The sequence below is a fragment of the Biomphalaria glabrata genome, chromosome 12 (assembly GCF_947242115.1).
Source record: "Biomphalaria glabrata chromosome 12, xgBioGlab47.1, whole genome shotgun sequence".
Taxonomy (NCBI): Eukaryota; Metazoa; Mollusca; class Gastropoda; family Planorbidae; genus Biomphalaria; species Biomphalaria glabrata.
In genome coordinates, this window is record NC_074722.1 from 28517415 (window position 1) to 28589503 (window position 72089).

Below are 72089 nucleotides of genomic sequence, written 5' to 3' on the forward strand. Positions count from 1 at the left end.
CAAAATTTTTAAAGATAATAATTAAAGGCAAAATGTGCCCCTGTGTTGACAAGTTGAGACCACTTGGACGTTTGAACACGAGCCCAGTGCCCTAGCAGTAGCAGCCCTGAATCATTTAATAGTGAGCGTGGCCTTTGTAATCAGTGTTTAATATTCGTATTCAGAACTCATATGTTTAAACGTCAATGTTACAATATAATCACAGAAAAACAACAACAACACATCAATGTTTGGAATTAAAATACAAATATAGTAAATGTCTATACTGCCTGTGGCAGAACTTAATTGTTTAAATAGCCCTGTTTATGTCTAACCCAGTCATTGGGACAAATTTACCATTTTCAAAAAAAAAGTTTAGACTAAACCTTGGATATTATCCTCCACTCCCCCTACTCCATCGAACAGCTCCCTATCCCCCCCCCCCCGCCAAATCAACAACCCCACCCCTAGAATGCTGTTGTAAAGCCTAGATTAAAATAATGGCAATGAAAGGAGTTATAATACTTCTTGTCGTTTTGGCGTCGACATGTTACCTCTTGCACTTAGACTGGGCGCCATCCCTCTCTGCCTCTCTTTCCCCTCAAAGTTTCTGGCCTTACTTCAGACACAGACACACACATACATTAACACCTATAAAAGAAGCAGAGGTTGCAAATCGTTAGCTGAAGGTTTATTATTTTTACGCTCCACTGTAAGCTCGCGTCAAGACCACCGTAGCAGACAAGAACTAGAAAATCCTTCCGCCAGCGACATTGCACTCCCTAGCAACGTTTCGCTATTACGCAGTAATATATGTATGCTAATTACATTATTTTTTGCTTTCTTATTGTGTGTACTTTGTTTCTTAAATTACTTTTTTTTTTAAATCTTTAGTTGTGATATGAAAAGAACAGAAAGAAACATATAATAATAATTAATTATTATATAGGTCAGGTTATATAATGCCTCTAGTGCTGCAGGTCGTAGTGCCATTTGGCTGAGTCGCCATTGTGTCTGAGTGACGTCACATATGGGGTAAAGATGAAATATGGCGATCAAAAGTTCCTGGCGACAAAAGGGGAAAGAAAAAAAATAGGGAGGAGGAAAAAGTGTTAACATATTAGTGCTATTTTTTAGAGAACCCGTGAAAAAGGTTTCGTATCGTCCGTCCGTCCTTCCGTTTTAGATCTAGAAAATTTCTGGTGCAACGGCTACATTTTATCTTCCCAAATGGAACAGTTTTGTTTTTAAAATTATTAATGTTTTTTTTTAAATTGATAACTCTGGCTTCGTTAATGGATGGATGGACTGGTACAATATATATATATATATAAGGTCACAATACAAAAAGGATTAAAATCTCATTGTAAGATATATGTCTTGATGTATATAGTATTATACTCATTCCAATGTTTCTTTTTAAGGACATTTGACCCAAACATTCGCTCTACTTGTAACGTATAAGTATAGGATATAAAAGATGTTACTTTTCTTAATACACATTTCTAGCATACCTATATACACCTAGAGGTGGCTGAGTTGTAAAGCACTCGACTTCTGAAACCGGGGCTCCCGGGTTCGACTCCTATTGAAGGCTAGGGTTCAGTATCTGTATGGAGCCTCTGAATCCACCCAGCTCTAATGGATACCTGGCATTAGCTGGGGAAAAGTAAAGTCGGTTGGTCGTTGTGGTGGCAACATGACACCCTCGTTGGAGAGGTCTGAAAGGGGACAGACAGATAGATAAAGAGAAAGAGAGAGAGAGAGAGAAAGAGACAGACAAATAGATAAATAGATAGAGAGAGAGAAAGAGAGAGAAAGAGACAGACAGATAAATAGATAGATAGAGAGAAAGAGAGAGAGAGAGAGAGAGAGATAGATAGATAGATAGATAGATAGATAGATAGATAGAGAAAGAGAGAGAAAGAGACAGACAGAGAGTTGGATAAATAGATTAGATAGATAGAGAGAAAGAGAGAGAAAGAGACAGATAGATAAATAGATAGATATATAGAGAGAAAGAAAGAAAGATAGATAGATAGATAGATAGATAGAGTGATAGATAGATAGATAGATAGATAGATAGATAGATAGATAGATAGATAGATAGATAGATAGATAGATAGATAGATAGATAGATAGATAGATAGATAGATAGATAGATAGATAGATAATTGAAGTTGACACGATTAGATAATGACACAATGAAACCAAAAATTCGTGTATTAAATGTATTGCACTTTTATTTCAAGAAATGTTTTGTTTGCTGTTGTAGCTTTCAAATTAATATTATATACAAACACTCCAGTTCAAGGAGAGGACATTGTGTTCAAACACATGAAGAACACATCATTAAATTACAATCAGCTCCTAAACACACATTCATAATTTATCTAGTTTGATCATTTGCAAGAAACGCCATTTTTATCAACCTTTATTTTTATGAGTAGTTGGTAAATGATGAGGTTGAGAAAGGGGGGGGGGGGTAACTTCCATTATAAATTTCACTGGTAATGTCTGACTGATAGCTTTAGATCTATTCATTCATAATGACTCTACATCCGAATAACAGCTCTACAATGCCCTTGATTAAAACTTCATGAAGCTAGGACTAGAGCTTAGTTTCTCTCAAGACCGCTGTCTTGTCTTGTATTATGCTAAATATAGACGTGGGTGGGTTAAGCACTTCCGGTTGAAACAGGATCTGATTTCAGAGCAATTTTACTCTACAACATAATGTAATCATCATCAGTTTTTTTTTTAAATTTAATTCAAATAAAGACAAATTAGATTTATAAATATAACACAAATAAGAAAATTGTTGTTGTTTTTTTAAAATTATTTTTAAATATATTTCAACCAACCGGAAGTAATTTAGCCTCAACTGTATGGAGGATAATTGTACACGACTTGACTTTATAGAAGATGGCGGCGTGGTGTGGGGGAGCTGACAGTTCTGACAATATCAAGGACAGAGAGAAAATACAAGTTCTACAAACATCTACTTCATTCATTCTTTTCATCTAATCAGATTTAATCCTCCTCCCCCGCCCCTCTTTTCTAAGCCTAACTCTTTGAAAGTTATTTCTCTATGAATTGATATATATATATATATATCGCACATCTGTGGCAGGCTAAGTCTAATAATGCAAAAATGCAATAATTATGCAATGTGGCGCCACACCACGAACACACGAGCACGCAAAAAAAAACCACACGCACGAAATTCAATTCATACACTAGGCATTGGGAAATAAGGGCATTCACTAGGCATTGGGAAATAAGGGCATACACTAGGCAATGGGAAAAAAGGGCATACACTAGGCATTTGGGAAATTAGGGCATACAGTAGGCATTTGGGAAATTAGGGCATTCACTAGGCATTGGGAAATAAGGGCATTCACTAGGCAATGGGAAATAAGGGCATTCACTAGGCATTGGGAAATAAGGACATTCACTAGGCATTGGGAAATAAGGGCATACACTAGGCATTTGGGAAATAAGGGCATACACTAGGCATTGGGAAATAAGGGCATACACTAGGCATTGGGAAATAAGGGCTGACACTAACTGATCTAATGAAAGCTATACTCAAAACTAGGTCCACGGAGTATTTACCAACACATACGAATTCCTATTACACAAACATCGTAACACACAAACACATACACAAAGCATTGAATATTTAAACAACACAATACAACATAACAACAACAAAAAGACATGTCTCTACTACATTATATAATAGACGTTACATTTTCAAATTTTGTGAGTTAAGAATTATATAGTATACCATTTTATGAATATACCCCATCAACATTATAAGCTAAGATTTAGAAGTCCATATGTTACTTCTATACCTCCCCTGTGGTCTGCATTGACCATGGATTGGTGGGGGTTTGTAGGGGGGGAGGGATAAAGTCCCTTACTTGTCGTAATGGGCACATGAGGATGGAGGGGCTGGATGGTGGGAGTTTGTTATTTAGCGATTGAAAAACCAAATTTTGTAAATACTCTATAAAAAAAACAGTCTACTGAAAAGTACCACATTCAACCTAACACTGGACGTCTCAACTAGTATGCACTAACACTGAAAAGTTAAAAGAAGAAAGAAAGTTACTTCCTGTCCGAATTCCACGAAAAAAAAACAACAGGTCAAGGCCGAGGGGGGGAGGGCTTATCACAATGTACTATGTACTAAGAATTGTTTAGACACCGAGAGTACGCGTGAGTTGTGTGTATGTATGTGTGTATGTGTGTATGAATGTGTGTATGTGTTGGTAATTGGGGAATATCGTAATAACAAGTAATTATTGACAATTTATTTGAAACAGCATTAAAACCAATACACAAACATACCAAGAAGCCAAGTCGATATTACAATTTCACGTTTATAAACATTTTTAAGTGGTTCAGAAAGACAGAAAAACCAAATTACAAAGTTTGACATGAGCCTGCCATTGTGTCTGGACATGAGCCTGCCATTGTGTCTGGACATGAGCAGATTACATTTTATATATTGAAATCATTTGAACAATTGCCATATTTATATATTGAAACATTTACAACGCAGTAGAGAGTCAAAAAAAGATTAAATAGAAAGACGGACATAATACAATAACAGTTAATTTCATTTTTTTTAACACAGACAAAAACTTTTTGTATAATGTTTGAATTTAAATATAAATGAATTATATGCAATTTATGCTCCTTCTTACACCAGAATAATAAAGAATGTTTCTTTATTGCCCTGCTATTAATTATAACAATTATGGTAAGGACCATTGTAATATTTACAGTAAATCTACACGTTTTTTTTTTTACCAATATAAGCTGTAAGCCCACGTACGCAAAAGGCAAACAAACAATTGTAAACACAAATTTTAACCCTCAAATCATATGTAACAATATAGACCCAGGAAAACCTGGATCTTTCCCGTGTAAGTTATATTTAAGAGTTGGCAGCAATCAGTAATAAATTACAAGTCAATGAAGCTACGTCAAGAAGGAAAGTTGGCATCCCCTGCAGAAATGTTAAATTAGATTCTTTTAGATCTAGAGATCTAGTTGGTATCCACTGCAGAAATGTTAAATTAGATTCTTTTAGATCTAGAGATCTAGTTGGCATCCCCTGCAGAAATGTTAAATTAGTTTCTTATAGATCAAGAGATCTATTTGGCAAAGTGAAGACTGCATTCTCTGTTTATGGTAATGTCAGCATCATGGGTTCACTGCAGTTCTCGGTGATTATGTCTTTTATAGTGAGCATAAAACATACGTTTAAACAACTTTCAAGACCTCAGTTGTGGTCAGCAAGGGGTTAAAACTGTCTACACAGGGACCACTCTAGAGTCAGATGTGCTCAGGTTGAGGCCAATTTCTCTTGGGAGGGGTACTGGTTTGATGACCCCGTTGGACGAAAGCTTCATGAGCGGCGAACTGGATGGGCTCGGAGAGCTGGAGTTTGATACACCGCCCTCTGGTGACGAAGGGATGCCAGGACTGACAGGGTTGGGGGCATAAGGGTGGAATCTGCTTGGCGGAGAGCGTGCTTGGAACAAGGGGCCCAACGAAGCAGCAGCGTGGCGAGGTAGGAATGTCAGTGGATGCGACATGGGCAGGGCGGAGGCGGCTATGGCCCTAGCCATGGCTGCTGGATGAGAGGATGGGAGGCTGTGGTGGAGGGAGGCTTGCGACATGGAGGATGGAAACAAGGATGCTGAGGAAGATGCGGAAAGGGCTGACAGGGCGCTGGTTGGGGATCTGTGTGGAGGAGAAGACGATGGTGTTGTTGTGACAGCGGATGCCATTGAGGAGGATGCGATATGGGACAAGAACTGCGGATGAGCGGCCATGGTGTTTATATAAAGAGATGCCATTGGGTGGTGGAAAGCGGATGCACTGGTCCCGAAAATGTTAGGATGGCACATTGGGAACAGTGAGTGAGCCAGCGAGGACCTCTGGCAGACCGTCACATTTGGTGGGCTTCGAGAGTCCTTGCTTAAAAGTTTCTGCTCCTGCAAGAACCTGTTTTCCTTCTCAAAAAGGTCGCGCTTCTCTGACTCCAGCCTCAACAGCTGATGATAGTGGGACTGGCTGAGCCTGTCCTCCTGCCGTGACAGGACTTTGTCTCTCTGGTTATGCGGGGACAGGTGCAACTGTCCAGCAGCGTGCCTCTGCATGCCCTCTGACTCTGTGTCAGCGCTGTAACCATCCTGGGAGTACAGCAAAGATCTGTGATGAGCGAGCCGGCTTGCACAGTTCATTGGCATTTGCTCACCCGAAGGAGGACAAGCTTCAGCCCTTTCTGAATCTGCTCCTTCCCTGAACTGCCTGGCTCTGCTGAAAATCGGAGACTCATCATTGTCTGTCAGCCTACTAATACTGGTCGGGTCTGCCTTTTCTAAGGATGAGAGTTTCATCGCATCACAGACTCTCCTTCGCTCGTCATTGGGCGAGGTTTTGGCTATCAAGCTCTCAGCGCTATGTTTGAGAAGAGGCTTCCTTGAAGTGTCCTCATGTTCTTGCATTCCCAACCTAGAAGAGGCGTCCTCTGAAGGCTTTTTATCACCGTGTAACTCCCTGCTAATGTTAAATGTCAATGGCTTTGAATCTTTAGTATCACAATTTTTGCCATCTACGAAGTGTCTAGGAGACAGACCATGATTTGGATAGATAGCTCTGTCGTCCGACTCAAAATTCTTTTGTCGATGAATCAATTCTTTACTGTCCATATTGATTTCATCTGGGTGAAGAGAAAAGAACGAACAGTTATTCAAAAAGTAAATAACATTAATGTTAAAAGGTCTATATCTTATATCAAATATTACGCAACCAAAACAGTCGGAATTAAAAGCAAACTAGGCCAATCAGAACAAGGTAAAAAAAACAAAAAAAAAAAACTAGGTCAGCAAAAAAATAAAAGTAGGTCAGTCATAAAACTTGGTCAGTAATGTAGGTAAGTTAGAAAAGAAATATCTATATTAGCAAAAGCGTTTTAAAATTTTCATTGGTATAATTGTAGATATAGAGACTGCAAATAGGCTGCGCTGTAATTGTAGGGTATACTGCTACATTGATAAGTCCTATTAGTCATTATAATAATGGGACAGGATGTTGATTTGAAAATTAGAAGTGTAATAAGAAATAAGAAAAGTTTTCTTACCATTGGAAGAGGCGCCCGCGCTGCGTCTCCCAAGGTTCTCCTCGTCCTGGTCACTTGGGCAGCAGACGTTGGAGTGCTGGTCATCGTCGTCCACGCAAATCTCCACGTTGTCCTCATCGTCATCCACGTCGCTGTTGGACGACAGGTGCCCGTCGTGGGAGAGGGAGGAGGAGGTGGAGGTGTCCAGGTGAGGGGCGCACTGCTTCTTCCTGCAATACCAGAATACAGTGTCATTAACTCACTCATTGGGGGGTCTGTTTTTGTTTGGTAAGGGGTGCAGGAGAGATAGGTCAGTTTAACCTGGATAGGGTAAAAAAAAAACAACTTACATTTTATTGTTTCGACCACCTCCGTTCTCTCTAAATCCTTTAGCAAACGGATTATTGTCTATTTTGAGCTTTGTTATCTGAAAGATTTTAAACAAACATATAAATATAGAGAACATAAAAATAAAGAAACCATATAAACATTTTTTTTAAACCTTAGCTGAATAAAACTTTCTCAAACAGGAAGTAGAAATGGTGAATAGATGTTGCTGCTTATTTTTTTCGTTAATTAAGCCGCTGCACTGCTTTGGACAAATACTTTTTCACATTTGGTAAGCCATTAGCTTAGCCAGTGTTGGATTAGCCTATAGGTAACATAAGCTGTAGGTTAGGGCCCTAAAATGCTGGGGGGGGGGCTAAAATTGTTCGGGTTTCCTTTTTAAATCATTTTTAAGAAAAAAGCAAAGAAAATGGTCTTATGTTGATTACTAGAGGCCACATATCTCAAATAGCTTGGTGCCCTAACCTATTTGTGACAGTTGCGCTGTCATGAGCTCTACACACCATCGGACACGATCGACCGACCAAAAAACGCCATTTTGTGTGTGTGTGTGTGTGTGTGTGAATGTATATATGGATATATGTGCAGGCATACCCGTATACAGGTGTGGCTGTTTGCGTATGTGTTCACGTATGTATGTGTGGGGGCTCCTACCTGTTCATTCTGATAGGCTGTGACGGCGATGAACTGAGACTCCTCGAAGACCACCGTAGTCCTAGGCGAGATGCCTATCCTCATGTAGTCTGCCGTCCTGATGATGTGAAAACGAGGCTGGTACTTGTGCATGGAGTTCAAAATTTGCTGCTTGGAAAAATGGAAAACACAAAAAAGAGACGTTACAGAAGAGTGTTACAAACATGTTTCCTCATCCAATGAAGGATGCTTCAGAATGTCAATGTTTAAATATTCAAACAACAAAGTAGACTTTTTGTATTTTGTTAACCCCCCCATATTTGCTTCTGTCTCCCCTACATGTAAAAAAAAAAGTTTCCCCTTTCAGAACTTGCGTTGCCAACGAGGGTGTCATGTGGCTAGCACAACGACCAACCGCCTTTACTTTTTAATGCCAGGTATCTATTAGAGCTGGGCGGACTCAAAGGCGCCGTAAAAGGCTCCGAAATTAAAAATCCTAGGCTTTTACCAGAATTCGAACTCGGGACACTCCGGTTTGGAAGCCAAGCGTTTTACCACTCGACCACAGCGCCTAATCGAGATTGCACAGATGTGCACCAAAACTGTGTCTTGCCTACTAACAATTTTACAATTATAATATTACAATTATACAAATATTACAATTATAATATGCTCTCTCTTTCTCTCTCTCTCTCTCTCTCTCTTTCTCTCTTTTGACCCTTTAGCCTGCTGTTCCTGTCTCTCTCTCTGGATTAGGTGTTGCCCGCCCTTCATGCGCGTCCTTGAGGAAGTGTTCTTTTATAAGCATTTATATCGTAAATTGTGTGAATAATTGCTTAATAGTTGTGACTATTTGTTTCCTATACACTGACACTATTGTATAAACAAACACTATTAGGCACTGTTACAGAGTCCAGAATACTTTGTGGTAGCCTCTGTTAGTATATCAGTAGAGTGAGACTATTAGGGTCAAAGTGTGGTCTCTCTTGCCGTGTTTATAATAGAGTTTATAGCGCTATCACATAAGTCCGAGAGTAATTGTTCGCTGTATTTAGTAAACGCAAATAGTAGTGCAGTAAAAAGGAGTTTTGCACTGTGTTTACTGCGAGGCCAGAGCCCACACGACAATGGGGGCGGGATGAAGTGTTGGATTCAGATGGAGTGTTGGGTGGTATGGGAGTTAATTCAAGACTTGACATCTGAGTGAGAAACGGTTCAATTTCGAGAGTGGAACAAGGCGTGCGGCCCGAGGTGTTAATAAACTGTGTCCGTGGAGAGGTTGGCGAGTCAACAGTAGAGTGGACATGTTAATGCTGCTTTAAAAGAGAAACAACCTGGCCCTCTCTCGCTCGATTTGTCTCTCTTATTCCCCCCCCCTCCTCCTCCCTTTTTTTTATCCGTCTCTCTTTTTCTCTCTATCTCGATATACCATTTCACCATTTCTTGTTGCCTTAATGTCTCTCTCTCGCTCTCTTGTTGTTTTTTTTTCTCTAAACCACTTTCTCTCTCTCTCTCTCTCTTTCACTCGACAAGCTTATATCTCTGACGATCACTTTCTCTCTATCTCTCTTGTACTATCCCTAACTTTTTCTCTTTCTCTCACTCTCTCGACCACTTTCTCTTTCTCTCTCTCTATTTCTCTCTCAATCGACGACTTTCATTTTTTTCTAGTCCACGTTCTCTTTTGTTCTTTGTCTCTCTCTCTTTCTCTCTCTCTCGACCACTTTCTCTATAAACCACTTTCTCTTTCTCGACTAATTTATTTCTAGACCACTTTCTCTTTCTTTGTTTCTCTATCTTAATAAACAACTTCCTCTCTCTCTCTCTCTCTCTCTTTCTCTCTCTCTCTCTCACTTTCCTTATCAACCACTTTCCCTTTCTCTCGACCACTTTCTCCTCATCAATGTTTCACTTTTCCCTCTACCCTTCTCACTCAAGTTTGCTAAGTCAAGAACTGTGTGTGTCTTTTTACATGTACGTATATGTGTGTAGGACTGACAGACTAAGTAGATACATAAACCTGTTTGTACATTGTATGTATATGTCATTATGCAAATCATCCCCCCCCTGCTCTCTCTATGTTTACCTAATCGATACACAATCCGCCCCCCCCCCCGCTCCCATTAAGCTCCTCCACCACCAACACTATTACAGCAATTAGTGCCACTGATGATTGTGTTCAAACCCTCTACCCACGTCTCGGTGAGAGACTACAATTACAAGGGAGACAATCGCCCCCCCCTCCCCTTGTGTTTTTTCAGCCTCCTTTCCAACTGATTAAAAACACAATGATCACTAATTAATGGATTTAATAGGTGTACACAGAGATACTAGGATGACACGACGCTAGTACAAAATGACTTTTTACCTTCATTTAACATGACGGCGGTGTTGGTTTTTTTTCTTCAATAGTGCTAATAAAGAAAAAAATCGTTAGAGGAATTTCGTATTATAGGAAGGGGTGTAGCTAGGAATTTTTCATCGTTTGAGGGTGGGGGTGGGGGCTTGACCTCTTTGGAAGGCCCTGCATTTTGCGTAATATTTAATTTTTAATGTACAAAAACACTCATTAGGGGCCCACCTCAAGTGGGGGCCCGGGGGAATTTTCAAAATTTTCCCACTCCCCCCCCCCTCATCCTAGCTACGCCACTGGTTATATGATTTATAGGCAGACGATTATCAACGGAGCTTGTTGGATTCGCAAAAGTTAACATATGAACAGATATCAAGGTCCTGTGTTTGTTTGTGTGGAGATAGGGTGATAAGTCGTTGTGTGTGTGGGGATGGGGTGATAAGTCGTTGTGTGTGTGGAGATGGGGTGATAAGTCGTTGTGTGTGTGGAGATGGGGTGATAAGTCGTTGTGTGTGTGGGGATGGGGGTGATAAGTCGTTGTGTGTGTGGGGATGGGGTGATAAGTCGTTGTGTGTGTGGAGATGGGGTGATAAGTCGTTGTGTGTGTGGGGATGGGGTGATAAGTCGTTGTGTTTGTGTGGAGATGGGGTGATAAGTCGTTGTGTGTGTGGGGATGGGGTGATAAGTCGTTGTGTTTGTGTGGAGATGGGGTGATAAGTCGTTGTTTGGGGTGGTAGGATCGTGGAAGTCATGAGTACGCACAAAATGGCGACCTGACCTTGTACCTTGTTTATTAATTTTAAAAAAAAACAGTATCTAGCATTACGTCAACATTCCCACAATGCTAAGAAAGGGAAGAAAAAGAGCTTCTTACATTTCAACAGTATTAAGATATATCTGGTAAAAATAGTATCCAATGAAACGCGATTCCAAACATTATTTTTCAGTTGTTTTGTTAATTCCAAAATACAAGTTTGGCTTCACAGAACAAACATTATTAGGCCTATTGTTGTCTTTATTTCATTCTAGTTTCCGCATTTCAATGTGTGGCTATCATTTGTGTGCTTTGGTTTAAGAACAAAGGGGCCGCTAAACTCTACCATCGGAAAAATAAACAATCAAGGCAAATGTAGCAGGAATCCAGAGGCGTACGACCGAGACTAGCCTTCATAGAAGGCCTGAACATTGATCGTCAACGTCGCAACAAGAGAGGCAGTAGAGACCAATAGCGAGTTGCCACGTCACAGGTCTGTATAGCTATTGGTCTCCACTGATGAGGTCTCGATAGGATCACCCCTTTTCTCCTTGCGCTCTCCCCCCCCCCCAGCTACACAATAAGGTCATACTAATAAATGACTATGTCAAATAAGGCCTACACACACGTTAGCACACAAAATCGATTCTGGCTTTATCGAAACTGTGATCGAAAAAAATATATATACGTTACACCAAGGGCTGTGATAATTTTGGAATGAGGTCTTTCAGCCTTTAAGAAAAGATTTTATCAAGAATCGCTAATAACTTAGTCATATTGTGTGTGTGTGTGTGAGTGTGTGTGTGAGTGAGGCTAGTTCTTTTACCAATTGAAAGTGACTAAATATTCAGTTAAGTGAATTCTATAACACACCAATCAAACGCCCCCCTCCCCCACTCCCCGACGGTAAGTTACGGGTCGTCGCCGAGGGCAAAAATAATAATATAATGTAAAAAAAAAAAAGCTAACTCACATTATTCAAAGGACAGCAACTTAACGCCCACGCTACATCGCGATCACATTTTATTTTTACACAATTGAAGATTCGAACCTGATCCTTCATTAATAATGCCGCGTGGGAAGTAAGACGCCGGTATATCAAGATCTTTTCACCTTCAAACGCAAGTCTATATTAAAATAAATAATAATAATAACTAAGGATTAAAAAAAAAAGTGCTGACATTTTGGCGTAGGAATCTTTAGCATTGGTGAATAATTGAGCAGAAGTTTGCCGGCCACGCGCTGCCGCACTGCAACGTTGTATAGGTGCGCGAAGCGAATCGCTTTTGGTGGAAAATTCTCAGGCAGAATTCCTACGCCACCAAGAGAACAATAATCAGAACTTGTCGTCTGTTCATTCTCTTTCTAGCTACTCATAAATGATACAACTAGCGAGAGAATATCTGGCATTTAATCGCTACATAAAATAGCCACGAAAAACTTAAAACAAATACCGCCGCAGACGCCGCCGCATTTTATCCACAATTTAATTCTTTTAATTCTTCTCCCTTCTAATAGTGTTCCGAATGAAATTGAACAGTTTTTTGTTTCCCGTGTCTCTGGAGTGCGTGATCCTGTTGCCCTTGGCAATCGCTTAGTTGGAGCAGAAGATGCCAAGTAGCCGACTACTTAATATTCTAGAATAATAGCAATTCAAAATTCTAGCCAAAAAACGTCAAAATTACAAGAAATCTCTGATTTCAATTAAGGCATAAAGATCTATGTCTGGCTTACAAATTATTCATGCATCAAGAAATCTTTGAATCCATTTTGAATGTAAAGAATGTACTGGACCATCATACAATTTTAATTGAAGAAAGTTTTCATGAAGTAGCGCTTTCCGGAGTTCATGTCTCCACTTCAAGTTCTATAACTCTTGTGTTCTTTTTTTTTTTTTTCTGAACAAGGTTGCCGTTAGTTTTATTGTATTAGTCTATTAATTTCTATAAAGGTCCTGTGTGTGTGTGTTTGTTTGTGTGGAGATGGGGTGATAAGTCGTTGTGTGTGTGGAGATGGGGTGAAAAGTCGTTGTGTGTGTGGAGATGGGGTGATAAGTCGTTGTTTGTGTGGAGATGGGGTGATAAGTCGTTGTGTGTGTGGAGATGGGGTGATAAGTCGTTGTTTGTGTGGAGATGGGGTGATAAGTCGTTGTGTGTGTTGAGATGGGGTGATAAGTCGTTGTGTGTGTGGAGATGGGGTGATAAGTCGTTGTGTGTGTGGAGATGGGGTGATAAGTCGTTGTTTGTGTGGAGATGGGGTGATAAGTCGTTGTTTGTGTGGAGATGAGGTGATAAGTCGTTGTTTGTGTGGAGATGGTGTGATAAGTCGTTGTGTGTGTGGAGATGGGGTGATAAGTCGTTGTGTGTGTGGAGATGGGGTGATAAGTCGTTGTTTGTGTGGAGATGGGGTGATAAGTCGTTGTTTGTGTGGAGATGAGGTGATAAGTCGTTGTTTGTGTGGAGATGGTGTGATAAGTCGTTGTGTGTGTGGAGATGGGGTGATAAGTCGTTGTGTGTGTGGAGATGGGGTGATAAGTCGTTGTGTGTGTGAAGATGGGGTGATAAGTCGTTGTGTGTGTGGGGATGGGGTGATAAGTCGTTGTGTGTGTGGAGATGGGGTGATAAGTCGTTGTGTGTGTGGGGATGGGGTGATAAGTCGTTGTTTGGGGTGGTAGGATCGTGGAAGTCACGAGTACGCACAATATGGCGACCTGACCTTGTACCTTGTTAATAAAAAAAAAACAGTATAATTTGTTAATTATATAAAATAATTTTTTTAAATGTTAGAGCTATATATTGTACTTTTTTTGATAAAGCCAAAATATATTTTATTGGTTTAAAAAACAAAGTAATACAAAATTAGTTTTTTTTATTTTTTTTAAAGTTATACTTCCAATGTAATGTGTTGTACACAGGTAGAGCACTGTATATTTACTTGAATAAAATTAGATCTAGATTTAGATTAATTTCTAACAACAATGGAATTTAGCTTCGAAATGTAATTTTAATCTGGCAAGGCTACCAAGCTGTCAGACTGACGCTACTACCAAAAGGAAACAATGCACTCAACCTCCTTTCCAATTCAATTTCCGGCATATTTCAAGAAGTTCGAATTCCTGAAGTGGTTTAGATTTAATAATAACTTTTTCATTTTTAAAAAAAATATGCTTCAAACGTTCTTACTTCTGACAACACGATGGAACGACGGATCATTATTGGAGCTCCAAAAGGAAGAAGTCTGTATTTGGATCTATAGAACATATGTCAATTTGAGAGTCGGGTGTTAAATTACATGGGCCTACTACAAGGATACTAGCAGTCTTTTTTAACACAACTAAATGTGTCTTAAATTTTACTTTTGAACCAAAATTATTTTCCCCTGATACAATTATTTATCTCTTAAAGGTAAGAAGTACAAAATAAACGAACATCAGAAATACATTTTGAGGCTTAAAAAGCAAGGTTTATGTTTACTTTGTTCTTCGCACGCCCTATGTTAAATGTCTATTCTAAGACTCCCCGTCAGACGCAGACACCATTCTCTCCCCGCGACTATTTTTTTAGTCCCCCCAACCGCGCCCCAGGATGTCGGATCAGGGAGAGATAGACATCTTCGATGGCTAAGCCCTCATCTTAACACCCTTTTGGAGAATACGCCACAACAAGGCCCCCACTCGCATCTCACTTCTTTTTTTATTCTTTGTATTTTTTACGATGCGCCCCAAACCCATCTCTTTAGCCGACACCCTCTAAAAACTCCTCTTCAAAGAGTGAATCGCATGAGGCTAAAAGTTAAATCCTACCTCACGCTCAAAGAGAGGCATTAAAGGCGCCGCGGGCGGTGGGGCGAAACAACGTTGATAATTTCGCTACTTACCTTGCTAGAATGTGTCAGTCTTAGCGCCCCCAACTCCCTCCCCCCTACCCTTTTGGGTCCCAACAACAATAATAATTAAAAAAAAATATACAAAAAAACATTTTGACTTGAATTTCTTGGAGCGTGAGGGTGAGGCCCGAGGCTGAGGCTTTATTATGCCACCCAGAATATTTTATCAAGTTGTATTTTGAACCAAAGTACGTAGCAGCGATTTTTTTTTTTTAAAAGTGTATGGATTGCCCCTAACCTCTCCCCCCCCCTCCTTAAACCTCCAGCGCAACGATTGGTAGAAAATGACTTGTTGATGTATTCTTCCCAGTGTGTCCACTTTGGTTAACAATACCATGCTCCCCTGTATGTATCCAGCTCTAAATGTTACATTGTATTGCATTTCTTTATATTTTATTCTGTTGCTGTGGTCTAATGTTCTCCAAATACAGATGGACTTCTAATATCACGGTCACAGAAAAGGATGATCATAATTAATTAATATTTATTTTGATAGATGACGGTTTTATCGTCCTGGCCTCATAACGTGATTTCAAGAAGAGATGGCTCCAGCATTAAGAAGCTGCTAGTCTACATCTCTAGAACGAAGTTTACTCTACAGCAGACGATAGCATAATGACCTTCGTGCCCTCTGCCTTAAACGTCAGAATTCCGTGTGTCACGTGAGTGTTTCTAATGTTTCTGAGCTCAAGTGAGCATGTCTAAAATTTAAATGTACTCTCTTACCCCTAACAAGTGGCATAAATAAACTTATAACATTGGTGTTCAGTTGAAAGAAAAGAGCATTATCCAAGAAGTTGGGGAGGGGGGGGGTCATCGATGACCTACATTGGAATTCGAGCGTAACATTTGCCCGTAGGTGTAAGTCTTTCAGATAATCTATCCATAATCTACGAGGTATGGGACAGGCAAACGAAATGTGAAACAGTTTCAAAGAAAGCCTTTCACGTGAGCGCATCATCGAGTGGGCTGGACATTGGGGAGGAGAAGACAATCAAACAAATTTGGAAGAAGCTAGAAAAAACGTGTGTGTGTGTGTGTGTGTTTCAATGATACCACGAAGAATGAAGCAATCAGAGCGTAAAGTGCATAAGCAGATTGTGCCATTCAGTGCACGGTGCTATTGATGCATATCTTGTGCACTGCGTGAGACGGAATGATGCGAAAACGTACGTAGGCGTAGACCGAATGGAGGTGACAATAGCGGGGCGCTTTTTATTTACTTAAAGTAGGCTTATTGTTTATCGCATTAAAGAGATATCCCAAAGACAACGTGAATGATAAATTTTAGTTTGCTACGATTGAAATTGAGTTTGCGAGGGGAGATTAAAAATGTAAAAAAATAAAATAAAATAAAGGGAAGCAATAGACAAAGAGAGAAATAGTCGTACGACTCCTTTAGTTTAAAGAAAATCCATTTTTGACACAATATATTAAAAGCCTTTCATTATCCAAAGTAGACTTGATATTTAAGACTTACCCTTGTGACGTTACGAATAGAAGTCACAATTATTCAGTTAGAGAATAAAGAGACTTATTTTAAGTGTAAGAGTTCATTGATTAGTATCATACCATATTATTAAAGTCAACGTGTTCATACTGTCACGATGTACACTGTATCGCTATATATAATCCATACTATTTAAAACTAATGTTAAAACATGGGGTTATGTGTCAGTTCATCTGTTAGTTCTGCCAAATAGTTAACGAAGCTATCACGTGTCCAGAACCAGGTTTAACTACGTACCACATTAAAAAAAAAGAGATACTTCACTTAACACTGGAGGGGATTCAAAATATCCAGTATGAAATCCCAGCCCCCAGAAACCCAAAAACCCTCTGCTTTAACAGCTGTAGATTTTGTTTTCAATGTTAAAATTGACAAATGTAGAGATTGAAAACTCTTTCGCCTTATCTAAAGCAAGAATATATTTTAAATCACAGACATTTAGAGGCCTAAGAGTCCACAAATCAGTATTCATAAATAGTACGTCTAATAAGAAATCTATTTGCGCCGTAGGATCAGGGTTAGGCAGATTAGCTTCTGAAAAGTGGAATACTTCCTTAACACGTTCAAATATCTGCACTGATCAATGCCAAGCTAACGCATTATCTACTTACATAGCCATTCTTGTCCGAGATGTTGTTGGTCAGTTTGAGCTTGTGGAAACTGACCACCTTCTGCATCCACTGCTCACCCGTGCACGGGGAGTCCGGATGGATGTAACATCGCCTGGGCATCTCCGGGTCGGCTTTGCCGGCCACTGTCCACTTGCCGTTGTGGAACTTGTACCGGCAATCGTCCACCGCCATGATGTCCATAAGAAGGAAATATTTGGATTTCTTGTCCAAGCCGGACAGCCGGACTTTGTATGCTGGAAATATTCGCCTGCAAGAAAGAGAAGAAAAAAAATCTTAGTCAAATCCATGTCAGCAATCAGTTGGCATTAAACATGAGTAAAACGAGACACTAATGACATGCAAGTATGACATCTAAATGTCAGGGCAGGCTGGAGTGTCAGACATGTGTCACGAGGTAAAAAACTGATTCGATGGAAAAATTTAAAGTCGTGTGATGTGCCAGACAGCGAGACGATGAGCACCAGAACATGGAGCCAAATGTCGTGGGGTTAAACCTCACATTAGCAGCATTTGGACAGACAACAATTTGTAGCATCCACGCACGCCATCAGTGGGACGATTGGTAAACACTCGTTTGGCGCTCTTTATACCAACCTGGTTTACTGCCGGAAGTACTATAAAAAACAAAAATTCCTTTTTCAGAACTTGCGATCAATAGTTCAGATGATGTTAGAGACATTTGTTTCTTCGGCCTACGGTTGACGAGCAGGGTATCATGTGGCCAGCACAGCTACCGACCGACTTAACTTTCCCCAAAATAAAGTTGGATGGACACGGGGGCGCTTAAAAAATCCCGAAATTCAAAATCCCATTCTCCATCGAGATTCGAACCCAAGACCTCTTAGCCACCGCGACCTCTAGAAATTAGTACTGATATTTCCAGTGCATGCTATGGATTCCTGTATTCCCAAGAATATTACTTCACATTCCCTTCTACCCCCTTGCAGCAGACTAGAAAATCAAAATTATTATTTTTAATAGCTTACAGTAAGTAGCCTACTTAATTAAAAGAGCCAGAGTGGGAAATTACTTTTAAAAGTTTGGCAAAATAAGAACAGCTGTTTAAAATGTTCATTTATTATGTTTGCCTAAAAGCATTAAAATGAGCCAACTGGGTTCAAATCCTGGCTCTAAGCATAAAGGCACACACAGTTCAATACAATATCAACTGAGATTTATCAATCCTCTCGCTGTAAGAATTTTTCAGCCGTAAAGCCAGACATTTCTGAACGGCCTCATGCCCAACATATATTTATATTTACTATTATTACTTTTACTATTCTCAAAAAATAGTCTCTATTGAAGCAAGGGCGGATAAATAGTCTTTGACATAGTTTATGAGGTATCACTGCTAATTCTTGTTGCACGATTCTACTCGCCTTTCCAGTTTAACACGCGCGCCGAATGATCTGCTTTCAGTATATGAGTGTCTGTGAGATAGCTTGTGTGTGAGTGTGTACATGTATGTCTGCACTCTGGCCTGTCCTCCTCGCTACGTTCACAATTAATGGCCAACTAAATGTGAAGCAAAGAACTGACGCCACTTATTTCCACCGCACCCCCTCCCTCTTCCTTACACCCTAATATCAGCTCCCCACTCCACACTCACTCGCCCTCTCACAAAATAATACACTTGAAAATATCAGATATCCGACACTGCGCTACAAGGAGAAACTAGAGCACGACCCATCTGTCATAATCGGAGTTAGACGACATTGTTAGAGACAGGAGAGAAGAAAAAAAAAGACCAAATTTAGACTTTTTCAAAAATAATTGTGTTTTTCCAAGAACAGAAATGTAAGGCAGTAAAAAAGAAGCTTTGAAAAAAAAAATCTCTTCGCGTAGAGTGTTAATAGAGAATGTAGTCAGTGAATGTTTTTTTCAATTGTTTAATGTTTAGTGGATGATGTTCCAGTCGATGATGTTCAAGTGGATGATGTTCCAGTCGATGATGTTCAAGTGGATGATGTTCCAGTCGATGATGTTCAAGTGGATGATGTTCCATTCGATGATGTTCAAGTGGATGATGTTCCAGTCGATGATGTTCAAGTGGATGATGTTCCAGCCGATTATGTTCAAGTGGATGATGTTCCAGTCGATGATGTTCAAGTGGATGATGTTCCAGTCGATGATGTTCAAGTGGATGATGTTCCATTCGATGATGTTCAAGTGGATGATGTTCCAGTCGATGATGTTCAAGTGGATGATGTTCCAGTCGATTATGTTCAAGTGGATGATGTTCCAGCCGATTATGTTCAAGTGGATGATGTTCCAGTCGATGATGTTCAAGTGGATGATGTTCCAGTCGATGATGTTCAAGTGGATGATGTTCCAGTCGATGATGTTCAAGTGGATGATGTTCCATTCGATGATGTTCAAGTGGATGATGTTCCAGTCGATGATGTTCAAGTGGATGATGTTCCAGTCGATTATGTTCAAGTGGATGATGTTCCAGCCGATTATGTTCAAGTGGATGATGTTCCAGTCGATGATGTTCAAGTGGATGATGTTCCAGTCGATGATGTTCAAGTGGATGATGTTCCAGTCGATGATGTTCAAGTGGATGATGTTCCAGTCGATGATGTTCAAGTTGATAATGTTCCAGTTGATGTTCTAGTGGATGATGTTCCAGTCGATGATGTTCAAGTGGATGATGTTCCAGCCGATTATGTTCAAGTGGATGATGTTCCAGTCGATGATCTTCAAGTGGATGATGTTCCAGTCGATGATGTTCAAGTGGATGATGTTCCAGTCGATGATGTTCAAGTGGATGATGTTCCAGTCGATTATGTTCAAGTGGATGATGTTCCAGCCGATTATGTTCAAGTGGATGATGTTCCATTCGATGATGTTCAAGTGGATGATGTTCCAGTCGATTATGTTCAAGTTGATGATGTTCCAGCCGATTATGTTCAAGTGGATGATGTTCCAGTCGATGATGTTCAAGTGGATGATGTTCCAGTCGATGATGTTCAAGTGGATGATGTTCCAGTCGATGATGTTCAAGTGGATGATGTTCCAGTCGATGATGTTCAAGTTGATAATGTTCCAGTTGATGTTCTAGTGGAGGATGTTCCATTCGATGATGTTCAAGTGGATGATGTTCCAGTCGATGATGTTCAAGTGGATGATGTTCCAGCCGATTATGTTCAAGTGGATGATGTTCCAGTCGATGATGTTCAAGTGGATGATGTTCCAGTCGATGATGTTCAAGTGGATGATGTTCCAGTCGATGATGTTCAAGTGGATGATGTTCCAGTCAATGATGTTCAAGTGGATGATGTTCCAGTCGATGATGTTCTAGTGGATGATGTTCCAGTCGATGATGTTCAAGTGGATGATGTTCCAGCCGATTATGTTCAAGTTGATGATGTTCCAGTCGATGATGTTCAAGTGGATGATGTTCCAGTCGATGATGTTCAAGTGGATGATGTTCCAGTCGATGATGTTCAAGTGGATGATGTTCCAGTCGATTATGTTCAAGTGGATGATGTTCCAGTCGATGATGTTCAAGTGGATGATGTTCCATTCGATGATGTTCAAGTGGATGATGTTCCAGTCGATGATGTTCAAGTGGATGATGTTCCAGTCGATGTAGTTGAAGTGGATGATGTTCCAGTCGATGATGTTCAAGTGGATGATGTTCCAGTCGATGATGTTCAAGTGGATGATGTTCCATTCGATGATGTTCAAGTGGATGATGTTTCAGTCGATGATGTTCAAGTGGATGATGTTCCAGCCGATTATGTTCAAGTGGATGATGTTCCAGTCGATGATGTTCAAGTGGATGATGTTCCAGTCGATGATGTTCAAGTGGATGATGTTCCAGTCGATGATGTTCAAGTGGATGATGTTCCATTCGATGATGTTCAAGTGGATGATGTTCCAGTCGATTATGTTCAAGTGGATGATGTTCCAGCCGATTATGTTCAAGTGGATGATGTTCCAGTCGATGATGTTCAAGTGGATGATGTTCCAGTCGATGATGTTCAAGTGGATGATGTTCCAGTCGATGATGTTCAAGTGGATGATGTTCCAGTCGATGATGTTCAAGTTGATAATGTTCCAGTTGATGTTCTAGTGGATGATGTTCCAGTCGATGATGTTCTAGTGGATGATGTTCCAGTCGATGATGTTCAAGTGGATGATGTTCCAGTCGATGATGTTCAAGTGGATGATGTTCCAGTCGATGATGTTCAAGTGGATGATGTTCCAGTCGATGATGTTCAAGTGGATGATGTTCCAGTCGATTATGTTCAAGTGGATGATGTTCCAGTCGATGATGTTCAAGTGGATGATGTTCCATTCGATGATGTTCAAGTGGATGATGTTCCAGTCGATTATGTTCAAGTGGATGATGTTCCAGCCGATTATGTTCAAGTGGATGATGTTCCAGTCGATGATGTTCAAGTGGATGATGTTCCAGTCGATGATGTTCAAGTGGATGATGTTCCAGTCGATGATGTTCAAGTGGATGATGTTCCAGTCGATGATGTTCAAGTTGATAATGTTCCAGTTGATGTTCTAGTGGAGGATGTTCCATTCGATGATGTTCAAGTGGATGATGTTCCAGTCGATGATGTTCAAGTGGATGATGTTCCAGCCGATTATGTTCAAGTGGATGATGTTCCAGTCGATGATGTTCAAGTGGATGATGTTCCAGTCGATGATGTTCAAGTGGATGATGTTCCAGTCGATGATGTTCAAGTGGATGATGTTCCAGTCAATGATGTTCAAGTGGATGATGTTCCAGTCGATGATGTTCAAGTGGATGATGTTCCAGCCGATTATGTTCAAGTTGATGATGTTCCAGTCGATGATGTTCAAGTGGATGATGTTCCAGTCGATGATGTTCAAGTGGATGATGTTCCAGTCGATGATGTTCAAGTGGATGATGTTCCAGTCGATTATGTTCAAGTGGATGATGTTCCAGTCGATGATGTTCAAGTGGATGATGTTCCATTCGATGATGTTCAAGTGGATGATGTTCCAGTCGATGATGTTCAAGTGGATGATGTTCCAGTCGATGTAGTTGAAGTGGATGATGTTCCAGTCGATGATGTTCAAGTGGATGATGTTCCAGTCGATGATGTTCAAGTGGATGATGTTCCATTCGATGATGTTCAAGTGGATGATGTTTCAGTCGATGATGTTCAAGTGGATGATGTTCCAGCCGATTATGTTCAAGTGGATGATGTTCCAGTCGATGATGTTCAAGTGGATGATGTTCCAGTCGATGATGTTGATGCGTCATGAATCTACGTCACATCTATGTGACAATATGTAAGTCAAGGCCGAGAGTTTGGAATATTGCCATCCCACAAGCGAATGCCAATGCCTTATAATAAACATTATTTATAAAACCCTTATTAATTTAATAATAATCATTTATGCAAAATGTTAAATACCTATACCACGACAGAAATAGATTAATAATGTATAGAAAAAAAAATCACCAAGTTTAGATAAACCGGAACCACAAAAAATCAATTTAATTCTCCATAATCTGTACTATAACATTTCTGTAGAGTACTATTACCGCTAATAAAATAAAGCAAAAGGTCTCGCCTACAGGTAATGTGTTTTATTTCATTCTTTTTGTTTGTTTGTTTCGTCTCCCGTAAGCTAGCGAAACTCGACACTATCTTGCGCACTATCTCCAATAACTAGAGCATCTCAACGGCCGACCCCATCTTATCCTAGACGCCTCGTTATGTTCAATTTCCGAACGTATATATTCTGACGTCTGCCAGTCGGAAGGAGATCCAGAAGCGACCTCAGACGAACGCGGAGAAAGTGTTGCGAAAGGCGAGAAGATGTACATTGTGATTTAAAAAAAGATTCCGGGTAAAGAAATGAAACGAGCTATGCAAACCAGGATAAATAGAAACTATTTTCAGCTGAACCGGGGAACAGGAATACAAAGTATGTATATTAATCGTAGACTTGGGGGGAAAATAAGAAAAAGGTATCGTAAACGAAGAAGCCAATGACACACATAGTATTTATTTTTTTAACTCTTTACTGTATACAACATTTTTACGATCATTGACTGATGTAGGCATGGTGGAAATAAATGAGTTAAAATGAGGCAAAAATTCAGGTCTTTCTTTTTCTTTTGTATGTATTACTATGTATACATATAAAGTGCAATTACTATAGTGCAATATATATATATATATACATATATTAGAAAGAAAATGGATAAATGAAACAGCGGTAACCTTACAGCTAACTGGACTCCTGGTGCATCTAACAAAAGACATGATTCAACTTTGAGATCCACTAGTTTCAAGTCGAAGCGCCTGACCACTTAACTATGTCTTTATCTGGATATTTAGTGTAGATCTGAGTATTGTGTGTTTATCTGGGTATTTTGTGTTCGAGTGTTTTGTGTTCACGTGCGCCATTAGCCCCTTTCTTTTCACCTTCGTCGACCCTGTTCCCCCCCCCCCACCTCAATTCTATCCTCGTTTGAGTGTCTCCATTATATACATACGTACGTATCTTCAAATCAGCTCGACAGAAGGCAACTCCGTTTTCAACCCCCCCCCCCCACACACACACACACTCTATGCTCCCCCTCTATTCTTTTTCGATGGTGCCGCCATCAGCCTTGTGTCTAGACACAAATATGACACGCAGCTCTCGAAGAGATATAAAGAGGAGAATAATTAACCCGGAATGCACCACTTGTCCTGAGACTACATTTGGTCGCCACTTTATTAAAACACTGTCTCGGTGCCCCCCCCCTCTTGTCTTCGACTAGACTCACAAACTGGCGTCCCAACTTTTTTTTTCTCTTTCCCTTTTTTTTTTCCCGCTATTTTTCTTTCCCCTTTTGATCAGGACTATTACAAAGACTAACGGTTCCAGAACTCCGCCGCCATATTTTGTGAACATCGGCCCGCAGTAAATAAAACTGATTTACTTAAGTCGACTGTTATATCGTTTGATCTCGACAAACTTAAAAGAAAGGGGGGAGGAAATGTGGGTTTTTTTTTTTAAAGAAACGTTTACGGATATGCATTTATCAAAACCCATTCTCAAATTGATTAGAACATTTCATTCACAGAATAAGAACCAGATATTCATAACCGGCAACGGTATAGATAGTGAAGGTGGAGGAGAATGAGAAAGTATTTGAAAATCCCACCGGACCCCACTTAAGGGAGCCCCCCAAATGAGTGGGGTTTTTTTACATTAAATATTACGCAAAATGTAGGGGTTAAGCTTCCCGGGACCCCAAATGATGACAAATTTCAAAGCTACGCCACTGATAACAGGTCTGGAGAACTGCCGCTGGAAATTCAAGAGAGGCGGGCAAAAAAAAAAAAAAAGGCGGGAGGGGGGGGGAAATGGTGTAGGTAACAAGGGGCAAACTGAGAGGGCATACGATAGGTGCCGCCAAGTGTCAAGTCTGCAGACAAGAGTTCACTGAATCAAACGCGTTATCCTAATCAAATACGACAAGTTAGCCTTACAGGCCAGTACCCCCATCATTAGTATTATTTGCCAAGGGGTTTATGGTCGAAACCAAAAGTAACTAAATTAATAATGTAAACTAAGTATTTAAAATTGTCTTCTTTTTTCCATTTGTCTTTTTTACCTTCAAAATCTTTTCGGTGTGAAAATGTAAATTTATTTATTTATTTAATGATTCAATTTGAAAAAAAAAATAGAGAGTGTGAAAATATTAAAAGAAATTCATATTAGTTTTAGCTGAATTTATATACTATTTATTTTTTTAAATTTTGGATTAAAGTTGATTCCTAGTACGCACACATAGTATCAAACTTGAAACGCTTTTTGATGTACATTTTACACAGTATAAGTGAGACCATACCGCGGGCAGCACTTCCTGGTTAATTGAGACACTACTATAATTTTATCATGAATTGTCATTATTTAGGCTCGCTAACATAGACAATCGTTAAGTGAAATCGGTGATGTCATTTTATTAGATAAACTCTTACTTTTAAACGTCATGCTATGCTAAGACATCAGTCTCTACATACTGTTTACAAAGTCTCTCCACGAGCTACTTATTTCAAAACATAAATAAATAGTCCGCTCAGATATTGCCCCTTTACATAATCAAAATTTGGGAATCCCCACCAGTTGTTTTTTTTATCCTTTATGAGGGGCAACTGATGTGATCTCCACCTCCCCCCCCCCCCCCCCCGTTTTTTTTTCATCTCTACCACAGACATTTTCATGAAGCTGTCAACTAAATGTAGTTTCACCATAAAACCTCAATTATCAGTTAATTTCTTTTTATCGCACTTTTAACCGCCCCCGCCCCCCCCCCCACCCCCCAGCACAATGTCATGATAGTCGCGACATTCCTCTTTCTCCGGGATCCTTCACACAAAAAAACAACAAAAAAAAACGAGGAGAATACATGTCAGATCCTCTCCGTCATGTCCTCGTTTTGTCAAGAGTGATCCGATTGCCTTAGCCTCTCGAGACTGGAACCAAAACTCCTAGGCGCCAACTTGTGATATCTAGCTCTCCACCCTCCCCGCACTTCAAAACAAAAAAAAAAAAAAGCAGATTCTACAAAGTTGTTTCAAAACCAAAACAAATTCCTCGACGCAGGTACCATCCCTCAGTCAACGGGGCCGACACTTCCACATTTCTATATTCAAATTGTTAAAAGCCCTTTGCAAAAGAATAGAGTAATGTTAAAAGGAGAAAAATTATTGCCCGTCTATTTGATGAATGTCAAACAAAATGGAGACGGTTCAAGTACTGTTACACTTGAGACCCTGTCGCCGCTCTGACTTTAGAAGGGGGGAAAAAAGGAGGGGGGGGGGGCGGTTGTTTTATGATATTTTGAGACGCATCTTGCAGATACAAAAAGATTTGGGCATACAAAAACCTTTGACGACTGAATTGGTCGATTTAGAATACTTTTAGATGTAGAAAATGTTGGATTGAAAACATTTTACAATTTTTTATTTTTTAGTTTTTTCTTCTGTCAAACATAAAACTTTAATGATTTGGAAAAAAATGTTAAACTAAGATTTCATGTTGTCTATTCCGGTTGTATTGCGACTAAATTCTCCGTAATTTTTTAGTCTTAAAAATGTAAAATAAATGTTTATATTTATTATTTAAAAACAATAGGGAAGGAAGGTTTAATTACAAAAAATAAATAAAAAATTTAAAACGATTCCTTCTTTATGATCATGATATGTATACATTACAATGAATAAATGATAAATAACAATAAACATACTTTTTAACCCTAACCCTCCGAAAAAAAAAATATAACGCCCGTGAAAAATTCTACTTGTGAGTATATACAATTCTAGTTTGTTGATATAGGTCCTGACTTAAAAACATTAAAAGACGGTAGTCTACACTTGACTACTGGATCTAGTAATATTATTGGTTTTATTTATTACTTAATTGTATAAGTACGTTATAATAAATTAATTCTAGCAGTCCAGCTAATGGTTTTTACATATGTCAGTGCGTAAAATGTTCTTGAATATCCGTCCATTTGTTCCACTCTTTATTGAATACATGCGAGAATTCCCACTGTTTTCTGGCCAAATTTATTTTGAAAAGTTATAGCGGCCAAACAAGAGTTTTCCCAGGGTGGCCAATAAATATACATGAAAATATATTTCTAGGGAATTCATTAGAGCCGTTTTCGAGATCCGTGTCCACACCCCACCCAGGCAGATTTTAGGTTCCAACTACGAATAGATTGCAAGTCTATAAGAGGTATTGTAAAAAATGTTTTTAAATCTTTTTACAAATATTTTAATTATATATATATATATATATATTACTCTTAGGCCAGGATGAAATCGTTTTAAATGATGTCAAAGTTAATTTTTTTTTTTCCTTTAAAAAAAGGAATACCAATCTTATGTTCTTATAAGCGGACTAGATCAATAAAAAATCCTGGCACCTAAATATAGAATTGAATCTCCTAGATATCCATACATCCACGGAGATCATTGGATTAAACAATTCAAACAAAGACTCAATCAGACAGAGTTTAAACTAGATCACAAATCCTCTTATTATCTGGACGTCAATCCTCCCCCCTTTTTTTTTTACGTTTTGGAAAGTGAAAGGGGAGGCAGGGGAGGAATCGGGGGGGGGGTACATCAAAAGCTGAGAAAGCAAATATTGAAACCTAGACCAGACGTAGGACAATCAGAAAGAAAAAAAAAGGAAAAAAAGGGGGGGGGGGGACTGTCACCAACGGACTGTTGGCGGCGAAAACCTGGAGTCGCAATCTGCTGTCACCTTCGAGAAGGGTGACAGGTAGCGCAATGCAGACGGCACGACGTCTGTGTGTACCAAAATATACCATTATGGAACCGATTGCCGTCTGCATCACCTCTCTTTTTGGCGGCGGCCACTGAAAAAAAAAAAAGGGCGGGGAGGGGGGGCGTGCAAAAAAAAGTTGCTGTTGAGGGCGGGTGGCCCGAACTACTTCAGAGATGACAAGGGTGCAAGTTTTTTCTGTGGGTTTTTTTTTCCCCATAATGCGTTGAAAGTGAATGATGCAGGGTTAGTGTCTGATTAGAGAGGGAGAAAAGGGGAAGAGGGAGAAAAAAGGGGGGGGGGAGAGGGGGGGAGAAAAAGTCAAGAGAGTAGTTGATTTAGTCTTTATAAAAACGCTTTTCTATTCATCCCCTTAAAGTACAGATCTCGGCAAACTTCGAAAAATTCCGAGGGCCCACTGGCGTTGCTATCCGTTGGAGAGAAACTCGGCGTCAGGAGACCAGACAGTATGCGTCTGCTTCGGGCGTGTGTGTCAACGCAATCTTTTTGGGTAGGTTCCCTTTGCAGTGACGTCGTAGATCAGAGCGCTTCCCCCGCCCCTCCACCCTACACGTTTCCCCCTCACCCTTCATAAATGTCCCGTTACAATCGAATCTGGTTTCTGAGAGCAGTCAGTCAGTCAGTCAGTCAGCCAGTTTCTCGTTTTGAAAATCAAACGACAATAAAAAAAAAACAAAAAAAACAGCCACTCACGGTGTGTGGGTCTACGTGTTGGGTCTACGTGTTGGTCTGTGTGTGTGTGTGCGCGATTCCGTAAACATAATTATAAAATTATAATCAGATATGCCTTTTGTCACCTAATTTGTGCGTCACCAATGATATCTCTACAACGCCTTTTGGCACAATGCACCATTCGTCACAAAACACCTGCTATAAAAGGACGATATAGAAGTGAAGCTGGGTGCTGAAACAAATGATGATACATACATACATACTACTTTCTCATTTAAAAACCTGGTCCCTGGTGCTTCTGTTCATTTATGTTTAATATGTATGTATAAAAGTACGAACATTGGTATCTCCTTGCATTCACAAAAATCGAAGTACTCGGAGGATATATGGAAGAATATTTTTGGTGTCTGTCGACATTTTATACTTCCTGTTGGAAAGGTGAATTGGCGCCAAGACTGTAAACTTCTTTACGGAGTGCGAATTGCTCACTTTACTTATTGTGGAAACTAATAAACCTGCTCTCGCGATATTCACTCTTGCTGTTGAAGCTATTTAAATAATTCACTCTAATGATCGATTAATAAGAACAGTCGATTGATATTGGGAATACTCCTAGATGTGACTTTAACATAAATAATTATATATCTACCAAAGCAGTTATTTTTCCAACGCGCTGGTGTCTTTCTCAATGTATGCAAATTCTAATAACCATAAAAAATATTAATAAAAAAAAATTTAATTGTAGCTAACATTTCAACGTCGCTCCGTGTGTAGCGGTATGTACTATTATAAAATACGTTTTTTTTCAAACATTAGTAAAAATAATGAATTGCTGTCCAATAAAGTCACATGCTATTTAGCTCTTCCTTTTTTGTCCAAAGCTGTCCCGTGTGCTAATTAAGCATTAATTAGCAAACATTGAAGTCCTATTGGAAATATTGGATTAACAAATATACTTGCAAGGTAAAGCGTGTAATCGGGGCGAGATTTTTTGGAGCCGGAGCGAATAGGGTTCCACACGACACCAATATCCAGCATTGAGTGACATGGCATGATCCAAGCCGCCTTGAATTATATAGGCGCCCCGGTTGTAAAAGTTTCTGGGGCGATTTTACAGAGGGAATAAAATGTGTTAAAGAAGCATTTAAATAGGGGGGGGGGGGAGGCTACTGGGGAATGGGGGAGAAGAATTTAGGAAAGTTAGAACTTTGTTTTGTGTTGTGTTTTTTTTTTAATGATCACAAATTGTGGCTGGAGCCGATTGTTTCTTGGGGACGCCCCTGCTACGGGTGTCGAAAACAACTGCCAATGCCAACAGATCGTTAAAGCCAGGATCGGCACTGACACTTGAATGGGAGAGTCGTTGGCACTGAAAAGGCGAAGTGAGAAAAGTCTGTAAACTGGGGGAGCTCATTATGTCCTCTCTCTCCCCACACCTCTCCCATCTTTTTCCTTTCCCCCTCAATCCGCCCCACGACTAGCACGCGGAGAAGGAGGAGGTCCAGCTCCTACGTCTGCCTACGACTTGATGCCGCATCCGGACAGGTGTCAAGGTGAGTCCTCTAGTGCGACATTAACACCCTCTTGCGGCACTCAATGAGAAACAAAACCGCTGCGCGCATTCTGTTTCCATTTTTTCCGCCCTCACCCCCACTCCCACAAAGAACAACACCAGCCATGTTCCCCATTTCTTCCTAAATGAAGAGCCATTGTCTTGTGAATTCTCTTGCGACGCCCACCACCCTCTTTAGGGCGTAAGAGGTGCAGAACAAGGTAAACAATATACTTTCAATATGTTCCCTTAGAGCCCCCCCCCTTTTTTTTGTTCCTAAAGTAACATCAAGAGAATATAACAATAATATAACAATAATATAACAACAATATAACAATAGTATAACAATAATATAACAATAACATAACAATAGTATAACAATAATATAACAACAATATAACAATAATATAGGTGTTACATCGCTCCACAGAGACTATTTTCAAAATCACTTTTTAAAATTTTACTTTGAAAACCAAGGAAACATTTGATGGCCTTGTGGGTAGACCATTTAAATGCTTAGGCACGGTTTGGGTTCGGCGGCCATTGTTCTTCAGTTATTACGTGCGTGGTCGTTTATACAACGATTGATCATACCATTGGAGAGTTTCACGATAAACTAAACATGTCAAGGACGCTAAATTTAACTTCATAGCAGTATAATGTACAAATTAGTTGAACTCTAGTTTTAACAATATTCCTATGCGGCCAGATGAACTTTGTATGAAATCTACTTTATTAGCACGAGTTAGTTGCCCATTTGTTTTTAAGATAAATCAAAGAGGGGAAAGACTAGTTTTAAAAACACCTAAATTATTAATTTTTTTTTGGCTTTAAACGAAAGTGCTAAATTTAAAATAAATAAATAACTTTAAAAAAAAATTTGTTTATCAAAGCTCCCTTTAGTTTGAACACCGGATAGAGCAACAATAATAAATGTGAATGTATTCTGGTTCTTCTCATTAGTACATCTCACCGGAAGTATGCAAAGTGTACCCACGACTTGATTAGTCTGTCCAATGTTTGATCTAATAATGTTTACCATGTATTATTATCACTCAATATGTACAATATTATAATATTATTGTTATAATATGGCGGTATCGTTATTGTGTTGAGCCTCACCTCATAACATTGTCCTGAATCGTTATAGTTTATTTGTTACGTCTGATCTTTATAATATTTATCTTATATTATTGTTTCATAATTAACGTTATCTTTAGTCATTGGCTGTCGGACTGTACGTGAAGACTAGGACTAGGGAAGGAAAGGGGGGTTGTTTTAAAGTGGGATAAAGTGTGTGGGGGTGGGCGATAAAGCTCCCTACCCTAATCGCTCTGCGGGCCCCTGTGTACACACACAATGCGTAGATAACTGGCGCACCGCGCCCCTTTCTCGCGTAGGGCCCTCGGACCACTTCTCGTCGCCTTGAATCCTACCTTGTGTTGACTCCCTGGTAACAGGAGTAGACGGGAGAGCTATTTAAAATACTTAATAAAGTCAACACTCGGTGAGACAGAAGGGGGGGGGGGAGGGGGGGCGAGAGCACATATTGACTGTCAATAGACTTACCCCCTCCTCCTCCACGCTCACAACTCCCTAGGGATCTAAGCGCCATCTTTATCCTTTTAAAATCAACCCACACGCCTGCAGTATTCAAATTTGACCAAAAAAAAACTTACCTATATTTAAGTATTCAATTCTCGTTTTTTTTTCTTTTTGGTTAAATAAAGGAATTTTATTTCAGTTCTAAATAGGGGAGTGGATTGTCTACAGAGGGTGGAGGGAGGGGTAGAGAGGCGCCATAACAGTTTTTTTTTCTCACCACACTTGGACTACAAAAGTGGCAAAATGCTTTCAACATTTGTATTTTAATGGGGGGGATAAACTATCTGTCGCCGTGTCAGACTGTACTGCACACAATTCACGAGAGGACCAACGCCCTGGGGGTAGACAGTGTCCACCTCTTATCAAAGTTGAGGACTTCGGAGATGGATCTCAATTCCTTTTTCTTGCTCAGGACTGAGAACTCAATGCTCGACTCCTTCTAACAAACAATTAAAAACTTTAGTGTTTTTATGTACAATTTTACGCTCAACTGAATACACTATTTTTTAATGAAAGAAAAAAAAACTAACAAAGTCAGTGGTATGTAATCGGAAAGATCGAATGTATTTAGCACACAAAAAAACAAACAAACAAAAAAACAACTCCTGAGTAGAGTGGGGTGAGGTCTTGGCCTTTTTTGGAAAATTCGGGGTGAGCCATCAGAAATGGCCAGGTTTTGAAACGTGTTTAACCAAATAAGTTTTGCTTCATTTTTTTTTTTCAATTCTAAGCCTGTCACTAAAAGAGATTCTATCAAAGGCAAAAAGACAAAGATGAATGGAGAAAGACGGTCAACAGATCTTGTGTGGCGCCTCAACGATCAAACAGACTAAGAGGAGGTGAAGACTAAAGTGGACATTCATATCTTACAAATATTAATAATTAATTAATCATTAATTGAGTTCATGTCACATTTGTTTCAAGACCAATTTTCTAATTTTCTAGATATGAGAAGGGGAGGTGAAAAAAAAGAGGGGGGACTTCGGGCCTTGACCAATGAGTGTACGCCTCTGTAACGCAATGTACAACACTACCTCCCTTATGTCAGCTTTGTGTAACAGATCATGTCACCTGTCTGGCAGGTACAAGTTTTTGTCGGTGAGGGCAAAGAAAAAAAGAGGAAACTATTTATTGGCCAGTCTGTCATACTACATAGGTCAGGGCAATATGTTTTTCTTTTAGCGTACCTCCCATTTCCCATCCCCCCACAGAGCGCGCCCATCGCCCCTCTTTCTTTTTTTTAATACTCAGCGGTTCTAAATGCAATGAGTTAAATAGAGCGAAAAAAAAAAAGGTTTTGTCCTGTTAGCAGTGCTCAGTGAAAGGACTATATCCAAGTAAAATGTTCTCATTTACTTGATCTGTAAGATGAACCTTCAATTTCAAACTCGATGACATCATAGTCTTGTCACAGTAGTACACCTACTTGCAATTACCTAATAGTACGTTGTTAGCACCGGGGGGGGGGGGGGAGAGAAGAGGAACTCTAGAGGTTTAAAAAAAAAAAAGTGAATTTCCGAAAATATTCTGAACATTTTTTTTTCGCCATCTCAGCATCAGAAGCGAAATCTAACGCAGTTCCGGTGCGTAAACCATGCATTCATTTCGCCGGATGTGAAACTTGGATTGGAAAAAAGTAAAGGGAATTCCTGAAACCTTTTTTGAGCTTTCTAAAAAAATGTCCATGCCTGTTTTAAAAGCCAACTAGGAACGTAAGGCTTGCTTTCATTTTTCTTGTTTCAGTCGATGATCGGCAGGAAAGAATTAATACCTCGAAAAATTAGTTCTAGATGTAGTGGTTAAGTGTCCAGTTGAAGATCTCGTGCCTATCGCACACCAACACGAGAACCCCTGTCCTCTTCGCCACCTTCCCATGTACTGAACAGTGTCACCTTAGGACGCCGCTACAGTTTCACACACGCACTGAGACTGAGTGGCGCCGAGGAGGCTCGCGACTATCTAGAGTTTAGGGACTGTTTGGAAAGAGAGAGAGAGAGAGGGAGAGAGACGTAGGCGAGGACTTAAAAACGTGAAAAAAAGAAAAGGAAGAAAAGAAGATTTAAAAAGAAACAGTTTTTTTTTAAATATGTGGCGCATTACTTTTATAGACATGGACAGACTGTCGCGCGCACAGCAAACACACGCACTTACTTACTTACAATCAAAGTGCTCATACACGTATAAATATAATACAAAAAAAGTTTGAGAAAGGAGTCCTATTAAAAGGACCGCTAATCTCCAAAAAAATAAAATAAACCCCAAATCCAACAATCTTTCTCCAAAACATCATTTGACGTTATTGAATTAGTACTAGAAATAGAAATACTAATTCAGTTCAGTCCCTAGTCTGTTGTATCGTTAGGGCACCACAGTCAATCGGTCGACCTCTTTACTTTTTCCTCTTTTTGTCAGGATGAACGTCTCTGCTTGTAGGTCCGTCGATTGTTATGGCGCTGCCTTCGTGGAATCTTAAAAAGATCGAAATAGATTTCACATTGATTTCAAACCATTCCTCATACCCCGGAGTCATTTTGAAAAAAAAAAAAAAACATGCCCATATACGCCGTATTTTAAATGCTGACGAACAGGGCCGGTGTTAGGTATGTGGAGGCCCAAGGGTAGGCTTTTTTGTGGAGGCCCCTACAATTTATTCAAAAGGTTTAATAAAGATACACTTATGAATAAAAAATGCGTGTATATAAAATCATGTTCTATTTTAGAAGAAAGAATAAAGAGTTATTGTAAATTTATTGTCACTTTCCTTTAAAAAAAAAAGGATTTAATATATACATTTTAATTTTAAAAAGTGTAATTTTTTTAGTTTGTTTTTTAGTTTGTGGGGATTACTGTCTTGGTCGTAATACGGAGATATATTTATTAATTCCGAGCTACAAGCGTACACTTCTTAATCAAGACATTTTTGCCAGCCTTACAAATGATAAACAAAAAAAGTTTCTGACCCGTCGAAATTCGGACATATTTTTATCTCTTTTGCGGAGGACCTTTTCATGAGGCGGTCCTCCCTTAAATCCCTGCCAACGAACAAAACTAAAAGCCTGCAAGGAGCCGAAAATAAAAAAAAAAAAAAGATACGACACTTCCGTTTTTCCACAAACACACACACACAATAATACTGGTTCACACTTTAGGTCATGTGGAGAGGAAACATGGAAAAGGGTTATCACGTGACAGAGGTATAGACATACATGATGTCAACATAGATGTACAGATAGAGACAACCATTACCGTTATCCCTGGCAAGCATCGCTCTTACGACACATAGCTTCAAAAAAGGTTTTCAAAATTGACCTTGGTGTAGCCCCGGGGAAACCTTCTGGATGCTCATATCTATTGACATCCCCTCGACCTGCTTGCTTCATATAGATTTTCACAAGTTTGTTTTTAAAAAAGTATAATTTCATGGCCCTTTTTTTTCTTTTCTCAGTACGTGATACAGGTAGAAACAAAGGAAAGGACATTAAGCCTTCTCCCCCCCTCCCCCTCTACACTGTTTATTGGGGTGGGAAAGACTTGACAGCACTGAATCATAGGCTACTATGTATCAATTGGAAGGATCTTCACATTATGGCTTGACTACTAAGTTAGAAGACCAAAGTAAATAAATGTCCATGTTCCCTCCAAATTCTGACTGACCACTTCTCTGTTCAAGTGGTCAAGTGGTTAGAGCTCAAAACTAAATTTTCTTGGCTTATTTCGTAAATTGTAAAGACTATACTATATAAATAAAATAATAATATTTAAAAAAAACAACAGGAAAATGTGACGTTCTTCTCATTCGTATAAAATCTGCTTGGGAATTATTTTTTTTATTATAGCTGGCTGGCTTTGTGATTCGATCCCTGTTGAAATTCTTTAAAATTTTCGATGAGTCATTTTGGTAAAAGACTTTCAAAGCGCGTCCATTGCGCCGTTATCTACACTTTTAAGCAGAAGGTTATCTTTGGCAACACTGTAACATTTGATTAGAAAGTTTAGCAAAACAAAGGAAAAAGGAGGAGGAGGTGGGGGGGGGGTGGGAACAATACACAAAAAAGAGGTGCCAACCGGCGCACTGGGAGATTAAAGAAAAGAAAAGAGGTGGCAAAGTCGAGTGACTGAAGCGGAGGTCAAGAGGTCAGCGAACGAATTAGAACGAAGAGTGAAGTGGCCCCGCAGGTCCTTACTTGTGAGGAGCTGAACGAGGGCCCACTTAACAATAATGGAGGCTGGAGTGGAGGGCTTTAAGGGGGAGGAGGGGAAGTGACTGTAGATAAGGGAGTTAAAAAAAGAAAATACAATCTTACAAGTTGTTTTTTTTTCATACCATCCTAATAACATAATTAACATCATTACGTCAAAGATTCGAACCGTAAGATCATGGTCAACTTTAGGACAGTGGTCATCAATGTTATTTTATTTTGGTCATCAGTGACCGTTGGACACTTACTAACTACTACTAACAGGATAAATTTTATGTTACTAATTCTAGATAATTTCAAAACTGTTACAGACACCCGTACGCCTGTGTTGACTTTGCGATTGTAAGAAATGAGGGTTGAAGCATGGTTTGGAACACAAAGTATAGTTTGGAACACTGAGTATAGTTTGGAACACTGAGTGTCTGAGTATAGTTTGGAACACAGAGTATAGTTTGGAACACAGAGTATAGTTTGGAACACTGAGTATAGTTTGGAACAATGAGTATAGTTTGGAACACAAAGTATAGTTTGGAACACAGAGTATAGTTTATAACACAAAGTATAGTTTGAAACACAAAGTATAGTTTGAAACATAAAGTATAGTTTGGAACACTGTTTTGATTTCATAGTACACTAAATACTTTTAAAGCGGTAATGAGGAAGGTCCGTTCACGAGAAACTAAAAAAAAGGTTCAAAGTGGTCTCTAACTGACATCAATCAATTACAAACTACTATTAAGTGCTGTGGCTGTATAATGTACGCACAGACACTATAGATCAACGCCGATAAAAGCAATTTAAACACTTTAGAAGAACGGTGAAATAAAAAGTAATGTTATGAGGTTTCCCAGAGTCACGTGATATGTGGTGAGAACAAGATTTTAAACTGGATCTCGTGTGATCTAGGCGTATGCGATATCTATCTATCTATCTATCTATCTATCTATCTATCTATCTATCTATCTATCTATCTATCTATCTATCTATCTATCTATCTGTCTGTCTGTCTGTCTGTCTGTTTTATTTATATCAAAAACTTTTAAACCTCAAAATAAAAACTGTTATGTCTATGTTGGGATTCAAACTCATGCTCTTCGCGCTTAATAGCGTAGTTATCTGTTTTGAAAGGGAGAGGGGGAATAATGGTCTGATTTCTGCTTGGCACCATCACAACCAGACGTTACTTGATTCTTATTGAAAAGCTCATTGTGAGTGTTTCATCACGGCTGTATCGTGAAACCCCCCTTACCCCTCTTTTTGTCCCCCAATGTTTCAATACATGGTAGATATCATGGTCTCTGAAGAATGCTAAAACTATCTCTCTATATATATGTTAATGTAGAATTTGTAAGTGTAAGCACTATTTTGGGCTTCGTTAGTTAGCGGCCTTCTTGTCAAAGACAACCTAAAAAGTCACTCACCCCCGCGGTGGGCGATGCGTTTGCAGGGCATGTTTGGATTTAATTTTAATAAAGCGATTACTCTGATCTGGTGGCGTCAGAGGGGTGGTGGGTGACGAAAGGCGAGAGGAGGCTGGGGGGAGAAGGGATGAAGAGCTAAGTGTTGTTACGCGGATTCGGGAAGTTTGCTATTGTAGATGAGGGCGCCCACTTATGCAAGGGGAAACCCCGAACCAGCTGTTGCCGACGGATAAGCAGAGTGTCCCTGGACGCAAGTGCAACAGGAGTAAGAAGGGGGGGATGGCGGTAACATTGACCAGTGTGGACAATGATACCAAAAAATACACACATCTGCCAAGTGCAAGAAAAACAAAATCGCGCTAATAACAAATCTAATTTGAGACCAAGCGGATAGCCAAAAACTTTTTTTTTTTTACATAAGTTTGGTATGATCAGACGAGGTGAGTCAGTTCGTAAACATTGAGAATGTAGAAACCTTATAAACAGCTGCGAGATGTTACATGATTCTGCGAGATATTAAAAGATACTGCGAGTTGTTACAAGATTCTGCAAGATGTTACAAGATGCTGCGAGATGTTACAAGATACTGCGAGACGTTACAAGATGCTGCGAGATGCTACAAGATGCTGCGAGATATTAACAGATGCTGCGAGTTATTAAAAGATGCTGCGAGATGTTACAAGATTTTGCGAGATGTTACAAGATACTAAGAGATACATGTGAGATGCTACGAGTTGTTACAAGATGCTACGAGATGTTACAAGATGCTGCGAGACATTAAGATATGCTGTGAGATGCCGCGAGAAGCTACACATTGCCACGACATGCTGCGAGATATGGACATGTCTATAATATTCAAACACGTTATATTTTTTTCTTCTTCATCGACACCCCCCCCCCCCCACCACACTGTGATTGTTGATGGTGTTACAAACGTTCAACGGGACCTCCCGGGAGCCGTGCGGGCTGGCTAGCTGTCAAAGATACCGACCGGAACACGCGGAGAGATAGATCTTAATGTTGGATATAACATCATTCACGCCTGCGGGCTTCCCATCCCACGCAACCCTCAGACTTCTCTTCAAGCTTGTCTAGGTACATACACAACATGAACATGGCGTGTGGCTAGGTCTGCATAGGTGAAAATAAATTGTGTCATCATTGACGACTTCCGGGATACACAAAGAAACGAGTCGTTGGTGTTTCGTTAATTTAATTTAATATTTATTTTAATTTTGTTAAAAATTGTTATGGATTGTATCTTTATAATGGGGAAGGAATGACACAGATGCATTTAATAATTTAATTCAATGTCTTATTGTTGATTCTGTTGGTGTGTCTGCCTAGATGTTAGCAGTTTTGCACTTGGTGCAAAGTTATGCCCCTTACAAGAGTCTTGTAAATAATCCAACCATGTATAGTCTAGGACTCTAGGTGTAAAAGAGTAGAAGAATTCACGAAGCTGCGTATGTTCACTTTAAGATCTGGGTAAAGTAAAGTGCCTACTGGTACTCTTGGGATATATCGTCAAACATTAACAAGACAGCAGGTCGCCATTTTTATAATGTTTGGCTGGGCGTCTGGGAATGGAGATTTAGATGTATAAAGTAAAAAAAATAAATAATAATTATTCCTTTTAATTCTGGGTTTGTTATGTTGTTTTTACACATTGTATTTTTTTTTTATTTTAGATGAAAATTTTTAACATTATTTTTTCATTTACGTTTTTTTCCCGCGTTTTTTTGTTTTTTGGGCGCTTTATTTCGTTTTTGTTTTAAGCACTCCGATTTAAGTTTGTATTTATCTAAGTGCAAGGCGGAAGACATTTTATTTCTGAAACGTTTAAACCCCGACACTATCTCTATGTCGGTGCTTGCCTGGTACGTCGGGCCTGCTGGTTAGGTTTTCGGCATCGTCAATCAAACACGTACATTTCATGGCTCTATCTAGTTCAAGCCGCGGAGAACACTGCGAGTTATCTTCTCTTCCCCACCTTAAGACCTTCAGCCTGAGCTCGACCCTCGAAAACCTGCTCGCGTTTTGATATATTTTACCGTTTCATATCTCACACGTAAAAAAAGATTATTTTTTTTTTAAACTCACGTTGGATCTAGATCTAAATGCAGACGCGCGTTTGAAAAACTGCAAACACGGGGGTCGATGATAGCCGTGTAGTTTTTGTTTTGGTTTGGTTTTTTTTCCCCCCTCGTGTCAAGGGTGGAGGCCGGAGGATGATACACATACAAATTGGTGAGTGGCTTTTCGAGTGAGGATCGATGTTGACGTTGCGGCTAGGTGAGAGCAGAGTGGTAAGTGTGAGTGCGATAGGATTACAGGTGTGGACAACCCCGTGGAGAAAGTGGGGGGTTGGTGGTTGGGGGGGGGGCGAACCGGGTGAGTAATAATTGACAAAGTAATAATAGAGAGAGAGATGAGTCTGTCTACATGTCTGGGATAACAAATCGTATGTTCTTCATGAAGGTCATGAGAAAACATATGATCTTCAGGAAGAACAGAAGAAAACATATGATCTTCAGGAAGAACAGAAGAAAACATATGATCTTCAGGAAGAACAGAAGAAAAGATATGATCTTCACAAAGAACAGACGAAAACATCTCAACGATAACAAAGTAATTGTAATAGTCTTCAAAGTAGAAAAAAAAATTAGATTCGTTTCCTCATTTCTTTTTGTTCAGATACAAAACATGAACCCTAACCCCTAACCCTTTTAATATTATTAAGAGAAACAAAACGACAATCCACAGCATTGCTTTTTGATGGCACGATATGTACTTATAATGAACATCCATGATTTGAGCTAATATATGCCTATGTGTAAGAAGCCTTAAGTAGCATCAGCAGCAGCTTACACGTATAACCGCTAAATAATGCACCAAGTTAACAACCTGTTTTGAATTTATTAATAATTATAATAAGTAACAAAAACACAATGAAAGAGAAAACGGGCATATGACATCTCAACCTTATCACTAATTGTGAAGTAGGTTCTAACTATCCTCTCAGAGACAATTCGCCAGATTTATGTAGAATAGTAGCATCGTGGTTGAGAGGCTAAGTACGCCTTAACTTGGCCTGGCTACCTATGAAGGGGTTCGACACCCGACTCGAACAGAGTTGTGTTTACTGAGCGCCTAAAGGCAAGCACAGAAAACCTTCTCCAAGATACCCCCTACCCTCACTGGTCCACAAATGAGATTGGACTATAGCCCTCTGTGCATGCTATAGGCACAAAAGTGGCGCTATATAAAAGCTAAAATTTATTTATCAAGTACATCGGCAAACCAAATTTCTGTTGTTTTGTTAGGTTGACCTGTTGAGTAATAGTTCTATTTTTTTTGTAAATCTTTTTTTTTTTCCTTTTACTAAATATTTATCAGACAGTAAGTTTACATAGGAAAGAAACCAGATGCACGGGGGGAGGCCCACATGACGGCGACGCCGCCGGACGCATATACTTTCATGTGTGTGTGTGTGTGTGTTTCTTTGCCGTCTTGTCACAGAACGAGACTCGCTATCTGAGCATGGCGCCTGGCCACACACATTGCTACGTCTCGAGGAGGCCATAACGGACAACCCCCCACTCCCCTTCCAAAACCCCCCTTAACTCCCCCCCCTCCACATTCTCGTATATACATATACACAAAACGGGAGAAATTACGGCTCGACTGTCAGGTTAAAAAACTCGGCGCGAGGCTCAACATTTAAGAGAGAAGGTAAGTGTAGGCCGGATCTTGCAAGGGGAAGTCACTCTGCTCTGCTTAGACGTTCTCGTCTGCCGACGCCATGACTCCCCCCCCCCCCCCCCCCCCATTTTATTTTATTTTTTTGTTTCTACTTTTCTCATCATGCAACAAGACACCATTTTGCTCCTCGAGTTTACACCTCCTCTCTCCTCCACCCACCTCCCCCCTCGAACGTCTTCAGGTTTGGGGAGAGGTAGCATTTGTAATTTTTGGCGACTAAAGTGTGCATTTTTTTTAAAAATAAATTCTGTTTCTCTAAACGTGGAGCAATTGACGCCATTATGTTGCTCACTCGACTCGAATTATGTAAACATCTGGCACGGGGAGAGAGAGAGAGAGAGAGAGAGAGAGAGAGAGAAGGGGGGGGGTACAGAATAGGATACAATTCACAATGAGCTAGACCTAGGTCTCCTGTTTTGTTTCGTGCGCAATAATGTAAAGGTACACATCACGCCTCGCTTGCACACCAACATGGCGGAAGCGTGATTAATGCCTATCTTTTTTTCTTAAACACACTTTAACACAAAAACACAATTACATAGATACATTTTATTAAAGCTAAGCTAATATAGTCTTCTTACTACCTATATTGCTACAGAAGGGTAACTCCACAAATTTCGGCCCGAGGCCAAAACCGGAGAACTCGATGTCAGGCCCTTCTAGACTTCAGATGCGGCAAGAGGTCAGTTTCATTAGATATTCGCTGTTGAGTGCACCCATCGCTATAGAAACATAAAACATACTTATATTGTATGCTAGTATTGATGTTACTGAAATAAATGTGAAAGCTGAACTGCGAATGGGTCACAACTACTGACTGTTTAGAAGCACTGCTTAAGACGAGCGGACTGCAAGGGAGGGGGGGGGGTCTCATCCAAAAGTTCGTATTGGGTCATCGTTCATTCTCGAACAGTGAACCCCTTCTACTCCACCCCTCATCTGTCTTTTTCGGGGCCGAATCCATCCTATTTGATAACAGTTAACATATTCAAATACATCAGGAGGTAGAAGAAAAACAGGTGGATAAGCGAATGTATAAATATTAAAAAAAAAACAAAAAAAAACAGAACCACACTGTATGAGACGGCAGGTCATCGATCTGCTCTCCCAGTGCACGAGCCCTAATCACGTGATCCTGTGCTCGTGCAAGAGGCAGTTGGAAGTGGGTGTGGCTTCGTGCTCTTGTCTCCAGACTCACACGTCGTAATACACACTATACAGAATTAGCTCATCGCATCTCCTGGCGCCCTCTCCATCCCCCCTCCCCCCGTGCAACCCCGACACACACACCCACACAAATTATAAAAGCACATCTACCTTTTTGTTATGTCTATCCTTAGCGCAGCATTTATTAAAAGCTTTCTTAGCTGTTGGCTCAGTGGTTACTACCGGACAGTAAGGTCTGAAAGGTTGAATTCGGTTAAAAGATGTGATTTGAGGAATATGCTGTGTCTATGAGAGCTCTCCCCCGCCCCACCCCGCCATTTCCCGCCTGTTGCCAATATCAAATGGATTGCCAACTTGCATACGGATCACTAGTAATAAAAGTTATAATCTGGGTATTGTGTTTTTCCAGTGCTATGGCTCGCTACTAATAAGGTATATAAGAGAAAACAAAAAACTAATACCAATATAGGTATGTTATTTAAAAGTTTTGCAAAATGTTCATCAACACAAGCTATTTACAAGACCGAATATCATATTTTACTTTTCGGCAATATCCGGCTCCTTCCGAATATCATATTTTACTATTCGGCAATATCCGGCTCCGGCCGAATATCAAAAATTACTATCGTGTGCACCCCTACTCTCTAGGTGTGTAAATATATATATATCTACACCTTGTCTGTGATATCATCCAGGAAAAAAAATAGATGGGGGAGGTGATAATCGGTGTTCATTAATGTTTTTTTTTTATTTCACTGCTAGTTTCTTGTATTGCATTCATATAAGACGAGGAAGAATTCCTGGACACAAAATTGAATCATTCATTTAGAATCAGTCTAAGGAATAGTTATGGTTATAATATTTGTATGTCACTGTAATAACTTGTATATTGATTGGCACAAGACGCAACGCGTTGATAATATAAACAAAGGAAGACATAGACAGGAAGAGTTTTGTTGTTTTTATCGAGCCTGAACTGATTACCTGGAGCGGCCGCCGCCCCCCCCCCCCCCCCATTTCAGCCTGCGTATTGTCACGGTCATCAAAGGTAATATGTAGAAAGTTAGAGACAATTGAATCTACACATGAGGAAAAGTCAATACTGAGACACATATGCACACCCATGTAGTGCAAATCTTGTAATCCTTGTACAGTGATCCTAAAACTACGGCCCGTGGGGCATATCCGGGGCCTGTGATGCGGTGCTATCCGGCCCTTTGAAATTTTCACCACAGTGCATAATGAAGTTGTAGAGCGTTAAACTGTGTTCCGTGGTACCCTGATGTTCCGTGAGGCCCGAATAAGTGTTCCACCAACTACTGGAATAATTCATTAGTAGGCCCCGATGTGAGTTAATCTCTCTAAAAAAAATATACAAAGTGTTCCGTTAAATACTCAGAATGTGAGAAGTGTTCCGTTAAGGAGATAGTTTGGGAAACACTTTTAGAGAGGATTGATTCTTTTAGGTGGGGATGCGGCCATCGACATAGGTTTGAAATGTATATTCTGTGGAAGTGGATGAATAAAACTAAAGACCGACACTAGTAAAAACGTTTCGTATTTATTAAAATTAAGGTTTCTTCTATGGCTGGAAAACTATAAATAACTAGCTCTTTGGTTTATTATTAATTAGCAATTATTAATTGTTCTTAGCAAAACATGAAAAAAAAAATTATTCAGCTAATTAATTGAAGTGTGGTAATTAATTACTTTTGTGTTGTATTGACAAGGGGGAATAAATCTTACAGTTTCGATACATATGGCTGAAAATGTGGAGTTTTTGCCACACTCCAGATATAAACTTTCTTTTTTTTTAATAGTAGTTATATTTTTTAAAATTTACTATTCAGAGCCGCAGACTCAAATTTTCTAGTCTCTCCAAACAAAGACAATGCCGCCGCATAATGTGTATTGTGTAAATATATATCTACACTGTCTCTGTGATGTCATAAAGGAAAATGTGCGGGGGGGGGGTGGTTTTTCATAATCGAAATGGAAATTAGAACCTGGACTTTTGCCTTGACAATATGACATCTAGGACGGGTGTGGGTGAGTGGGTGTTTTTTGACTGAGTGTATATGGCTATATTTAGGTGTGTGAGTAAGTTACATATTTTTATTTTTCCATTCTGCTTGTGCATGTGCATTCTATTGGTTATCTCTCTTTGTTGGTGGGCCTAGCAAAAGTGCACACATTATGGGAAACCAAAAGCCCAATTTTCCTTCCTCTCGGAGAGGAATACGGTATAATTTTAAGACATAAGCACCTGTAAATACAGTCATTATCAAGTGATAACTAACTAGCGGGCCCCCTTTGTCTCTAGCCGCCTTGACGGATCCGCGGTGGGGACCAATCGATACGCCACTGACTGCCACGCCCATCTTCTCTTTTTATTCTGGTAAATAACGCTCGAAGATTTTCCTCCTTCTTTGGCGTGGGGCGCTGCTTTGGGGAGAAAATACAAGGGTGCCGGTAAATACATCTTAATGTATGCTATTGTGGTAAAGGGGGGAAAAAGTAATCATTCGTTTGACGGGCGAAGCCCCTGTCGCCTAGCGCCCCTCGCGCTTAGGCTCGGAGTACAGAAGGTCGCGTCGAAAAACACATACCGCCGTTTCATTATAACTGCTGGTGGAAGACCCCGGCCATTAGGTATCGACCAAAAACACGAAGAATACAAAACAAAACAAAAAACAACGTAGGCTTTATTTAAAACAACAAGTAATATGAAAAGAAAACAAATTACGGGTAATTAAAATGTTAACATCATTAAATTGATAGTTTCAGAATTTAAAAAAAAAAATTTATAAATTAACGGAACAATTTTTTTTTTGTTGACTAGAAACAAGTTAGCTGTTTGACGTCTTTATTGCTAGGGCTAATTTTAGAACCATGTGCATGGCAAGTCATCGATCGCACGCAGTGTGGGTTTGAGTATCAGCGAGGGCTAAAATTAATTATTATTAATTTGTATTGCAGTTATTGAGAGCGTTAACGGGCGTGTGTGTGTGTATGGACCTAAGACAACGGGTAATTTTTTTTTTATTTGGATGGACACATAAACACACACACGATATCATTACAGACAAGATAGATGTAGATACAGATATATATATATATATATATATATATATATATATATATATATATATATATATATATATATATATAGATAGATAGATAGATAGCTTCCCATGATGCCTGTAACACATACAGATTCAGAGAGGAGCGACCCGATTTATTAGCATATTGGCTTATTAGTGGATATTTTTAAAAATTATTATTCACGTTTTAAAAGCTCGATAAATTACACGCTCTGCTAAGTTCACGAGATAGTGGGGGAGCGATGGAGTAACAAGGGAAAAAACTCCGTAAAAAAAAAAGCACCAGCGTAAAAAGTAATGCAATGAAAAAAAAAAAAAAAAGGCCATTTCTCATTGGTCATCAGAAAATCAGATATTCTTTTCTGTCTTGACACTAGTGGGTATTAGGTGCATGGAAGGATGTATGAGAGAAGTGGGGAGAGGGAGGGAGAGAGAGAGATCGGCTTTTTGCAGAAAGATCGATACCCAAGCTGAATGTATAGACCTCTCCAAGGTGGAACTAGTCTTCACGGCGCCTGTTCAGCTCTGCCATCGAAAAGGCTCTAGGTGGCGCGCTTGCTCAGGCCGACCGGTCGAATGGACATGTACAGGTGTGAGCAAGTGTGTATCTCTGTGTGTGTGTTTGAGCACGTGCGTGCAGGGGGACAAAATGGCCGCCTAGAGTTACCGAGGGCATATTTTCTCACAAACGGCTTCGTAAAACAAAAGATTGAGTCCCAGAGGACACGAACAGCCTCCCCTCTCCCCATCGGGAGGTTTTGTGTGTGTGTGTGTGTCAGAGAGAGAGAAAGGGTAAAAGGAGAGAACGTGTGTGTGTGTCTGTTTGTGAGAGAGAGAGAAAGAAACAGAGACATGTAAACCGTTGTACGGTAGGGCCAAAACAATAAATTACCAATCAATTTCGGTAATTTCATTAAATAAATTTTATATTGAATATAAGATATAGCATGTTGATAACCACCATAGCCGGATTTAAGAAACTAGAGAGCCTGGGCATAATTGTTGTGGAAGCCTTAAACCACTTTGGAGTAGGCTACAACTTTTCACCATTTTAACGATACATCAATGACTCATTATATTTAATTTTTCTTTTTCAAAAATTAGCATGTATATTTCTAAATATCTCAATTTTTAAAAAGTGTATTTTTAATCTTGCGGAGTCCACTTTTAAGGACATTTGATGCTTCAGACATTAGATTTTTAAAAAAATATTAGATGCTACGTAAAATGTTTTAAATGACATGTTTTAGACCTTAGATGCTTTCCAAGAACGTCTTACCTGTATGGATTCTCCGAATCCTTGTTCCAACGTTTTATGCCTTTATTAAGTACATTAACTACTTTCCTCACTGAGATATATGGCATATCCTTGGAGAAGGCAGCTCCTGCTACCGTTTGTAATTACACTTACTGACAGCTACTTTAAGGTAGTATGTACTTTATACTTACTGGAGAAAAAATAATGATGATCATGGTGGCAGAGGCACGTTCTATTTATTATTAATATCATTAGACCCTGATGTGATTTGTGATAAAGAATAAATACGATTTATTTCCTAAGTATTAAGCTTTTAACCTCAATATTTGGTGTTTTTTTTTCACTGAGAGTTTTCTTACCATTGTTACAGATTTACAGCTACAGCTTTTTGGCGTAGGAAGTGCGGTAGCTGAGTGTAAAAGATCTTGGTTTCCGAACCTGGGCTCATGGGTTCGATTCGGATCAAGACTTGGATTTTTAATATCGTCATCTTTAGGGCGCCTCTGGGTCCACCTAGCTCTAATGGATACCTGACATTAGTTGGGGAAAAGTAAAGGCGGTTGGTCGATGTGCTGGCCACATGACAACAGCATTAACAGTGGGCCACAGAAACAGATAACTTTTACATCATCTGCCTTATAGATCACAAGATCTGAAAGGGGAACTTTACTTTTTTTTTTGGGTGTATCCCCTGTACAGAATGTTGATATGCGATTTTTCAAAAGGTTATTCATAATTATTTTTTTATTAGTTCTGCAGAATGAAATATACTGAGCGCTTCCTTGTGTAGTACAAATACTTTCGACATAGAGGAATCTTGAAACTAAAAGTGACTATAAAACAAATGGGCCACTTACTAGGGGGAATAACAAGAATAGAATATGTCACGTGATGAGATGCTGTACCATGGCAACACCGAAGGTCAATTTAGCCTCCTTGACATTGCACGTTGTAATGACATCTAGATTACTTTTGGTACTGATATAAAATTTACATGCAAATTGGAATGTTATATTTCAAGCTCATGATTTTACAATTAGACCATGCCCCTCTACCAATGGTTAAAACTATGTTTTTTATGCAATACTAAACAAATATTAGGCACTGTTGATTCTTATAGACACACCCCCCGCCACACACACACACACACAAATGAATTTTAAAAAAAATATTTTTGCCCGTCTCTGTAGCATGATCACTGCACCATCCAATTCCGACACTCATCTTCCCTTGTACAATAAATGCAATGCGTCCATCGAATTAGCTTTGAACCGCCTGCGGACGCCAGGGGGATTAAATGCCTTTAATAGCATTCAACAGCCCCCCTCCCCCCACCCTTTTCGCGTAATGACATCAGATACGCTGTTATTGACACGCAGCCCCCCCCCCCCCTCATCTCTATCCAGAAATCTGTTTAAAGCTATATCGATGCAAGTGTTGGCCCAGGTCTATGTATTCCTTATGTGCACTGACTAGTTCTATAGCCTAAAGCCAAAATAAAAACATTTTTTTTGTTTTAAAAAGAAAGCTAAAATAAAAGATTTAATCTTTTGTGCATTAGAGTGCTTCGATACGGTTACGAGCATACACACTGTCACTGTGTTATGTAGAAAAGTGCTAAATAGAAATGAAATTTGTAAGGCTTCTATTCTTTGACAAACACACAAAGCCTGTTATGGAGTGGATATTAAAACCAGGGAAGCGACTCGAGTATCTGTGCTCTAGAAATTCGGCAAACTGTAAAGATATTTTTATATCGATATATCCAAGGCATCTTTCCAGTCTTGTGATTTACACCCATAGCCATTTGAAAAATTATGAACACACAGAGCCTCGCTCTGGGAAAGAAAACAATATGGCCGAGTATTTGGGCGGTTACATTGTGTTTGGCTTTCTCAACAATGCTATGAACGGCTATTGCTGTAGATGGCCACTTAGTAAGGACCCACTACTAATACACTACTAATACACTAAACGTCTAAAACTATTTTTTTTTTTGTATTTCATACATTTATATGTCTGTTTCTGATGCCCATGGTTAACGAGGGTGTCATGTGGCCAGCACAACGACCAACCGCCTTTACTTTTCCCCAACTAATGTCAGGTACCCGTTAGAGCTGGGTGGACTCAGAGGCGCCCACTAAATGCCGAAATTAAAAATCCAAGTCTTCACCGAGATTCGAACCCGGGACCCTCAGGTTCGGAAGCCAAGCGCATACAACAAAACCAGCAACTACGTTCAATAGAAATTAATCAAGATAGAAATGCACCAGAACGAGATAGAGAGAAAGAAAGAAAGAGAGAGAGAGAGAGAGAGAGAGAGAGAGGGGGGGGGAGAGAGAGAAAGAGAGAGAGAGAGAGAGAGAAAGAGAGAGAGAAAATGGTAGGAAAGCTGAAACAAAGTGAAAAATGAAGACATTGAATTATTCAGCGGGTTTCGTGCTAACGGGGTGGCTAACACTGTGATGCCCAAGAAACCCGAGACACATATCCGAGGGGAGAAATGGCCGTGGAAATATCAAGAGAATCTACAAATACCAGCTAGATTACAATTAACAAATACGAGATTTCACAAAAAAACTCGAGGAAAAAAAAAAGGCGTCGAAATTTGATTCTCGTTTTTTTTTTTAATAATGATTTTCTAATACGTTGCATTTGTGAGTAATTAGGTGTTCGGGTGTTCTATTGTGTCAATTGTATGTTTAATGAAGTAACTTGATGCCATGCAAAAAAAGTAATTATATTAAGTTTAACAATATTTGAAATACACTTCTCTCGACATCATTCTCGGTATAATTATATTACCAAAAGGTTACGAGCTTTATTCTCATTATCAGCTAACTTATGTTGATTGGCATACGTCCATTTTTTAATTAGTCGTTTAATTATTTCAAGGTAAATCATTCAGTGATACGGTAATTCGTAGAATTCTTGAAGGTATAGAACACCATTTAGAGATGACGCAGAACAAGAATTGGCATTATGGGAAGCTAAGGAGCAAGGATCTATATAGAATAAGAATGGACATTTTCGGAAGATTTGGAGCTCTATAGAATACGAATGGGAATTATGGGAAAATTTGAAGCAATGATACATCTTAAATGAAATTAAGTAACGAATATTTGTAAGTAAATTTGTCATAAGCCTGCCGGGGTCTGCAATTTAAAGTTGCATCGAAATGACATTCAACAATCAGTTCTAACATATCTCTCGCCTGAGTCAATCTTTACACGCTTAAAGCGACCGGAAAGGTCTTTGGAAAGCATAGACGCGCGTTTGTGAAGGCAGACAAGTTTCTTAATTAGATGGCGAGTTCCGAGAGTTGCGTGTGTGTGTGTGTGTATGCTTTTTATTTCTACTATACCCAGACTTAAGGAGCGGCGAGGAGAAGACATTACAACGAGCCATGCTTCTATTAAGACAGGTGGACTGTGGCAGTATAATGTATAGTAATGGAAAAATGGCATCGAGTGAGTGTATCATTTGATGGCGAGTTTTAATCACAGTCGTGGCACCCCCCCCCCATCGCACCCCCCGTTGAGCCGCCAGCATTCCACGGAGAGCAATGAAATCGCCCAACGTGAACGACGCCCTAATTGTTTTCGTCCTTAAAACACCAACTTTAGTAACAGTTAAGCGTTAGTACACACACACACACGTACATGTACAGGCCAACATACACAAACAAAGCCAGCAAGACATGCATGTTTACTAAAGTGTGAGTACTAAGAAAAGGTACTCAAGGAGTGAGCATCCTTATCATCTCGTCCCGGAACTCACACCATCAGAATCTCCACACACACACACCGCTAACAATAACAATAGTAATGAGTGACGGGTTTAAAGAAAAATTTTAGTGGGGTATGGGGGGGGGGAAGGAGGGGGGACTTTGTGTGCATTATGAAGTAATTACTAGATAGATCTGATATATTCAACATTGTAGTATTCGGGTTTGTATTTTGATTTTAAAAATCTAATATTACAATCTGTACGGCTAGAGTTCTGTAGAGTTCTAGGCTATCAACCGTGGAGATGTTCTGTGTTTGTAAAACGTGTTTGTATGTGTTGGCTGTTTGAAGGTGCTTCTGTTTGTGTTATGATTGTAAAGCTATTTTCTTTGTGTGTTATGTTTCGCGTTTGTTCAAGCTGTTGGTATGAGATTGAGATTCCATGTAGTTTCACTGAATTAAGTATTTAATTACGTAGAACCTAATTACTAAATGTTTTTGTCCAGGATGAGTCTTATTCTCTCTCTCTCATACCTTGCTGGGAGCTGGAGTTGTAAAGCCGACGGTTATCATGTGGCCAGCACAACGACCACTTGCCTTTACTACCCTCAACGTATGTAAGGTACTCTAAAAAATCTCAGATTTTTTAAAACCCGATTTCACTGGGATTTGATCTTGAACCCTTCAGTTCGGAAGCCAATCGCAACATCACACAAATTGCGAGGATTACGTGCTTACTTTAAAATATCTCTTGAAATAAATATCAAAAATATATCAAATCATTTTTTTTTCAACATTTTACAAACATTTATTTTAGAGAATAATTTTTCTAAAGTTAAAGATATCTTGCTTTTTAAAAATTTGGCCCCAATTGATGTAATTTCTCTTAGCATTTTAATCACATTAAAAGATATTTCCAAGATTTGAATTTTTATGGAAGCGATTGAACATCAGGTCACTTGAGTTCACTTGGCCCATTCAGGGATAGGTCTCTCCCTTTTTTTTTTTTTTAAATATTAAACACATTTTTAAAATTGTGGCTGGGTAGCAGAAGACTAAGACTAAGACTGCTTTATTGATCCTTATGGAAATTTGTTGTGATTACAAGGACTCTTTTCTCATATAAAGACAACACAACAGAAATATACACATAAATAGAACCAACACAACATAAAGAGTTCATTCAGCGACTACACACAGGCATCTTGGTGCATTTCATGTTCCCTGATCAATGAGTGGCGGTGATAGAGTCTGACTACTGGCTACCTAACTGTAGAGGGTGGGAGGGGGGGGGGGACAAGAATTTCGGGTGGAGAAGTTTTAGGATTTTTTTTTATTTAGAGATTCAGGTGGATGTGATACGTCTCAGTGTGAAATCGCCTAAATGTAACACAGAGAGACTAAAACAGAGCGCTACTAACGTGTGAACTAATATAGACAGTAGCCACCAACAACTAAAAAAGATTTTCCTTTATGGCGGAATAAACTATGAATAGCCTGCTTCTTCTTTTGTTAGTGTAGCCTGTATACAGACTAAAGGAAGTGGTGAATAAGCTACCATTTTTTCTTTTTAAATGCATGATAATTTTTGTGCAATATGTTGGCAGTGCAGAAAGACATTTTCTAAGCTGTGCCGTTGGTAGCACAAACTTATTTCAATATACATAAAACTTACAAAGAAATGGAAAACTAACAAGCGGAAAGAGAGAAGGTCAACTGACATGTCTTGAAATAGTGTGAAAAGTAATGCTCAATTCTTTTTTTTTTATTTAGTTGGCAAAATTTAAGTTTCCATTTAGCGTCCTTGACATTGTTAAGTTTATTTTTAAAATTCATGACCTCGTTAATGGATTCGTCTGAAAATGTGAGCGAATATTTTGTAAACGTTTTAAATAATAATTAAATTGTTATATAAAAATGTTTCTTTTTGTCGAAATCCCAGATCTATCAACTTTCTTGAAATAAAACATAGTTTTTTTGGCATCTAGATCACATGATTTTGACTTCTGCTAAGCAGACGTGGTAATTGCACTTATTTTATTAGATGATATTGGTGGACGATTGAATTGTGATTAGTGCTTTTGTGTGGGGGGCAGGGAGGAGGAAATAGTGTGTGTGTGTGTGTAAAAAAAAAAAGGGGGGGGGTGTATGATAATAGAACTAATTAGGTTCTGCTTACCTTCCGGATTTTGTTATAACCATTTCAGTCCCAATGCTGTGAAACTTCTTCCATAAGTCTAAACCTTCCAGCTCCGCCTTAGGATCGTCTTTCACATCTGGGTCCTGGACCTCGGTGGACCCTACCCCTAGTCCTACGCCCCTGAGGGCAGCGGCGTACATGTCGCCGGGGTGAGACATGAAGTCCGTGGCCAGAATGGGCAGGTTGCGCCCCAGGCCTTTCAGGAGCGCCGCTGACATGGCGTGAGGGTTCATGTGCAGGGCGGAGAAGAAAGACGGGTGCGGCGGAGTGACCAGGGCGTGTCCGTTCGGGTAGTCCGCCAAGTGTGGGGCCGCTGAGGCCGGGAGAAAGTAAGGGTACGACGCCGCGGCCGCCATCCGGAGTTTTTGGTCGTCGTAAGGGGAAATGATGAACCGTGAGTCTTCGCGGGGTTTAGAATGCTGTTGCTGGGTCTGTGGCTGCTGTTGCTGTTGTGGTTGTTGCTGCTGTGTTTGTGTTGGTCGGTCTGAGGACATGTTTAGCCGTTCGTTGGACGTGAGTGGCAAGGCATCACCAGTCAGCGAAGCTTTCTGACGCCTGGAATAAACAGATATCATGTGCTTAGTAATCGTATAGATCTACTTGTATTTTTACTATTAAGTAATTAATATTAACAATTATTAATAATATGAATGATAATAATTTAATTTATGTAGCACTCTAAACAAACAATAATGTAAACAATATAAGAGGATACGAGCATGCCTTGTAATAAGAGTTTAAATGATAAACTAACCAAGCCTATTCTTGCGTGTAGTTAAGCCTTTGAAATTTCTTAATGGGAAGCGAGCTCCAGATTTGATTAAAACGAAGCGAATAGCGAAGCCTAAGTGTAAAGTTAATTGTATAAGTACATTTATACGTTTTTGTTTTAGAAAGAAGTCTGGGCTTTATAACAAAAAAATATTATTTTTTTTACAACTTGCGGAGTTTTATTGAAAGTTAAACAAAATAAAACAAACAAAAAATCGGCAGATAGTCAGTTTGAAGTCAATTGATTTTTAAAGTTTTGGTGTAAAACATGAAGGAATTTCATATTCGCTGAGGAGATTTGTATTGTAAGCTATTACCTTTAATTTTATCACTATTAGTCAATATATAGTCCCTAGATACTGCGAAAATACAGAAAATCTAATGAAACAATAGCACACCTGTTTTAAATTGATTGACCTAAAGTGAAATTGTAAAGAGGGTACAATTTTATATTATTAGCAAACCAGGGTTAGTAAACCTAAAAACAATTCATATATCAAATTTCGAAATATTTATAATTATTAATGTGAAGGATACCAGAAACATCGTGCTAGAGTGCATAAAAGAAGAACCCGTTTTATAAATATGGAAACAATATCTATCTAATGTAATTACAGCCTTCCGAAGTAGGCCCTACACCATTACACTATAAACAAATGTTTATTTCTTTCGATAAGAATCAGCAATTTTATGTTTGTGAACATTTTAGTGCGAGCATTTAATTTAAGGCCGCGGTGGGCACTGGTCGTTGGCTCATTCTATCTTTATGACATCACTAATCTAGATTTAGAATCCTTTGTGAGATTTTCGGAGGTCTAAAACAAACACACACACAATTAACCTCAATGTTTAGTACCCTTCACTAAAAAGTAATAGTTAGTTTCTATTATAAGTATTTATAAATAGATAACGATCAGTTATTCTAAAAAGGACTCTGGCACATTAAATCTCATGCTAATTTCTCGCGAGATTAAATCTAGCGCAACGTCATTAGTTCCTTAATTATCCCCAAGGTCGACTTATATATACAGTGATGGTACATAAGTTCTAACCCCCCCCCCTTCCCAATATATGTGTGTGTGTATATAAACTCTAAAAGCTTTCGAAAAATAAAATATTACTAGATTGTATTTTTAGAGGTTAAGAAAAAAAACAAAACAAAACAAAATTTCCTTAGTTATATGTTTTGGATGTTCCTTCCTATGCCAAGCCTCCCGCAGGACGACGGAGGATGGCAACGGTAAGGGTATGAACCCTGGACCATCAAGACAACTGAACGACAGTCCAGCGCGCTTACCGCAGGACAAGACAGCCATTCATTATAGTGCAGATACCGTCAAAATAATACGTATATACGGTAATATATTTCTAGTATTTAGCTAAAATAATAATGATAATAACTAATTAGCATAAATGCGGAGGTTTTTTTTTAGTCATAATCATAATCATATATTGTAAACATCAAAGAATCAGCGAGGTCATATCACGCTCTTATTTCCATTAAATAAATAGACGCCTGTTAGTAGCGATAAAACATTTCGGTAATGAGTAGAATTATAATGTTTCTGTCTAGTCCAGTCATAAATATATACAAACAAATTCTTCTCTACTCGCTAAACCATTTCGTTTAATTGGACGTATGGTTCTTAATTTTGCCTAATAGAATAAAACCCTGTAGACACAGGAGGAGGTATATTAGGCCTGTGACCATCTGCATATTTTGTTGGGTTACAAATGTTTACCACGCTATGTTTTCATTCGCCGCTCCTGGTGGCCTACGGTCATGTCGTACATAGTCCAGTTACACCGATCTCTGGACCTGGTCCACTAGAAACGCGAGCCGGACTTAAGAAGAGCCAGGCTTCGTTATAGATCTACTTGTTTTAACTTTTAATAATTTTTTTTCGTCAAAATAGTCAAGTTGGAAATCTGTGTTGGTGGGGGGGGGGGGGGGGGGTTGGGGGGAAGATACTCAAACTCTACAGCAAGAAGATGAGAGCCAGGAGGGAAAGATGTTGACCAGTCGAGGAGTACGTACATTTCACCTCTATACCTAGAGATCCGTCACGGAATAACTGAGTCGAACTTTTACATGAGAGGAAAATGGTGATTAGGTGAACGCAAAAAAAAAAATTAAAAAAAATACATATATGTCATTATTATTTTTCTTTCGTTTGAAAAGGAATGGGGGAAAAAAAGTTTGTTCTGCAAAAGTTACAGATCAGCCAGTCAATCAGTATAACTAATTCAATTTCAACTGGATTTTTAAAAAATGATATTTCTTATATTATAAAACTCTAAAAATAAGATTAAAAAAAAATTATCCCTATAATGCATGGTTATATATTATATTATTCCTGCTTGCATACATTTTAGGATATTTTAAGATATAAAATACTTTTATTTTACAGATATAGGTGTATAACTAAATGTAAGGTATTTATGAGTTATCAATAACATTTTTACACTACAAAATGCGGTAAGTTAATCTGAATTAATCTGAATACATAAATTATTTTTAATTGATACAAAAATGGGTTTGTTCCACTGTTTAGCCAGCAAGTCTAGATCAAATTCACAGTCTTTTAGAATGTATTGAAAACAAGAACTGACACTTTCAATAAGATAAAGGCACATTCCTTGTTGCATAGGATGGGACACATGTGTACGAATTCTCCTTCTCTAATGCTATTAGAGCATGGAAAGGGTTGCCTGAGTCAGTCGAGTTTAAGTCATTGATTAACATGCATGACTAGATTGACTTATGGATACGCGTTCTTTTTTTTTTTTGAAGAAACTAATTCGGCATCTGGTTTAGGGGAGACTGACGTACAAGGGTTAGGGTTTAGCGTCTTACGCCTTCTTAATAATAATTTAACTTTAGTCTTTTATACATGGTTTAATACTCAAAATATAACAAGAATTAATGAACATATTTCTTAGTATAATGATAGTAATAATAATACATTATTATATAGTCTGCTTAAAATTACATATCTATTAATCATGTCAGAGTCTGTATACATATTTTTACTATGATTACAAAGTTAATTACAAATGTCATGATTATTTTATATATATAAATATATTAATAAAACGTCTGAAGCAATATAGTATTATATCAGAAATATTTTCTTTCATTTTCCAAACATCAAAACAATGTAGTCTAGATTTAATTAGTATTGTGTTATTATTGCACTTTACTGCCTTGTGCTAGCACTGCTAATTAGGTTAATTGTGTAAACTGTACTGTCTGGTATCTATTCATAAACGATGTAAAACCAGCTTTTCTTTTCATTCACTTTTTTTTTTGTATTGTCAATAAAACGTGTATATTTAAACTTTATTATAATATAAGTATAAATGATTTAACTACTTACAATAATAATGCATTGTATTTCGACTCATAGTGGGTGACGTTTATAAATTTACATTATACACTGGTATATGTGAAATCCTATACATTACGGTTCTGTCTATTGCGTATTTACATTCATTCAGTTTTTGTTAATTTATATTAACTTTGTATTTGAGGCCAATATTGTATTAAATTTGCATAAAACGTTGATAGGTTTTACACGTTTCCGTGTTGTATATATCTTTGTATGCAATAAGGAATACAATCTAATTTTGTTGTAATAAAGGTTTTTAAAATTTGTTTAAAAAGACGCAAATGTTAAGAAATAATATGTAGATCGCGTGAAGAATTTGATACAAACTTTGTAATCGTCTCCCCTATCAGCCCGGAGCCAAGTACAGTTGAACTAGATCTAGTTAGGATATAAAGTCTCTAGGATACTTATTGTATTGTAAACTAAGCCAGATACTCTGTGTGTAAATGTGTCAGAAAACTTACTGGACCCCCGTTACTCACCCTACAGGGGATGGGGGCGCCGACGTTTGTACATAGTCGGGCGCCCGTTTGTACATCCAACGCGTCAAATTATGGTAGCTTGAGTTACACAGAGGGTCGGGATAGGGGTAGGAGAAAGTTTTTTTTCTCTCCAGTCATTAGTGTGTCATGAGATAAACTGAAGTATACCACTCGGTCGAGACGAGGTGGGTTGTCACGGGGGTTCACTAATTGCTCACATTGCGTAGGGTAGCGCCGGGTCGGCTTATATGAAAAAAAATGACGAGCCGTTGAATGTAAATTTGTATCTAATCCCATCTACCAGCAGAGCACTTCCAAACATAGCTAAGATTAATATTGTATATCTAGATTTCTACTAGCGTAGTCCGTTTTAATGTAGATCTAGATCTCTACTAGCATAGTCCGTCTTTATCGCGATTCGGATTTCTACTAGCACATCCTGACTTAAAGTAGATCTACAAAATCTCAAGCCGGTTGTAATGCAGTCCTATATCCAGATTTCTATTAGCATAGTCATGTAGAGTTTTAGTAATCAAGCCCGACCTATTATTGCTCCCCCCCCCCACCGGCCACTATTATTGTTGATTTAACAAGAATTTATTATTAGTTCTAATTATCCAGAGTCTAGTTACAAGTAGATCATATAATTTTGCGACGCGCGGTTGGCCATTTAATAAGGTTGTTACTACGGGAAAATGTATGTCATACTATGTCCCCAGTATTAATTATTTAGTGTTTTAATAATATTTAATTGTAACATTTCTAACCGAATTATAAAGATCTATATCTAAATAGGTCTAAATCCAAATTCTGGATCTAGATAAGAGTTGTTTTTTTTTTCTTAGAAATAAAATATAGATCTAGTTCTAGATCACTAAGATCCTGATAAAGATAGATCTACATGTAAACAGAGGGGTCTTGAAAAAAATGTAATTAAGTCGGGAAATATTACCGAATATATTTATTTTTAATTAAAGCAATCTAATTAGATGACTAAATCTAGCCATTGTGAATATACATTTAATCAATTTATTGTACATTAAATTGTTAATTTCCTATTTGTTTTGCATCTAGGTTTGTGTTAAAATGAAAATGTATCACGACCAAACATTTTTAAAAAATCCACGAACTAATTAATTAAATGACACGTTAGTAATACATGGTGACCTACTTACCGTCAGACTTGAGTAATGTCATGGTATCCTTTTAGTTGTAATCCTATCAAAGTGAAATTATTTTTTTTTCAAATTTTTTTCCAATCCAGAATAAAATGACAAGCTAGTCTAGATCTAGACTCTGTCAGCACAGTTTAAAAATAGATTCACCATCTCGTTTTGAAGTTGAACATTAACTCCTGCCACACACAGCACCGAGAAGTATGTTGAATCAAAATTTCTAGACCTGGAATCAACTCAATTACTTGAAAACTCAACACGGTGGTTAAATTCAAACAATGTTACAAATATTCACGGAGACGTCTAAAAAAAACAACCCCCTAAAGAGAAATATTACGTTGAAATTTGAAGGCGTGCGATACGCTTGCGTTGAAACTGTTGCCTTGCTATAGTCTCGGTGTTAAAATGCCGCTCCACCAAGCGCGATAGCCCACCATCGTCGGCTGTGGACCCGAGGAATCGACAAGCAGCCGGCGAAGCTCGCAACTCGGGCGTCAGACATGGAAGGGAAAAAAAAATCTTCCTTCCCCCTCTCCCTAACCCTCGCCCCCCCCCTCCCTTTACTTTATCACCGTTCCAATTGGTTGAGCAGTGTTCCCCCCACAGCCAATCAGAGAGGAGGGGGGAGGCAAAGCGAGTGTGGTGGTTGGCTCGGCACTCGGGCCAGACTCAATGTCTGCGAGCTTTGTCGAGTTCTTTATCAAGGCTGACAAAAATGTCAACATTGTCTCGACGTCTGCTGCGGTCTGTGTTGGCGCCCCCCTTTCATTTCCCCCTCTTGCTTTCATTTTTTTTTTAAACCTTACCAATCTTTATAAGAAAAATTCTACCTTATATCTATATCTTAATATGTTAGTTTTTTAAAATAAGACTTTAGACCACATACATAAAACTTACTTCTGCTTTTCAAATGAGAAAAAAGAACTAGAGTGACTGCCCCTTCGACGTGGGATACAACAAAAATCAATATTGCTCGTGAGCGACAGGTCGGAGCCAGACGGGAATGTGCTAAAACTCTACCCATTGGTGCGAGGTGACTCCTCCCACCTGTTTGACTGACAGGTCCGAAGTGTAAACACGCGGGCGGCGTTCGATTGGTAATCCCACAGCCGAGAACGCCGCGAGGGGTCTCGTTTTTGTTCTAAATGCCTGGATCTGGTTACTGAACACGCTTAGAACGCCCCCCTTGGTGGCGCTAGGTACACGCGTATATATCCTAAATCATTTCGAGTTTTATTTTTTTTTTGGGGGGGGGGGAGGGGTATTTTATTAGTCTACATAAACATATTCAAATATTCGAAATAACGCGAGTTTATTTCATTATGACTGGAATAGAAAAAATCTTTGTTAACTCTTTCTGTCCTAACTGACGATACCAGCGTTGATTCCACCAGAATGTGTTAAATAATTACGAAGAGAAAGAGTTAAATAGGTTTGAATGTCAACTTTATAATGAAACATTGTTTAGAGTCATCGTTTTCTATGTTTTATTTATTTAAAGTATTTCTTCTGGATTAAACCAAGCAAAAAAAAAAAAATGGTATTCAGGTTTCGAAACGTCTATCTGAAAAGTGAATCCTTTCCGGACCGAGACACGGAGTCCTCATGGAGCTATGCAGCTTTTCAAGACTTGCAACTATCTATCCACAGAGTCGTAGAGATGTGGTAACATTTGGCGCAACAGTTTCATCTAGTCCATATGATTGTTTTTGAAACTATTATTACCTGAAAAACGACTTAATGTACATTCTCTCGCACTGCCAGGGACTACCTTCGCTAGCATTATTATAGTGAAAGAGACACTTGCAGAGCTCTCCGCGAATGCTGCGGGACACACGTTACAGACACAACTTAAATAGACATCTGACAGACAACGAATTTGTCTGCGTAACGTGTGGAAAAATATGTAGGTTGCGACAGGATTTGCTTGGCCATGTGAAACATCCTTTAATCTTCGAAATCGAAGACATTGCCATTTTGTTATTATTTGATTTGATGTTCTTCGAATTTTGAAAACTTTGGATGTATATACCCCCCATTTCACCCCCACCCCTTCCAATGGCGATAGGTGATGACAGCGGATTCGAACTCCAAGACCCAGTAGTCTCTTGGTTACGCAAGAATTTAACTGACGCTTTGATCTTCACACTATAACGTATGCATCGTTAGGTGAATGCCTATATCGAACTAGGCCGCCAATATCTTAGAACAGTTCCGTGTTTTCAAAGAACTCATTCAACTAAAACTATTCTTTAGCGCTGGCTCAACCAACGACCCGCGGGCCATATCGTGCCCGTAACAAGCGTATCGGAAAATGTGCTCTATCACCAACGCTTGAATGTAGGGAAGTTAGATGATGAGTTAGATCGAGCTCTCTTAAGTAATTACTTCAGTAGAAATTCCAGCAAGCTCGCTAAAGGATGCCGTGTAGATGTGAGATTACGCTGTAACAACATAGGAGTTAGAAGACTTGTATTAAATATTAATACATTTCAATCTATACAATGAGAGACGTTTTAACAATGGGTGAAAAATAAATAGTCCTGTATGTATGGAGGCAGAAGGGGTGGAGAGCTATGTTTCAGAACATTATAAATATATTCAGAGGGTTTTGGCAAAATCTTTAAAGTAACAGAAATTGTTGTTCTTTCAACTACTTCATTTATCTGCTATCCCCCCCCCCCCCGAAAAAAAAATCAAAGTCTTTTTTTTTTATCTCATCGTGGGAGGTTTTTTTTTCAACTTTGATCACTTGCCAAAACTAACTGGACATCAACGCACCGTCAACAAATCACCAACACGTTTTACGTTCGGACATCGACCGTACGTCAAAACAGAAAGGAAGGGGTTTGGGGGGGGGGGATATGAGCCTCCTTGTGTTAGCGGGACTCCGTTGGATGAGAAGGTCTCTAATGACTGGCCTCTATTCTAACGTCAACACCAAAAGGTGCTTTTTTTTTGTTTACCTCCGTGCCCCCCCCCCTCCCTCTCTCCTTTCGCTTTTCTTCCTTTGCTTATCTTTGATTCTTACCTGCCAGGTCCAGGTCCATACACACGTTTCTGTGTTCACGTTCTGAAAAGTCATAAGTACATAGTTTTTAGTACAACACAAAAAGTACATGAGCAAGTGTGTGCGTGTGAGTGAGGAGTCTTAATTCACAAGTCTCAATGATTAAGATAACCGGTATGTTTTACGCTGATCATCTTATCTTATAAAATACAGACGTTACTTAAAAAAAAAAAAAAAAAGGTGATTACGTCCTACGCGTCATGCATCTAGTTATGCATGTTAACCAATGACTCAAATTCTGCCAAGTCATAGGTTTTCCTGGCAAGACCAGGCAACCCATTCTAATCTCTAAAAGCTCTTGAGAAGAAGGAGCATTAGTACACATTTGTCCTAGTACACGGAACGAGGATTGTGCCATATTTACCTCACACCCCCCCCCCTTTTTTTTTCAGTCCAAAACCGCCCCCCATCTCCAAAATCACAAGTCGATCTGTTAACTTTGTAGAATTCGGTTTAAACTACATGTATATACACCCAACACAAGTCGCGACAGTTTTTTTTAAGCAACCAATGTGAAATACTTCAGGTACGTAGTATTAAGCACTATCCTAGGAACCTCAAAAAGGGCCTTGTAGTCCGCTCTATCCGTAAAGAAGACTTGATCTAGTGATGCGAGGCCGTCGTTATAACGTGAGGGGCTCAATTACAGAACAACAAAAATGAATGAACAGCGTGTACGTATTTCCACAGGATTGTTTATTTATAGTATGTCTTCAAAATATTTGGAGGCGCTGTGGCTGAGTGGTCAAGCTTGGCTTCTGAACTGAGGGGTCCCAGGTTCAAATCCTTGTGAAGATTGGGCTTTTTATTTTCCAGATATTTGGAGCCTCTGAGTTCAGCCAGCTCTAATGGAAACATGTCATTAGTTGTGGAATAGTAATAGTTGGTCGTTGTGGGTTACAGACACAGATGACCTTGACATCATATGACCTACAGATGGCAAGGTCTGAAAGGGAGACGTTACTAAACTTCTACAGAGAAAGATTCCCACCTCTTCCAAGGCTTCGCCTCTGACTGTGATGGTGTGTCGTTTGGTGCCTTAATCTTTAACACCTTGCTAGCAGCCTTCCATCAGCTGAAGAACAACTGGGGATCTAAGGAAATAAGCATCACCACCAAGATCAGGCTCTTCAACACCATTTCTAAGCCAATGCTGCTTTAAGGAGCAGAGACCTGGAGAACCAGCGCAATCACCACGTAAAAAAATCAAAATCCAGGTATGCATCAATACCTGTCTTAAGAAGATTCATGCTGGTCAGACAAGGTCTCGTGTGAGGAACTTTGTCACAGAGCAAAAAGGCACCATTCAGAAGCATGTCTACAAAAACACAAGAGAAGCTCATGGAACGGTCCAAAAATGCAGGTGACGAGATTCGGAAACAGAGGCCAAGACGTGGGGACTATTGGAAAAGAATCAAGAGGCGGTCTCTACCCCAGACGGGACCACAGACAGTGATGAGCATTTTTCTGAAGCATCTTCTGATGGATGTGCTTTAAACAATGTCTTTCTCTCTCTATGTATCTTTCCTTGTCTTTCTCTCTCTGTGTATCTTTCATGCCTTTCTCTCTCTATGTATCTTTCCTTGTCTTTCTCTCTCTGTGTATCTTTCATGCCTTTCTCTCTCTGTGTATCTTTCATGCCTTTCTCTCTCTGTGTATCTTTCCTTGCCTTTCTCTCTCTGTGTATCTTTCATGCCTTTCTCTCTCTGTGTATCTTTCCTTGCCTTTCTCTCTCTGTGTATCTTTCCTTGCCTTTTTCACGTTGCCTTCCCACCTCTCTTGCTCCTTCTCTGTCTAGTCAATCTCAGTGTCTATTTTTCTCTCTATTTTCTTTCTTTTCATTCTGTGTTTCTGTCTTTCTATTTCTTTCTCCCTGTGTGTCTCTCTTTTTCTCTCTATCTGTCTCTTAGATTTTTTTAAAAAATTCTCAGTCTCTCTTTATTTATTTCAGTGTCGCTCTTTTTGTCTGTCTTTCTCTCCCTCTGTCGCACTGTCTCTCTCTCCTCCTCCTCTCTCTCTGTCTTTCTCTGTTTATCTTTCTGTCTCTCTCGGTCTCTCTGTCTCTATGTGTGTGTGTCCTCATACTCTCTCTCTGTCTTTTTCTGTCTCTCTTATTCTCTCTCTCTCTCTCTCTTTTGTAAGATTACCCAATTAAATAAAATACTAGAATCAGAGAGTGATTGAGATAGCGTTTGTTTGTGAGAGATACAGAGAGAGAGAGAGAGAGAGAAACGGAGGTTTCCTTTTTTTTTTCAGTTCTCCCAGGCCGTAACATGAGACAGGCCATTATAGCTGTTTTGGACTGACGCCGCCGCTACTCCAAGAGGGCGCCGACATGTGTGACAGAAAGGGGCGCCGCGACATTATCCTTCTGGTCTTTTGTTTCCCCCACTCTCTATCCCCCATCGCCCCTCCCCCCAACCTCCCCTCATATGTACACAGTGGCGAACAAATGTCGCGCACAAAGCGCCCTCATCGTGAATTTTCGTAGATAGTCACGTGTGTTTTATTGGAAACGGCGTAGTGTGTGTGTGTGTTGGTCTATATGTATGGGGAGTGTGTGTGTATGTGAGAGAGAGAGTTGTCTTTTTTTTATCTACACAACAAGGCTCGCTACCCTGTGATGTCTGAGGGCGCGGGGGGGGGGGGGGAGCACGAAACAGACAACTTAAACTATTAGTAGGGCCTACACTTTACGGAGATTGCTAGCAAGCTAAACAACAAGTTAACGGCAATCTAAGCATTCGATGGTCTCAACTACATGCAGCAGTGATACTCAACCTATGGGCAGCGGGCCACAGCAGGCCCGTGACGCTTTGCTATCCAGCACTTCGTAAGAATATCGAGTTGGATGGCGATCTTTTTTATTTTTTTTTGGCTGAGATTCACCCCGTGACCTTTGTTGTGGAGCCCATGTTTATACAAATGATCGAGATGATCCTTCGTATTCTGAAGATAATAACATCATAGCCCAAGCCTCCAAATGGGCGACGGAAAATGGCAGCAGCAGTGTTCGAACACAGGACACTGGTGACTACCGAACGTCAGCCCAGAGCCCATACCACAAAACTCGATAAGGCTCTAAGATATTAGAGATTAGTGAACACTCATAATGACAATTTCACCTTTGCGCCTTCTTCAAAATGGAAATTTCACTGTAACCATCATAGTGGCCATAAGCTAGAGCGTATGTTGCCACTAGGTAGACCCAGCACTGTCCGCGACTATCTTGACGTCAGGACGAAAAATGTTAGATTCATTCATATCACGAAATATTAAGTAGTCTCGTGGAAACACGCGGATACTGATCTATGTTCACTATTTTGATGAAAGGTTATAAATATGAATAAGTTGTCATTACAATATTACCTTCCTTACTGGGTCATACTGTAGATACAAATAGCTCTACTATCGCTGTAACAATCAAGTAAAGTTCCCCTTTCAGGCCTTGTGGTCTTTAGGGCAGATGATGTAAAGGTCATCTGTTTCTGTGGTTTAACGTTAACCAGGGTGTCATGTGGCCAGCACAACGACCATCCGCCTTTACTAATGTCAGGTACCCATTAGAGCTGGGTGGACTCAGAGGCGCCCATAGATCCCAAAATTAAAAATCCCAGTCTTCAACTGGATTCGAACCCGGGACCTCCTTAACAACACTAACATACGATTTGTACGCTTTTATTATCGAGTAAGTTGTTAAAAAAAAAACTTTTTTTTTTTCAATAACAATTTTAATCTAATTTAATGTTCACAGAATCTGTATAACGTTTGAAATGTTTCGGATGTTCCTTCAGAGTTGAAGATAATTTACTTCCTAGCCCAAACCTCCCGCAGGACGACGGGGGAAGGGAGCGGGCAGGGTTTAAACCGAGCGACAGTCCAGCGCGCAAACCGCACGACCAGGCAGCCATGCAATTTGGAAGACATTGTTTGGCTACCTGGTTGCGTGACATGCGCCCCGAACTGTGGTCTCGATGTTCCGGGTTCGATCCTAGTCCGCCACTATTCTCCACCGCCATGCGGGAAGTTTGGACCGAGGTGTAGCCTCTTCAATTTTTGAAAGAACATTCAAAGTCTCTCAAGAAAAAAGAACCTGCGTACAAAATTCATTTTTTTTTTGGCGTTGTGTATGATGTATCTGATTCTATAAAAAATAAATACTTTGAATCTCTGAACACAGTGATACAAGCGACAAATTAAGTTAAGTATAAGATAAGATAATTTTTTATTAGTTTAATGAAATGGAAATTCAATTTGACTACAACTGACCACCGCAGAGTAACTAATGTACCAATAACAATATAGATGCAAATGCGAACAACATTCACACACGAAACACATACACACTCATAACCAGCGCTTTATGAATTTGACTTCTATGAACTTCTCGACAGATGACCTTGTAACCCTATGACCGAAAGTGGGATAAAGGAGTTTTTAAATCTTTCAGTTTTAGTTCTAATGGAATAGTGCACATGGTGCGGAGGCGGGATATGCTACGGTAGTTTAATGGGTGATAATACATTTAATACGTTTTAAAATAGATTCTCATAGTTTGAGAATTTCAGGTTTAACTTAAAGAGGGCTCACTTTGATGGTTGCATGGCAACACTCTATAGTCTGGTTACATTCCCCCCACTCCCCCCAAAAAAATATAAATAAATGCAAACAAAATCTATACATATAGTCTAGTCACTCTAGTCTATGCCCCTCATAACTTCCTTCGCCCCATTGACTCTTTCTTGTTGTCTCCCCTTTCCTTTACACTTTCGACTAAAGGGCTTTTTCCTTAAATGGACCAAATGTTTTGCGCTTGCTCCTCCCATTGATCGCACAAATGACATCACGCATTACTAAATAAAAAACAATTCGTCCTATGTTGCCCTTCATAGTGGCCACTTACGTTATAACCGAAGGGAAACAACTGTACGAAACTCAATTCACAAGCTTTACCTATCCCTTGTTTGGGTTAGGTAATGCAAAGCTCTGAAATAGTATGCTCGCCAGACATCGAGACACAAAACGAGGGTTTTATTTGTTGTGTGTTTAATGTTATATGTCAATTTCCATAACATTTCCAGCATAGCAACACTATCTCTCACTAAGTAGAAGTCGCCTCTGAAAGACCCTACCCCAGACAGAGCGTCGCCACTGTTATGCCAATGAGAAGATAATCCGGATCATGTTAATTATCCTCCCTTTTTGTTTCCCATTCTAACTCTGGCGACTGTTTGGTAGATCTAAACTTACTAGCCATAAATAAAGCCGTATGTATTGTTTTCACAGTAAATCAAATGAGAATGGTTTTGGAGAACAACATTGTCGGGGGGGGGGATGCTCTTCATTTGCATTGTTACCCTTCCCCCATATGATAACAATAGGTAGACAGGTAGAAGTCCAGTGAAGTCCATTCATAGGAAAGTAGCCACAGTGACTGGTCAGTCAGGCCATTGTCGTGTTCACTCAAGGTACAGTAAACTAAGTGGCGCCCGGCTGACCAAGGGTAGTCAATGGAGAGTGAAGATCGTTTGTGTGGTGTTGGGGAAAGGGGGCTTTCAGCAGAGGGCGCTAGACGGAGTTGGGGAGTTGCTTTTCGAGTCACGAACAAGTGCTAAATATAAGTTTCTGTCACGCTACATGGAAACGGGGCGATGGAGGAGGGGTCAGTGTTGGTATAGAGAAGCTTATAGGGCGAGAGGACTGGCGCCTCAAAGATTTGCACCTTGGGTGACTTATTACAATCTGAGCGCTGTTGTTATGGAGTCCTTTGAAGTTCAGCGCCTGATTTGTGGACAATTCGTGGATAGATATGTTGATTTACCGTCATAGTGGCACCGCGCTGACCCATTGACCAGAACGTTGGTTACCAAGGGTGAACAATGGGGCCACCAGAAACGGTGGAGTCAAGTGGGCTCGTTTCTGTGACCAAAGCATTATTCTAGTCCATGATCAGAAGTAAGCAGATTGGTGAGGAGAGCCAAACGGACACAATGTCTGCTAGTGTCAATAAAAATAGACAGACAGATATAGGGACTGAGAAGTAACAGAACAGAGGAAGAAGGAAAAAGAGAGAGAGAAAGAGAGAGAGAGAGAGAGAAAGAGAGATTGAGAGAAAGGGAGAGAGAGAAAGAGAGAGAAAAAAAGAGAGAGAGAATGAGAGAGAGAGAAAGAAAGAGAGAGAGAGAGAAAAGAGAGAGAGAGATTGAGAGAAAGAGAGAGAGAAAGAGAGAGAAGAAAGAAGAACCGAACGGAGAAAAATAGCCAAAGACAAATAGAATCTTATAATAAAAGAGAATAAGAGAAGGGAGAACGAAATGGATGAAAAAAGTGAGACAGAAGTAGAGAGAATGTGATTAACTAAAGTGAGAGAAAGAGACAGTGGGTGAGCGGTAGAGAGAGAGAGAGGGGGGGGGGGAGTATGTGAAAATGAAAGAATAAGGAAAGAAGAGAGAGAGAAAGAGAAAAAAATAAGTGGGAAAGAAATAAATTAAACGAGATAGAGAGAGGTGGGGGGGGGATAATAGAAGGAGAGTGACAGAAAGAGATGGAGAGAGAGAGAGAGAGCAAGGGAGGGGATAAGAGTGTTGAAGAGTAAGGGAGGAAGCAAAGAAAACGGAGGATACAAAAAGAATGAACATTATTTGTTTGGTGAACATGTACTGGAGAGATTTCTAGAGCCTATAGTTCATTTAATGATTGCATCTTAAAGGAAACAGCGAGAGAGAGAGACAGAGAGAGAGACAGAGAGAGAGAGAGAGAGAGAAAGAGAGAGAGAGAGAGATAATTAGATAGAATAAAAAGAAAAAAAAACAAAGAAGATATAAAGATATAAAAATTAAAAAAGCTTAAAAGATAATATAAAAAAAAGAAAATTTTTTTTAAAATATTTTTTTTTTGGTCATGTTACACTCGACTTTGACTTCATTCCCTTGTGGTTTCTTTCGATTTGATTTTAAATTAAGATTTCACGTAGTTATTCCCCTTGATTAAGGTTTCCTGTTGTTTTTTTTGTTTTTTTAAGGCATGCCGAGAGGTGGCGCTGGGTGCAACAGGTCCGCCATACCCTGATAGAAGAGAAAACAATTAGTGTTCATGATTACTTTTTAAGGTTGGTGACAAATTAATTACACACTTCCGTTTCAAGGTTTTGGAATTTCTTTAACGGTGACGTTTGTTGCTTTAAGGGAATAATAGGTTTTAAAGATATTCTGTTTAAGTGCAGAAGAGGGGGTAAAATATGTGTATGTGTGGAGCGTGAGTGGATCTGTGTGAGAAAGTGTGAGGGTGTGTGCGTGTCTGAGCTAAAAGAATAGAGGATGTGACAAGAATAGATGTCTCAAACAGCCTCAGACTCGACGCTCTCCACAATGAGGGAACCACGGGGCGTCTCTCGTGTTGAAACAACTTCTAGTTGGATTTTTTTTTTGTGTGTGTCATGGAAGAAAGGTCAAAAGTCATTGGTGTGATTTGAGGACGCCATTGAAGCAAATACGTTGTGAGCCAGCAAAATTTGGGGCGTTGGTGGAAACAGCGGGCGCCCTTGTCTACAACACCAGCTTCAACAACATCGAGTTGAGGCTATCTCTGCCCCCACTATCTCTCTTTCTCTCCCTCGTCTCTCTTTCTCTCTCTCTCCTGGTCTATAGTCATTGTCTGGGCTCGAGTGGCATCATTTGTTAAATAAAGTCGTGACCCAATGAAGCGATCATTAAAAGAAGGAAAAAAAAGCCCAAACTAGCAAAGAAGGGCTCAAGTGGATGACTTCAACTGATGTGGCGACAGACAGCGAGGGTGCCAAGGCAATTGTTCGTTGTCACTTCTTGGTGATGAAGTTAAATATGAAAGGCGGGGAGGGAGGGCCCTTCAACACTAAAATTGACTTAACAATTTTTGGGGGTAAATGAAGCGAGTCTCTTACCTCTAAACCAACCACAAAGAAGCGTATAAGTATCGGTTGATACAAAGATACAAGATATTCCAGGATTTAAGAGTTCCTGGTATCTTTGTCTTGAAAAGTGTGTGTGTGTGTGACCTTTCATGAACTTGTGGGCCACAGTAATTCAAGGTCAGATCTGGACTCACTGAAAATCATTGCATTGTATAAACAGAAATGTCAGTAAAACGGAGACAATATATATTTCAATGTATGCAGGGGCGTAGCTAGGAATTTACCATCATTTGGGGGCCAGGGGGGCTTGACCTCTTTGGGGGCCCCTGGGTTTTTATTAATATTTTAATGGGGGCGAGGTGGATGAATGGCTAAGCGCTCGGATTCCGAAACCTGATGTCCTGGGTTCGAATCTCGGTGAAGGCTAGGATTTTGAATTTCTGAATTTTTAGGGCGTCCCTGAGTCCACCCAACTCTAACCTGACTTTAGTTGTGGGAAGTAAAGGTGGTTGGTCGTTGTGCTAGCCACATGACACCCTGATCGTTAACCGTGGGCCATAGAAACAGATGATCTTACCATCTTATGCCCCATAGATCGGAAGGTTTGAAAGAGGAAACTTTACTTTGACTTTTTACTTTTTTAAATATTTAATGTAAATACACTTATTTGCCCCCCCCCCCCTCTCAAGTTTCGGATTTTTATGAAAAACATTCTAACTGTAAAGTCTCACTTCTGTCGTACATTACAGTTAATTTTCTAGCTAAACGTTTTAAAATCTAATTATCGTTAATATTATTTTCCGATTCTTAAGGAAAAAACTTCCTAACACTAAAATATGGTATAAAAATCTCTCCACGAGGCTATGGTACATCTAATTTTCATACGAGACCATTCCAAAAATTTAATTAACGGTATTTATCTAGAATTCTCTTTTTCTATCACTATATATACAAACATCCGGAACAATCTATTATAGATACTTAAAACTATTACGATGTTTCGGAAGGAAAATTAAAGATTAATCAAATTGTCAATAGCTTTTAGTCGTTTTTTTTTTTCGATCTTAACATGACTGACACACAGACTGACAGACAAAACGCACAAAAATTGCGCTTTAATCCTAATATATAAATATACTAGCCTGGCATCACCCGCGGCCTGCGGGTCTAAGTTTGTGTTTACTAATGTAGTGATTGGTCAAGCGGTTTTGATTTCTATTCGTCACATACATACATACATACGCAAAACATTCTACTTTATAGTATAGATATATATCTTTAAATGAATTCTATTAGAACTCTATCCATTATCAACTATGTACCCTCATTAAATCAATCTCTCGTGTTAATAAAAACATTTTTTTGTTACTAGCCCATTGTGACGTAATGGAATTTTTTTTTTCAATGACGTCTTGTGAATGAATTTTTTATATGTAATGCAACAAAACAACAACAACTCGGTGCACCAATGTCTATGAACCCTCGATAACTGGTCGTATTGATGAGACATTTTTTTTAGTCTAACTAGGCTGTGTGACGTAGTGAAATTGTTTTCCTTTGACGTCATATGGAATTAATTCTTTAAATGAAATGTTAAAAGAACTCACTCGGTGCACCAATGTCTATGATCCCTCGACATCTTGCTCGTATTGATGAGACACTTTTTAGTCTTATTAGGCCGTGTGACGTAGTGGATTTTTTTTTCCTTTGACGTCATGTGGATTGAATTCTTCAAATGAAACGCTAAAACATCTCAGTATTGTAATGTTTATTAAACCTCGTTATCTGACTGATAGGCATGATAGCTAGATTTAGATCTAATCTAGATTTTTCAAAACTAGATCTAGATTTTTTTTTTTACAGTAACCTATATCTAGATTTTTAAAACTAGATCTGGATTTATATTCTAATTAAAATCTTTGTGTAGAGTCTAGATCTAGAATTTTTAGGTCTTGTTTAGACTGATATAGGCTAGATCAAGATGTAGTATTCAATTTCTAGACTTAAAGTGTAGATTTTTATTTCCAAACTTCTAGATCAATATTGCAATGTTATGATAAACTAAAACTAATATACTATTTTTAAATGTAATGTTGCATTCAGTCTATTGATAGATTATCTAGTTTTTTTTGTTATTGTTTTTTGCATAAATCTAATCCAAATTACATTTTATATTATTCCAAGTTTATATTATAGATCTAGATCAAGCAGGTATAGATCTTAAGAGAGTGCTAAATCAGAAGTTTAGTTGATGTAGATCTACATCGTTATTCTAGTTCCGTTTAAATGAAATTGCCAATAGCCTTGTTGATAACTTTCCTGCGACATCGAAGTACAAGCACGATATATCTGTTCTTTTTTTTTTTTGTCAATTACAAATCAATGCTGAAAGATTATCTAAAATCGCTCGTCTGACATATTGTACATATCCGGTAGAGATGCCATGCCGTAATGTACATCTAATGTATATCTCTTTATCAATAATAGGCTATTAGTTTGTAACCAGTTTATTATTAAGTTAAGAGCAATGCCTGGTCGTGCTGTTAGCGTGCTGAATTGATTATCACGACGGTCCAGGGTTGTTTGTTTTACATGTTTCGGATGTTCCTTCAGAGTTGAAGATAGTTTACTTCCTAGTCCAAACCTCCCGCAGGACGACGGATGGGAGCGGGCAGAGTTTGAACCAGGAACCATCGATAAATTCTAACGACACTCCAGCGCACAAACTGCACGACCAGGCAGGGTCCATACCCAGCTCGCTGCCATCTCCCGTCGTCCAGAGAAAAGTTATTTATTTTTAACTTAGACGGAACATCCGAAACATTTAAAACAGGAAAAAAACAAACTTTTTTTACAACGGCTAAAGAATCTTTGAAACATTATTACCTTTGACCATCAAAATTAAATCACGTCTTGAATATTCCCTGCGAATAGGCGGATCCGACAGGGATCCAACTCCGACTCTCTTTGTACTCTTGTTTTTAATTATAATTATACCAATCGACCCACGGCGTAGCATACGCCGTTATTTTGCAGGGCCGTCCTTAGGCCAATGCAACCTTTGCGACCGCAGTGGGACCCATACTTT

General features: G+C 39.3%; 1 protein-coding gene across 2 annotated transcripts; it reads right to left on the reverse strand.

Moving 5' to 3' along the window:
- Positions 1–2204: 2204 nt before the first annotated feature.
- LOC106069390 (uncharacterized) lies at positions 2205–58530 on the reverse strand. Of its 2 annotated transcripts, none has more exons than XM_013229045.2 (7): positions 58044–58530; positions 52203–52778; positions 17218–17485; positions 8126–8272; positions 7474–7550; positions 7145–7353; positions 2205–6724 (listed from the first exon to the last, which is right to left on the reverse strand). In XM_013229045.2, the coding sequence occupies exons 2-7, from the start codon at positions 52715–52717 to the stop codon at positions 5310–5312; spliced, it is 2631 nt and encodes an 876-aa protein (XP_013084499.2). In that variant the 5' UTR covers positions 52718–52778; positions 58044–58530; the 3' UTR covers positions 2205–5309. The 2 variants fall into 2 exon arrangements, with proteins under 2 accessions (XP_013084499.2, XP_013084498.2); XM_013229044.2 differs by having other exon boundaries at positions 8126–8275.
- Between the last annotated feature and the right edge of the window lie 13559 nt (positions 58531–72089).

Bases quoted from the DNA above. Each gene is read 5' to 3' on its own strand.
- LOC106069390 (XM_013229044.2), bottom strand. From the start codon at position 52,717: ATGTCCTCAGACCGACCAACACAAACACAGCAGCAACAACCACAACAG. The intron at 8,276-17,217 runs GTAAGTAGATAA...CATTTTTCCAAG, and splicing joins TCTCGGACAAGAATGGCTAT to CAGCAAATTTTGAACTCCAT. The intron at 6,725-7,144 runs GTAAGAAAACTT...CTCTTCACCCAG, and splicing joins CGCGGGCGCCTCTTCCAATG to ATGAAATCAATATGGACAGT.